The following is a 72,089-nucleotide window of genomic DNA, read 5'->3' as shown; positions in this document are numbered from 1 at the left end:
TTCCATTGGCAGCCATACATGCCCACGCCATGACACTACCACCACCATGCTTCACTAATGAGGTGGTATGTTTTGGATCATGAGCAGTTCCTTTCCTTCTCCATACTCTTTTCTTCCCATCACTCTGGTACAAGTTGATCTTTGTCTCATCTGTCCATAGGATGTTGTTCCAGAACTGTAATGGCTTTTTTAGATGTTGTTTGGCAAACTCTAATCTAATCTAATCTTCCTGTTTTTGAGGCTCACCAATGGTTTACATCTTGTGGTGAACCCTCTATTCACTCTTGTGAAGTCTTCTCTTGATTGTTGACTTTGACACATATACACCTACCTCCTGGAGAGTGTTCTTGATTTGGTCAACTGTTGTGAAGGGGTTTTTCTTCACCAGGGAAATAATTCTTCTCTCATCCACCACAGTTGTTTTCCGTGGTCTTCTGGATCTTTTGGTGTTGCTGAGCTCTCTGGTGCGTTCTTTCTTTTTAAGAATGTTCCAAACAGTTGATTTGGCCACACCTAATGTTTTTGCTATCTCTCTGATGGGTTTGTTTAGATTTTCAGCCTAATGATGGCTTGCTACACTGATAGTGACAGCTCTTTGGATCTCATATTGAGAGTCAACAGCAACTGATTCCAAATGCAAATGTCACACCTAGAATCAACTCCAGACCTTTTACCTGCTTAATTGATAATGAAATAACGATGGAATAGCCCACACCTGTCCATGAAATAGCTTTTGAGTTGATAGTCCCATTACTTTTGGCCCCTTAAAAAGTGGGAGGCACATATAGAAACCGTTGTAATTCCTACACCGTTCACCTGATTTGGATGTAATTACCCTCAAATTAAATCTGAAAGTCTGCAGTTAAAGCACATCTTGTTTGTTTCATTTCAAAGCCATTGTGGTGGTGAATAGAGGCCAAAATATGAAAGTTCTGCCAATGTCCCAATATTTATGCACCTGACTGTATATATATATTATTTTTTTTCATGGTACATAAGGGAAAAGTCATTTCTGTACCACTATACAAAAATTGATAGCAGCACACTAAATCCAAATGGTAAGAGAATGTAACTGAGCATGCACTGGGCTGTCATGAGTGGGGATGGGCCAAGATACTAGGGAAGTGTGGCCAAAATGTGGGAGAGGTAGGTTGTGAGCACCTCAGGGGTCACCACACGCACTGCAGAGGGAGCTGGGTATATGTGGAGTGGTGGCCCCAATTGCATCCTCTATTTCTGATACCCCCATGGATGATCTACTACTCTGCAAATGCCTCTTTTATCACATTATCTATGGCTCCCAGCAATTGGCCACCCTGGTCCTCGGGGGAGAGGCCGAGCCAATCTGGTCTTTGGGGGAGAGGCCGAGCTGCGCTGCAAAAGTAGACCATGTGATTCCCCCTTAGCAGACAGTAGATCACTATACTTCACAGCACCACCCACTGCAGATGTCCCCCCTTAGCAGCTGACCTGTGCCCCTCCAACAAGTTTTCACCCGCTTCCCCTCTTGGCACCCCTGAGCATGCTTCACAGTGCTTGGCCATGGGTGTAGTTGTAACCAGGGCAGTATCTGTGTGTAGTTTGCACCATCTCATTGTCTTTCTGTGGGACTCCTCTTGGTTCTCCTGTTTCCTCCCAGGGATAGAAAGATATAGTGGTAAGGTAATAGCTTTGGGCCACAGTGACCCTAATTTGTGTGGTAGAGAATTTATACTGTAAGTTCCACTGACGCAGTGTCTGCTGTACATGAGTAAGTAAAGAGCCATGTCATATGTTGGCTCTATTTAGTTATAGATTAATACTAATTTACTAGCAATAATTATAATACATCACAGTCAGCCAGTACATATTATATGTAATTAGTACCTTGCAAGGAGAAATGTACTAATGTAACAGGAAATAATACTGTTATACGGCTGTACTTAAGGCATGTTTTTGATATTCACATATTTTCTTTTACTGTGTGTGTAGTATGTCACCAGAGGAGGAGATCCCCAAACATCGGTATGTATATCATTGTATTGTGCTGTATTATGGCACGTAGATAAGATCTCAGGGGGTCATTCAGACCCGGTCGTTAGCGCCGATGCGCTCGGACCGGGTCGATGGCCCTCCACAGAGCATGCGCACGACGGCGCCGTCGTGCGCATGCGTGAGACCCGCTATGACCGACAGCGCCGGTCATAGCGGGTCTCCATCCAAAGGGGGCGAGCTGTCGATGTTGATTGACAGCTCGCCCCGTTTGGAAGGCGGGCCGGGGGTGGCAGCCCAAACGGGGGCATTCCCATGGGAACGCCTACCGTTTGGGGGCGGCCCCACTGACATCACTAGTAATGTCAGTGGAGAACTTCCGGCTCAGACAGAGCCGAAAGCTCTCTGGGGCTTACGACAAGGAAGACCCTACCCTAGGGTCTCGTCGTAAGCCCCGATGGTCGCGATGGTCTTGACCATCGCGACCATCACCTTAGGCGGTCGTAAGGCTGTGGGTGTTAACCCACAGCCTTACCACCGCAAAGGAGGACGTCTTGAAAATTCAAGACGTCCTCCCCTCATTCAGACCGACCGCACGCTCTGTGCGACCGGCTCTGAATGAGGTCCTCAGTGTACAGCCAGCACAGTCACAGTATCACTTGCCCCAGGCATTAGTCAGGGGTGCAGCTGTATATACTTACACACAGTGACAGCATAGAGAATGTACAACAGTAGTGTGACTGTGGGGCCTATTCATTAAACCTAAAAATTCTCTAGAGATAATTAGGTTTAGAACTCGCATGGAGTACTACCTAATTATAGGTGTAATTCATCATTCCACCTCTCCATAAGTATCTATTCCGAAAAGCTGTCATTTTTGCGATGACAGCTTTTCGGGAAATAGATACTTTTCCCTGCCTACACTACCTTATCGCATCTGGAAACAGTGCTGCGCATGCGCTGTTACATCTGTAACACCAGCGCATGCGCAGCACTGCCTACAGATGCGTTAAGTTTGTGTTGAGGACGGAGCAGAGCACCGGAGGGACTCGTCGGGGGACCTGCACATGCGGATACAGGTAAGTCAATTCTGCTATTCGCCACCTCACAGTGGCGAATAGTAACTGCATCAAATTCTGAAAATTCATAATTTTCGGAATTTGATGAATACCACAGTTTTCACATCCCCATACTAATGTATGGGGAGTGTGGAAATTAATGCAGGGTAACTTAGCAAGGAGATATCTGTGATATCTCCTGTGTTTAGTCTGTTCATGAATACCAAAATAACGTTATTTAAGGAAAATGTCCTTAAAAACGTTATTTTAGTGTTGATGAATAGGCCCTTCTGTCAGCAGTAATTGCTAAAGTCCCATTACCCTATTTCTACATAATATACTAATATAATTATATCATAGAAAAAAACACTGAGCAAGGTGCTAATACACTGTATACTAAATACAGCCGCACACACCTATGGGCCTGTGTGAGTCCACAAAAGAGACAAAAAATAGTCACTAGAGTGAGTATTGTATAGTGCTTTTTATTATGGTGTCATTATTTAATGTGACACGTGTTTATATAAAGGATATATTGATTCATTATATTAAATTAGCGTCTTCATCTTTATATCTGCCATGCTCTGTGACTATATAGTTTATTAGATATTTATTAGCGCAACACCATTTGTAGATAATTATATCATACACAAAGGAGAGAATAGTCATGACAATGTGATAGTTGAATTTTAATTGAAAAAGCAATTTAAAGGAAAAATCACATATATAACTGTCTCATCTCTTCCATCATCCGCTTTGGCTAGATAGCTCTGTGCACTGTCCTTGCATCTCTCTATAAGGATCAGTGGGCCTGATTCAGTATAGCACGCAAGTGTGCAGAATGGGTCCTGCTAAGACACAAGCAAATCCTTAAATGCCTCTTCCCGATTGATAGGCAGAGGCATTTAAGAGGCGGGGTGGGTGCTGCCGGCGATCCCGGAATTGGGGCCTGGATGTACGCAGTCTGCTGGACTTGCCTGCCTGAGTAAGCTGTGGCTTACTCAGCTGGCCGGCCACCCGTCATCGTCCACCATCACAACCATCAATAGTAATCCCAGCCTGCGTCCTCCGTCGCATTGCCTGGATCGCAAATGCAGCAGGGGGTGCCATGCACCTGCCGAACACCTCCTGCCGAACACCTCCTGCCGTACACCTCCTGTCATATACCTCCTGCCATACACCTCCCGCCATACACCTCCCGCCATACACCTCCCGCCATACACCTCCTGCCATATACCTCCCGCCATACACCTCCTGCTGCATTTGCATTATTGCAAGGATCACAATTGCAGAGATGCCTGCGTGCACACTACCATACATACTATACATGTGCAGTGATATGTAGTATTTGTCAGACTGTCAGAAAGGTACAGAAAGGTATGCCAGTAAATTGAAGCAAATTGGAGATCGAAAACCACTTTAACTTCTCTTTATTATTATTTTTCTAACAGGGTTGCATGGGCAGGACCAGTTCTACCAAACATGTATGTTTCTACATTCATTTTTACTTCTCTAACAGATCAGTCACATATGATCCTGTTACTCCTATTATTATGTAATATATAATAAAAAAATCATGATGCAGGGTATTTCTGACAACTATCCCTGTAGTCAGGAGAAAGTCATTGCTGTCATTGCTATGCAATATCTGACAACAGGATCAGAGAATGCATCTCTGCATGCACAGGGCCATCATGAGTGAGGACAGCCCGGGTGCTGGGGAAGTGTGACCAAAATCCAGGAGGGGAGGGGCCATGAGCACTGCAGGGGGAGCTGGGTACCTGTAGCGTGGTGGCCCCAAGCATGTCCTCTATTTCTGAGGTCCCCATTGGATAATCTGCGGTCTACCAGTGCCTCTCATTCTGTCATTTGATCGATGGCCAATCGCCGGGAGCCAATCTGGTCCCTGGGGAGAGGCCGAGCTGCACTACAAAGGCAGACAATGTGATTGCCTCTCCGCAGGCAGCAGCTCCCTGTACTTCACAGCACCACCCACTGCAGATGTCCCCCTTTAACAACTCACCCTGGCCCCTTCAACAAGCCTGGACCAGAGTAAACAGTAATCGCTCCCCCCTCTTCAACACCCCTGAGACTGCAGTAACCTCATAACTTGCAGAGATAGCAGCTCACCTCTGTGATTAGTTACCTAGTGATCACATGGATGGGCTGCTCCCTCAGTAGTACAGATTCCCCCTGCACAGTGACAATACATGCCTTGCCACAATCTGTTCTTGTGCATCACACACAGAATTCACACACCTCAGTCCAGATTAATTCATGGCTACCCCCAGTCACTGCATGACCTGAGCCTAATTCATGTCTCCCCCAGATCAATTCATGGCTACCCCCAGTCACTGCATGACCTGAGCCTAATTCATGTCTCCCCCAGATCAATTCATGGCTACCCCCAGTCACTGCATGCCCTGAGCCTAATTCATGTCTCCCCCAGAACAATTCCTGGCTACCCCCAGTCACTGAATCCCTTGAGCCTAATTCATGTCTCCCCCAGATCAATTCATGACTACCCTCAATCACTGCATGCCCTGAGCCTAATTCATGTCTCCCCCATATCAATTCATGGCTACCCCCGGTCACTGCATGACCTGAGCCTAATTTCTGTCTCCCCCAGAACAATTCATGGCTACCCCGGTCACTGCATGCCCTGAGCCTAATTCATGTCTCCCCTAGAACAATTCATGGCTACCCCCAGTCACTGAATCTCTTGAGCCTAATTCATGTCTCCCCCAGATCAATTCATGGCTACCCCCAATCACTGCATGCCCTGAGCCTAATTCATGTCTCCCCCATATTAATTCATGGCTACCCCCGGTCACTGCATGACCTGAGCCTAATTCCTGTCTCCCCCAGAACAATTCATGGCTACCCCGGTCACTGCATGCCCTGAGCCTAATTCATGTCTCCCCCAGAACAATTCATGGCTACCCCGAGTCACTGAATCCCTTGAGCCTAATTCATGTCTCTCCCAGATCAATTCATGGCTACCCCCAATCACTGCATGCCCTGAGCCTAATTCATGTCTCCCCCATATCAATTCATGGCTACCCCCGGTCACTGCATGACCTGAGCCTAATTCCTGTCTCCCCCAGAACAATTCATGGCTACCCCGGTCACTGCATGCCCTGAGCCTAATTCATGTCTCCCCTAGAACAATTCATGGCTACCCCCAGTCACTGAATCTCTTGAGCCTAATTCATGTCTCCCCCAGATCAATTCATGGCTACCCCCAATCACTGCATGCCCTGAGCCTAATTCATGTCTCCCCCATATTAATTCATGGCTACCCCCGGTCACTGCATGACCTGAGCCTAATTCCTGTCTCCCCCAGAACAATTCATGGCTACCCCGGTCACTGCATGCCCTGAGCCTAATTCATGTCTCCCCCAGAACAATTCATGGCTACCCCCAGTCACTGAATCCCTTGAGCCTAATTCATGTCTCTCCCAGATCAATTCATGGCTACCCCCAATCACTGCATGCCCTGAGCCTAATTCATGTCTCCCCCATATCAATTCATGGCTACCCCCGGTCACTGCATGCCCTGAGCCTAATTCATGTCTCCCCCAGAACAATTCATGGCTACCCCCAGTCACTGAATCCCTTGAGCCTAATTCATGTCTCCCCCAGATCAATTCATGGCTACCCCCAGTCACTGCATGACCTGAGCACTAAGTAATTACTTTGCACCTTCCTGCTCAATACTTTTATATCACTAAATGTATTTGTACCCAGCACCTTCACCCCAATTACTTTCTACTCTATAACCTTCAATTTGTTCTGACACACAGATAGGGTCCCAATGTTGACCTTACAAATTGTACAAGTCATGAATGGTCATATTATACCTCAGTGGACCTATGTGCAGTGTGCCACCCTCAGCCCAGCATCTTAAAGTGGGTCTCTCCTCTGTGGTGCCATCTTCCCAGAGATATTTGAAAAGATGGCACTTGTGCAGAAGAGAGCAAAGGTGCTGGCACAGTGCCAGAGTCTTTGCTTTCACTGTGTGGTGCCAACTTCCCAAAGATGTCACTAGGAAGATGGCACTGCTAATGTGCTCCAGTGGTGCAATCAGTCAGCTTGTGGTACTTATAAGGCACTGCTATGAAGGAGGAGGGACCCGCTTGCCAGCACAAGTTGCTCTGGGGCAGGGGTGGGGAACCTTTTTTTTTACCAAGGGCCATGTTGATATATATAACATTATTTGCGGGCCTGGTGCAGACCACGCCTCCTCTCCGGTGATGTCATAAGGGACGGGGCCACAATCACTGGTGACTACAGCAATGCCCGTAGCATCCTCAGGATGCTCCAGGGAGCTGTAAGTGCAGCGGTGTGACCATCAGAAGCATCCTAAGGATGCTATAGGTGGCACTGCTGCATAGATTCTGGCTGCAGGGTGCCATATTGGGCACCCTGCTAGCCAGATGAACCCCGGACTGGAGGTTCCCCATCCCTGGTGTAGGGAGTGCAATGCAGGGCTCCTCTTAACCCAGGCACTGTGTGCAACGCAAACTCTGTACCCAGTACAAAATTGCCTATAGTGTTAGGCCTCGGATATCTTTCTCTAAGTCATGATGCATTACTAGAAACCTGAAGAAGTGCTGCAGTATCTGCAGTCTTATATCTGCATCCAATAGAAGAGGGGATGGGACAGTGATTGATGTTATTGCCTCACAGTGCTTGGCCATGGGTGTGATTGTAACCAGGACAATATCTGTGTGTAGTTTGCACCATCTCACAGTCTTCCTGTGGGACTCTCTTGGTTCTCCTGTTTCCTCCCAAACATAGAAAGATATAGTGGTAGGGTAATAGATTTGGGCCACAGTGACCCTAATTTGTGTGGTAGAGAATTAATACTGTAAGTTCCACTAACACAGTGTGTGCTGTACATGACTATGTAAAGAGCTATGCAATATGTTGGCAGTATTAATTTATAGATTAATAATAATTTACTAGCAATAATTCATACAGTAGTGATCTTTGTAGCCAATTGAGATACATTATTCAGCTAGCATATATTATATGTAATAGATTCCTAGCAAACAAAAAAGTACTTCATAATGAAACAGAAAATAATACTGTTATACAGCTATATTGTACGTATGTTTTTGATTTTTACACATTTTCTTTTACTGTACGTGTAATAGGATCCCAGAGGAAGATCTCATTGATTATGAGTATGTATATCATTGTAATATGCTGTATTATGGAACGTATACAAGATGCACGCAAAGAAAATGTGTATATATGCGCAAATGTTCAGTTGGACACCTCAGTATGCGGCCGGCACAGTCACAGTAACATTTGCCCCAGTCATTAGACAGCGGTACAGCCGTATTATACTTACACCCCATGATAGTACAGAGGGCCCGATTCAGACCCGTTCGCTAGATGCGAACGTTCTTTCGTAGAGTATGCAAATTCGGCTAAGTTGATTTGATCAGTAGTAATTGCTGTAGTCGCATTACCCTGTTTCTATATAATATACTAACATAATTGATGTGGATCTGATGCTGCATCTTTGTACGCATGCAGCAGATCTGAGAAGCTGGTGGTGGGCGTCTCATTCCAATAGATGGCACCTGCAGCATTTGCATAACTTCTCAGATCCGCTACTACTGAAGATGCAGCACTGATCCCTGTTGTGGTTAGTTCTGAATCACCCCCTAAGTGTTATTAGCTGAAGAGGTTAAAACTCAATCAGCCAATCGGAAGCCGGTAGATAGTGCTAAATGAGCCCCAAAATTCACACATTTATTTCTCTAACGAGGAAGTTGCCTGTTTTTTTTCTTTAAAAAGTGACAAGTGTGCGATATTTGCTATTGGTTACTCTCCTAATCTGTCTTCCCTCCATTCTATGGAGTAACAAGTGAATGAGGAGAGATGGATAATGACATAGAGATATTGTATGACTGTGGAGATGCAGAACAAGCTCTACTTTCCCTCTCCCTGTTCCATTATCCGCTTTGGCTAGATGGCTCTCTGCATTGTACTGGCATCTCTCATTAAAGATCACTATTGGGTGTCAATTTACTAAAGTGAGAGTCTTTAGAAGTGAGTTTTAAAAGCGATGTTGCCCATAGCAACCAATCAGATTCTAGCTGTTATCTTCTAGAAGGTGTTAGATAAATGTTAAGTAGAATCCGTTTGGTTGCTATTGGTAACATCACTTTTAAAACTGCTAAAAACTCTCACTTTAGTAAATTTACCCCTATGGGTTATGTGCAACCTAACGCTAGGCATGGAAATATTTCACAACAATAAGTATAAATACCAGAACCAGAAAACTACCCATATCAAGGAGAAAAGTGTGACGTTCTTTGTTAAATGAATGGGCTGCTGATGATCCATCATTTCAGAAGAACCTAAGGAACTTTAACATGTGCGGTAGATACGCTTAACTGTGATTGGTGTTTTTGGTACTGTTTCGTGAATTTCCAAGAGAAAAAGTATATTTATACTTACTGTTGTGGAATATTTCCATGTCCTGAATCAGGTTATGCAAAACCATTGTCCTATTATGTGTATACTCCTAAAGGGTTCTTTGGGTGACCTTTTTAGCTTACTGTAGCACCTGTATATGGAGCGCATAACTTATCATTTTTGTTTTAGTTTAAATAAATGTTAATATTGACATTTTACAAAGCACTACAGGTCACAGCATGTCCAGGTTACCTTTACATGCTGGCAATTGTAGCACTACAAGTTTCAGAATACCCATGACTGCCAGAGCATGATGAACCACACGTGCCAGCTTGCTCTGGTACTCAGGGCCCACTTGGACCTTTAGTGAACAAAGTTTAGAAATTAATGGAAAAAATTCAGACACCTACAGTAACAGACAGATGTTTTACTCTAAACACTCCTTCATGTAAAACCTTTGTCTATCCATTTATTGGTCACCTAAGTTCTTTTGATCAGCTGGATCATCTTTGTACACATGATCATTCATGGCTTGAAAATAGGAAAGAAAATCCTATGGAACGATGTCTATCTCCATTCAGAGTCCTGAAGAAAATGGGAATCAGGCATCTTCTTACCTGTTTATACAGCAAGTTCAGTGGTCAGACCATGGGCTAGATTTACTAAGCAGCGGCTTTTGTAAGATGCTAATTCTCGGTGGATTTGCAGTAATATTAAATGCAAATCATAGCAGGTTTTACATTTAATATTGGTGTAACTTTAAATTTCAGAGTCAAACCTGCTGAGAATTAGCAAGTTTCAAAAAACATTGCTGAGTAAATAGAGCCCCATGTTTTTATTCTGTATAGTTAGTAAGTGTTGTATCATTTTGTTGCCTTAAAATACAATACTGCTATGCTGTGCTTGTGCATCAGGTACAGATACAGATCAGATAGTTGTATCCATGTGTGCAGGGCCTGTGCTACCATTAGGCAGCCGCCTAATGGCACCAGCCACTGGAGGGCGCCGCTGAGTCCACAAAAAAAAAAATGTATAGCATAATTCATGGCTGTGTGGCATATGAGTTTGCGGAAGTGTTATGAGGTACATTATGATTTTGGCTCTCTGCTGTGTGTAATATTCTATATAGTAGATTATGAATTTGGGACAATGCTATGTGGGATATTATAAACTGGCGAGACTGATGCGTGGCATATTATGAATTGGAGCGAGCAGGGGTGATTGGTGAAATGTTGCCTAGGGCGCCCGGAAACCTTGCACCGGCCCTGCATGTGTGGTATTGCAGGGCAACAAAAATAAACAACTCTGCCAGATGATATAAAAATATAAAGACAAAAAAACAAAGCAGTGAAGTAACAGATACAGAAAGGTATGCCAGTAACTTACAGCAAATAGGATATAGAAAACCCCTTTAACTTTGTTATTATTGTTATTTCTCTAACAGTGCTGACTGGTCAGACCCAGCCTTACCATCCACGTATGTATCTACATTATTTAATTTTATATTTCTTTAACATATCAGTCACCTATGATCCTACAACTCTATTATGTACCTTGACAAAAAAAAATTATATATATTATATAAAAGCATGAACCAGGGTATTTCTCCCAACCGTCATACAAAATCTAACAGCAGCAGCACACTAAGGGCCAGATCCAAATAGTGGCAAAATCGTCCGATTTTCACAAAAAACAGGCGAAAATGGGAGGTGCGAAAATAGACAAAAAATTTAGAAAAATGCGTCTGTACCCCAAAAAATGGCTGACATACATTGGAAATCAATTTAGATGTGTATTATTAACTGTAATAAAAGTATTTAGGGCATTTAAATTCCGCTGATTGGCGATAATTTGCGTGTATGAATTTTTTTATTTTTTTTTACATTATAGGTATTTTTTCCCAGGAAATTACTGTTCCACATAAAATCTGGTTACGTTAAAATGGGCGCAAGGAGAGTGTGCAAAGGGTTCTGAAAGAGACCAGGTGGAAAAAAATGCAAAATCCCTATTTTTGAATAAAAATTTATGGATTTGAGATGGTGAAAACTTTTCAACTGTTTTTTGGAGAAAATCTGCCAATTTCGACGCTAATTGAATATGGTCCTAAATCCAAAATGATCATCGAATTCATCTCAGAGTGCCGTAACCTCATAACTTGCGGAGACAGCAGCCCACCTCTGTGATGAGTTACCTAGTGATCATGTAGGTGGGATGCTCCCTCAGTAGTACAGATTCCCCCTGCACAGTGACAATACATGCCTTGCCACAATCTGTTCTTGTGTATCACACACACAATTCACACACCTCAGTCCAGATCAATTCATGGCTACCCCCAATCACTGAATGCCCTGAGCCTAATTCATGTCTCCCCCAGATCAATTCATGGCTACCCCCAGTCACTGCATAACCTGAGCCTAATTCCTGTCTCCCCCAGATCAATTCATGGCTACCCCCAGTCACTGCATGACCTGAGCCTAATTCATGTCTCCCCCATATCAACTCATGGCTACCCCAATCACTGCATGCCCTGAGCCTAATTCATGTCTCCCCCAGAACAATTCATGGCTACCCCCAGTCACTGCATGCCCTGAGCCTAATTCATGTCTCCCCCAGATCAATTCATGGCTACCCCCAGTCACTGCATGCCTTGAGCCTAATTCATGTCTCCCCAGAACAATTCATGGCCACCCCCCGGTCACTGCATGCCCTGAGCCTAATTCATGTCTCCCCAGATCAATTCATGGCTACCCCCGGTCACTGCATGCCCTGAGCCTAATTCATGTCTCCCCAGAACAATTCATGGCTACCCCCGGTCACTGCATGCCCTGAGCCTAATTCATGTCTCCCCCAGATCAATTAATGGCTTCCCCCGGTCACTGCATGCCCTGAGCCTAATTCATGTCTCCCCCAGATCAATTTATGGCTACCCCCAGTCACTGCATGCCCTGAGCCTAATTCATGTCTCCGCCAGATCAATTCATGGCTACCCCCAGTACCTGCATGCCCTGAGCCTATTTCATGTCTCCCCCAGATCAATTCATGGCTACCCCTAGTACCTGCATGCCCTGAGCCTAATTCATGTCTCCCCCAGATTAATTCATGGCTACCCCCGGTCACTGCATGCCCTGAGCCTAATTCATGTCTCCCCCAGATCAATTCATGGCTACCCCCGGTCACTGCATGCCCTGAGCCTAATTCATGTCTCCGCCAGATCAATTCATGGCTACCCCCAGTACCTGCATGCCCTGAGCCTAATTCATGTCTCCCCCAGATCAATTCATGGCTACCCCCAGTCACTGCATGCCCTGAGCCTAATTCATGTCTCCCCCAGATCAATTAATGGCTTCCCCCGGTCACTGCATGCCCTGAGCCTAATTCATGTCTCCCCCAGATCAATTTATGGCTACCCCCAGTCACTGCATGCCCTGAGCCTAATTCATGTCTCCGCCAGATCAATTCATGGCTACCCCCAATCACTGCATGCCCTGAGCCTAATTCATGTCTCCCCCAGAACAATTCATGGCTACCCCCAGTCACTGCATGCCCTGAGCCTAATTCATGTCTCCCCCAGATCAATTCATGGCTACCCCCAGTCACTGCGTGCCCTGAGCCTAATTCATGTCTCCCCCAGAACAATCCACGGCTACCCCCAGTCACTGCATGCCCTGAGCCTAATTCATGTCTCCCCCAGAACAATTCATGGCTACCCCAGGTCACTGCGTGCCCTGAGCCTTTTTCATGTCTCCCCCAGAACAATTCATGGCTATCCCCGGTCACTGCATGCCCTGAGCCTAATTCATGTCTCCCCCAGAACAATTCATGGCTACCCCCGGTCACTGCATGCCTTGAGCCTAATTCATGTCTCCCCCAGATCAATTCATGGCTACCCCCGGTCACTGCATGCCCTGAGCCTAATTCATGTCTCCCCCAGATCAATTCATGGCTACCCCCGGTCACTGCATGCCCTGAGCCTAATTCATGTCTCCAGTGCCAGATTAAGGTCCACATGGGCCTGGAGCTGAAATTTGTGAAGGGCCTATTGTATACCGCCGCAGGGGGCGTGTCCAATGCCGCGAGAGTGTGACTAGTTATGTATGTGTGTGGTCTATACAGGGGGTGGGATGCACTAACACAGGGCGGTACATACCACCAGACATCGCATTCGTACTGATCGTATATGCACTAACATATGCGATCAGTACCGCTGAGGACAGCTCTTCCAATAAGAGCTATCCTTTGCGATCAGCGCTGCGCCCTGGACTTCTGGGTTTATGACCCGGGAGTCCATCTGCGTATTTGCAGAGTGACGAGGCGGCCACGGGGCATGCTGGGAGGGATCCGTTCGGATCACTCACACCAGCGCGATGGGGTAGATGCCCATAGACTTCTACAGGGTAACGCCAAAATTAGTTTTTTATTGCATTTTCTATTTATATATAAAATCAGTGCTCAATTAATGGAAATTGAAGTTATTATTCAATACTCTATGTCCTGGTGGGAGGGAGGAACAGTAGCATGCCTATGCATATAGATAGATAGATAGATAGATATATAGATATGAGATAGATAGATAGATACATGGGCGTCTTTAGAATGGGTGCAAGGTGTGCGGTGCACACGGGCCCCTGGGTCCAGGTGGACCCACACCGCACACCTTGCACCCACTGGTAATCATACTTACCGGACCGGCGTTGCTGAGCAGCAAACGCTCACTGGGAAACTGGCGGCAGCCATTTTCCCAGTGATCTGCGCATGCGCAAAAAAGATGTCCACGGGAAAGTAGGCGCGGGCGACATTTTCCCGGAGACCTGCACATGCGCTGTAGAATCTGGCATGAAGCCAGAATCTACAGCGCTGTGCCGTACTGAGCCGCTGACAGAGAGGAGGGGGCCCAAACGGAAGCTACACACAGGCCACCTCCTCTCTTAAGACGCCCCTGGATAGATAGATAGATAGATAGATAGATAGATAGATAGATAGATAGATAGATATGAGATAGATAGATAGATAGATAGATAGATAGATAATCAGTGCTCAATTTATAGAGGTCATTATTAAATAACATTTACAGATTTAACAGGTAGTTTGTTAGCATTCAATCAAATCCATTCACATACCTCACACTCCATTGGTATTTAGGGAGCCTTCGTTCCAGTCAGACTGTTAACCAAAAGAATGCCTGATTAAACAGGACACCTGCGTCTCCTGCCTACCTCCTCCTGGCTTCCTTTAATGCCTTTATAAAGACAGCAGAGGAGGGCGCACACCGCGGTTAGTGTGTCAACACAGACACACAGACTGACTGAGCCTGCGGCTGTGCTGTTACAGTGAGCCGAGGCAGAAGACAAGAGCCGAGGTTCGTGTCCCGCGGCGCCGATGAAGGGTGATGATGATTGATCATCAATCATCACCCTTCAATTTAAATAAGCAGAGTGACCCACCTGCAGTTACTCACCGGCCGGCACCCCACTCTTGTCTGTCACCGGGGCACTGAGCGCAAGCCGCAGGGGAGAGGCTGAAACATTAGGGAGGGCTTTTGAAATCTCCCGCTGCGCCGCCATCTGTGTGACACCCAGCCTGGAAGGGTGCCGGGATTTGTTTGTGTGGTGAAAGGCTGGCGGGGGTTCTAATGGGCGGAGCTTCGGAGGCCGATTGTCATGCTTCTAAAGAGACAGAAATGTAAATTTTCCTGTCTGCAGCAGCACACCAATCCGGTGCTGTGGGCCTATTTTGATGGGTGGCCTGGAGCTGTAGCTCCATCCGCCCCATTGCTAATCCGGCCCTGCATGTCTCCCCCAGATCAATTCATGGCTACCCCTAGTACCTGCATGCCCTGAGCCTAATTCATGTCTCCCCCAGATCAATTCATGACTACCCCCGGTCACTGCATGCCCTGAGCCTAATTCATGTCTCCCCCAGATCAATTCATGGCTACCCCCAGTCACTGCATGCCCTGAGCCTAATTCATGTCTCCCCCAGATCAATTCATGGCTACCCCCAGTACCTGCATGCCCTGAGCTTAATTCATGTCTCCCCCAGAACAATTCATGGCTACCCCCAGTCACTGCATGCCCTGAGCCTAATTCATGTCTCCCCCAGATCAATTCATGGCTACCCCCAGTACCTGCATGCCCTGAGCCTAATTCATGTCTCACCCAGAACAATTCATGGCTACCCCCAGTCACTGCATGCCCTGAGCCTAATTCATGTCTCCCCCAGATCAATTCATGGCTACCCCCAGTCACTGCATGCCCTGAGCCTAATTCATGTCTCACCCAGAACAATTCATGGCTACCCCCAGTCACTGCATGCCCTGAGCCTAATTCATGTCTCCCCCAGATCAATTCATGGCTACCCCCAGTACCTGCATGCCCTGAGCTTAATTCATGTCTCCCCCAGAACAATTCATGGCTACCCCCAGTCACTGCGTGCCGTGAGCCTAATTCATGTCTCCCCCAGAACAATTCATGGCTACCCCCAGTCACTGCATGCCCTGAGCCTAATTCATGTCTCCCCCAGAACAATTCATGCAGCCCATTCATATCCATTAATGCTCACTAGGTAATTAGTTTGCACTCCAGCTCCTTCCCACTCAGTTTTTTTTATCTCAATCAAGTAATTTGTACCCAGCACCTTCACCCCAATTACTTTCTACTCCATCACTTTCAATTTGTTCTGACATGCACATAGGGTCCCAATGTTCACCTTACAAATTGTACAGGTCCGGAAGGGGCATATTAACACCTGAGGGGGCTGTTGTGCAGTGTGCCCCCCTTAGCCCAGCATTGTACCTTGTGCTGTCAAGTGGGTCCCTCCTCCCTTGCACCATCTTCCCAGTGATAATCAGAAAGATGGCACATGTGCACAAAAGAGCAAAGGCTCTGGCAAAAGTAAGTGCAAAATGCCAACGTGGAAGTGCACAATGCGCTTTTACTTACGGCTCATATGCAATAACATGTGGTATTTCCCAGTCTGTATATATAGACTCTTCTAGGTTCTTTCTTCCCCAAAAGTTCAAATTATATAGTGGTAGGTTACTTAAGCTGGGTACACACTGACAGGTATATTGGCCGATCAATTGATCGGCCAATATATCTGCTGCCCGTTGGCCAGTGTGTATCTGCGATATGTCTGTGAACGGCATCGTTCACAGACATATCGCATTGGCTGTGCTGCATAGCCGACGGGCAGATGTCTGCAGACATCTGTCCATCGGCAAGTGTGTACGGGTGGTCTGCAGACATATCTGTCCATCGGCAAGTGTGTACGGGTGGTCTGCAGACATATCTGTCCATCGGCAAGTGTGTATGGGTGGTCTGCAGACATATCTATCCATCGGCAAGTGTGTATGTGTGGTCTGCAGACAAATCTGTCCATCGGCAAGTGTGTATGGGTGGTCTGCAGACCGCCCGTACACATATAGCGGTAGCCACAAGGAGGGGGAAGGGACATGCCCTCGCCCCACCCCCCGGCTGCCGGGACCTGCGGCCAGAAGCAGATGATGGCCGCTCAGTGTGTATGAACGACCATCATCTGCAGTTATATTTGTATATAATGTGTACCCAGCATTAGCTTTGGGCCAAAGTGACACTAGCAGGGCCGGCTTAAGGGGGGGCGACAGGGGCGTTCGTCCCTGGGCCCCCACACACAGAGGGCCCCCACACCAGTGGCGGATCCAGGGGGGGGGGGCGATTGGAGCGATCGCCCCCCCCCCTAGCGCAGTCCGGATCATGCGCTGAGCCTGTGCTGTGAACGGAGCCTGTGTAATGCGCGGGCAGCGCATTACACAGGCTTCGATCATAGTACAGGCTGAACCACAGCCTGCTCATCTCAGTGCATGATCCGGGGGGTGTGTCAGTGTCACGCTGAGGAGGGAGAGTGCACAGCCAGCCAGCTCCCTGCACCCTGCTGCTGCAGGTCAGCTAGAAACCACCCCCCTGACGACCAGTCCCCCCTTCTACTTTTCCCGAAATGGGGGTGGAGCCAACATGGCAAGCCCCGCTCCCATATGACCCGAGATTCGCGGCAGTACAGCGCAAGGGGGCGGGGCCTAATGAAGTGAGCAGCAGCCTGCATAGAATGTAAGTTTACTATAGTCTATATGTGTATATGTATGTGTTTAAGTATATATATGTGTTATTGTATACAGTACTGTATATGTTAGTGTGTGTATATGTGTTATTGTATATACAGTATGTGTTAGTGTGTATGTGTTAGTGTGTATGTGTTAATGTGTATATACAGTATGTGCTAGTGTGTGTACACTGTGTAGGTATATGTGTTAGTGTGTATGTGTTTGTATATACTGTACATGTGTGTGTTAGTATGTATGTTATAGAAAACATGTTTGCTACATATGTATTATATGTGTGTGTCCGTGTTTAACGTGTGGCGGGGGAAGGGGTAGGCTCCATGTGGCTTGGTGGGGGCCCCCACAACTTAGTTGCCCCAGGGCCCCCACAAGCCTTAATCCTGCCCTGAACACTAGTTTGTATGAAAAGAATTTAGGGGTCTATGTACTAAGCAGTGTTAGGAGACAAAGTGAAATGAGATAAGGTACCAGCCAATCAGTTCCTAACTGCCATGTCACAAATGGCAGTTGGGAGCTGATTGGCTGGTACCTTATCTCCTTTCACTTTGTCTCCTAAAGCTGGCCACACACTAGACCAACTTACATCAACCACCCAACTAGTTGATTGGTTGGAATGAAAATCTGGTAAGAAATACAATCAGCAATTTTCTCCTAAACGCTGGAAAATGAACAAATAGTTTAGATCAAACATTTAACAAACTTAACTCTGAACGACCATTTTCGTCTGTTTTCTGGCATTTAGGATCAAATTGCTGATCATCAGTTACTCCCATACATTACCAGACTTTCTTTCCAACCAATCAACTAGTTGGCTGGTTGGATGTAAGTTGGTCTAATGTGTGGCCAGCTTAACACTGCTAAGTAAATAGATCCCTTAGACTGTTAGGGGTAAATGTTCTAAGCTTGCAAACCGCAACTTTTCATCATGTTTAACCCCAAAATGTAAAATGACCATCATGTTTAACACAAAACACTGTTTTGACCATAATTATCATGTTAAAATTTGGCATTAAAAAAACACAGAATCAGTGACTAGCAAAAGCCACCACTTAGCAAATGTGTTCCTTAGTTCCACTGGCACAGGAGCTGCTGTATAGGAGGATGTAATGGACTATGGCCCTGATTCAGAGCCGGACGCTCTGACAGAGCGCTCGCTCTGAATCAGGGCCGTCCCTGCTCCTTTTTGGAGCGGCCTCCTGGCCGCTCGCATAGCTGTGGGTGACCACCTACAGCTATAGCGAGCGGCCAAAGTGATGGTCGCGATGGTCAAGACCATCGCGACCATCGGGCTTGCGACGAGACCCTTGCGGTAGGGTCTCGCTGCTGCAAGCCCAGGAGTGCTTTTGGCTCTATCAGAGCCAAAAGCACTCCCACTGACATCACTAGTGATGTCAGTGGGGCCGGCCCCAGACGGTAGGCATTCCCATGGGTACGCCTCCGTCTGGGCAGCCATGCCCCAGGCACGCCCACCAAAGGGGGCATGCTGTCAATCACCATCGACAGCACGCCCCCTTTGGTGCGAGACCCATAACGATGGCTTGGCCGTCGTTATTCGGGTCTCGGGCATGCGCACGACGAAGCCGGCTCCCTCGTGCGCATGCGCATTTCAGCAACATCGACCCGCTTGCGAGCGCTCAGCGCTCGCGAGCGGGTCTGAATCAGGCTCTATGTTATAAAAAATAATGAAGAATACAATAGTACAGCTATATTGCAGGTATAATATGTCTAATACATTTTCTTTTCCTGTATGTGTAATAGAACAACTGAAGTGGATGGCCAGGGCCAGAGGTATGTATATCATTGTAATGTGTTCTATGATGGAACATAGAAAAAAAGTGTATTTATATACAAATGGTCAGACAGACGCATCTCACTATGTGCTTAATCACTGTTACACTTGACCTGGGCATTAATCAGGTGTATAACTATATATACTTACATCCAGACAGAGCATAGAGAGCATAGAAGAGTAGTGTATGTGTGTCAGTAGCAATTGCTATAGTCCCAATGAGCCCCAACAAGAAAGTGCCTGGGCTGACTAAATGGTGGCAAGTGTACAATACTTGTTATTGTTTACTCTCCTAATTCCTCCATTCCATGTTTAGGCACATGCCATTATGACCTCAACACATGTTCCCCACATGCTACTCAGATCTTCTCACATGCCCCTCATATAACACTTAGGCCCTGATGTCAGTGGGGCCGGCTTCAGACGGTAGGCGTTCCCTTGGGAATGCCTCTGTCTGGCAGGCACGCCCACCAAAGGGGGCGTGCTGTCAGTCAACATCGACAGCACGCCCCCTTTGATGAGGAAAGTCCTTCGCTCGGCGCGTCTCGCGCATGCGCACGACGGAGCTCCCTCCGTCGTGCGCATGCGCAATGCAGACCATCGACCCACTTGTGAGCGGACAGCCGCTCGCGAGTGGGTCTGAATGAGGGCCTTAGTCCTCCCAACATGACACTTAGGCCCTGATTCAGAGGCGCTCGCTGCCGCTGCCCGCACGCTGGGATTGTGGGCGTTTTTTTTTTTTTTTTCTACGGCCGCTCGCAAAGCTGTGGGAGACCACCCAAAGCTTGTGCGAGCGACCAGGAGACCATCGCAATTATCGCAACCATCGACCTTGCAATGAGACCCTACAGTAGGGTCTAGGCTTCCGCAAGGCCGAGTGGACTTCCTGCTCTAATAGAGCAAGAAGTCCACTACTGACATCAGTAGTGATGTCAGTAAGACCTCCCTACAAACGCCATCCGTTCCTAAGGGAATCCCTGCCTTTGTCCAGCCACCCCCCATACCCGCACACAAGACGGGGCGAGCTGTCACTTACCATCGACAGCCGCCCAATCTTGTTGCGAGCCCCATAGTGACTGGAATTCAGTCGCTCGGCGGGGCTCGTGCATGCCAGACGCGGTGCATGCACAGTGCTTATGGGCCGCTTGCGAGCTGCCCTGAATCAGGGCCTTAGACCTCTGCACATACTACCACATGCCAGTTAGAGTCTCCCACATGCTACCCAAATCTCTCCAAAGGACTCCCCACATGCCACTCAGACTTTCCCACATATCACCACTTACTAGCTAGTAGTAACCTGCAATTTGTCTCTGCTCAGCAACAGTACTGACCTTAATGATTACATGGTTCCTGCTGTCACATACTCTGCCTTCTTCAGCTCATCCTGCTCCCTCCCCTATTCTCAGCACACTGACAGTGTTGTGACGTCATTCATTGACGCCTGTGATACATGAAGCTGGGTCAACCCTCTGACCTATCTGACAATTGCTAATTGTATACACACTTACCAATTCTCCTGCCCGATGTGCCAGGCTTGACAGCTCAAATGGGCAGGCATTTAAATTGCCTGCCCAGTTGAGCTGTCAATCACCCCCGGGTGCCACAGCATGTGTATGCGCGATCGGCGGGTCGCCCGTACACACGAGCAGATGGTCGATATATCTTTCAGATATGTCGGCTGTATGCTGTGAGCAGATCAGATATGTCTGTGAACGATATCGTCCACAGACATCTGCTGTACACACTCGGCAATGCACTATAGATATGTCGCTCGTTAAAACAAGCAGGCTATATATCTATCAGTGTGTACACAGCTTAACTGAATTCCTATGTGTAGCAGTTAACTTCATTACAATGTGCCTATCAGGTATCCATATATTTGCATTTACATCAGGTATGTCCGGGAGTATTGTGTTTCTTGTGAGGCTGCACTTCTCAATTGTCTCTGATCAACACAAAGTTCCTATTTCAGATTCTTTACATTCTAAATCAGGTGTAAGAGTAGTTTCTGCAAAGATCCTCTGGGGTCACTTTTTTACTCCATCACCTATTTACATGTGAGACACATACACAGTAGTCATACACACAACTATTTATATGTGAGACACATACACAGCAGTCATACACACACAACTATATACATGTGAGACACTTACACAGTAGTCATACACACAACTATATACATGTGAGACACATACACAGTAGTCATACACACACAACTATATACATGTGAGACACATACACAGTAGTCATACACACACAACTATTTAAATGTGACACATGCACAGTAGTCATACACACACAACTATATACATGTGAGACACATACACAATAGTCATACACACACAACTATTTATATGTGAGACACATACACGGTAGTCATACACACACAACTATATACATGTGAGACACATACATAATAGTCATACACACACAACTATTTACATGTGAGACACATACATAATAGTCATACACACACAACTATTTACATGTGAGACACATACATAATAGTCATACACACACAACTATTTACATGTGAGACACATACACAGTAGTCATACACACACAACTATTTATATGTGATACATATACACAGTAGTCATACACACACATCTATTTAAATGTGACACATGCACAGTAGTCATACACACAACTATATACATGTGAGACATATACACAGTAGTCATACACGCACAACTATATACATGTGAGACAAATACACAGTAGCCATACACACACAACTATTTATATGTGAGACATACACAGTAGTCATACACACACACCTATATACATGTGAGACACATACACAGTAGTCATACACACACAGCTATTTACATGTGAGACACATACACAGTAGTCATACACACACAGCTATTTACATGTGAGACACATACACAGTAGTCATACACACACAACTATATACATGTGAGACACATACACAGTAGTCATACACACACAGCTATTTACATGTGAGACACATACACAGTAGTCATATACACACACAGCTATTTACATGTGATACACATACACAGTAGTCATACACACACAACTATTTACATGTGACACATACACAGTAGTCATACACACCCACCTATATACATGTGAGTCATACACCGTAGTCATACACACACAGCTATTTACATGTGACACATACACAGTAGTCATACACACACAGCTATTTACATGTGAGACACATACACAGTAGTCATACACACACAGCTATTTACATGTGAGACACATACACAGTAGTCATATACACACACAGCTATTTACATGTGATACACATACACAGTAGTCATACACACACAGCTATTTACATGTGACACATACACAGTAGTCATACACACTCAGCTATTTGCATGTGAGACACATACACAGTAGTCATGCACATACAACTATATACATGTGAGACATATACACAGTAGTCATACACACACAACTATATACATGTGAGACACATACACAGTAGTCATACACATACAACTATATACATGTGAGACACATACACAGTAGTCATACACACACAACTATATACATGTGAGACATACACAGTAGTCATACACAGAAAAGTGTCTTTTCTTCTGTGACAATGCTGTTCTATAAACAAAACTTAGACATTGGTGCAGAACCAGTACCTGCCGTATGTACCAACATATGTGTTTTTTTTCTTTGCAGGAATAAATCCAAAAATAAAGTTGTATGATGGCTACATTCAAAATTTGCAGCAACTGCTAGCTAGTAAGTAATTACATCTGAGGGACATATTCAATTAGGTGCGAAAAGCCGTATTTGGCGACAAAGTTTCACTGGTGACGTCATTTCGCCAGGTGAAAACTTATCCCCGTGTTCAATTGTGGAGACTTTTTTCGCAGGTGCGAAAAGTCAATGCATTGGAATTCGTGGAAAAGATTTGCCTATGAAAGCAGGTGAAAAAAAACACACAGCACCCTTGGGACAGCGCCCCAAAGCTACACTGTGTCAAATAGAAAAATAAAAAATACATAAGAACACCCCAATAAAGCATTTTCAAATTGGGGGCGGAAAAGACCAAAGTTCGGGGACAAACATAAAAACTAGCTAAATAGACTCCAGGGGGGGTCCCCAAGTATGTGCCAGGTGTTTTTAAGATTGCAGGTGCTTGCGGCAGGTGGATTAACATTAGCAACTTTTAAATATGCTAGCACCCATTTTCATGTACCCCAAATGTGCTGGGACTAGTTATTTTGTTGAAAAAATATTGCTTAATGCCATTCTTCACTTATGCAAAGATGCTAATAGCAAGCTTTTGAAAAACCTGAAGTACCCAGAATAGCTTTATTAGGGGTACTAAAACACCCCTATAGTGATCCCCTATGTTAGTGCATCTTTTCAGGGTTCCAGGCAGATTTCCCCATTTCTGACGAGACTTTTCGCCAGGCCTGAATTCGCCGGCTGCCGTTTTCGGCGATTCCTAATTGAATAAGGCGAAGAGCGGGGACACGCGCGATACTTTTCCACAAGTAAAACCAGCGAAGATGGGAAAAAAGTCCGGCATGCGAAAAGTTTTCGAGTTTTCGCACCTAATTGAATATGCCCCTAAGAATCCATCAATTGATTCAAATTCATCAGACTATATATGCACATGTACAATAATAATAAATGCTTTTTAATGGTTAAGATACATTGGGAGGGAAGTGTAATAGGGCTGATTTTGTAACTCAAAGTAGCAATTTTGGCAAAATCAGGTTGATTTGACTTAAAAAAAACTAAATCAGGCCCCAAGCCCCATGTTTTTATTCTGTATAGTCAGGCAGTGTTGTTTCATCTTGCTCTTATAGAATACAATGCTGCTCTGCTGTGCTTTGTGCATCAGGTACATTTCTACATATACAGATCAGATAGTTGTATCCAGATCACAGCATTGTGTTGTATCCTAGGGCAACAAAATAAACAACTCTGCCAGATGATATACAGATTTGGTTCAAAAGTAGAGACTAAAGGCAGAAAAACAAAGCAATGTAGTAATAGATACAGGGCTGTATGCCAGTAAGTTAAAGCAAATTGGATTAAGAAAACCACTAACTTTTTTTTTCATCATTTTCTTATATTTCTAACAGTGCTATGTCGTCAAACCGGGTTGTACCCTTCATGTATGTACCTATAGTATTTTTTACTTTTTTATTTCAGATGATCATATATGATCCTGTAACTTATTCATGTACCATAAATATATATTTCTTCTTCAGGGTCCATAGGCTCCACAGGGAGACCTTGGGGTGTAGGTGATGGATCCGGGTACCATGCAGTTAAAGCTTTCAGCTCCTCGGAAGCACTGGTCCATCCTCCCTATACCCCGCCACTAAGCCAGAAGCACCTCAGTGTTCGTTGGTGCCCGGCCAGAGTCGGGTCAACTATTAACACAGGGGGCTGCTACCTAAAGCTCTTTTCTTTTATGATTTTTATTAGTTTATTCTACTAAATTCAGAGCGCGCAGCAGCAGACTGTCCATAGCATGTCTGTGCTGCTGTCTGGCGCCGCGACACCTGTACTGATCTGGGGATCTCGACGGGCACATTGCCAGTCATACCTCCGGTCTCTGGGGACAGACCGGAGGTGCTGAGTGTTGACGCAGGCTCCAGCCCTCACGCTCCACTAGACCACCAGGGACATTTTGGTGTGGGAACCAGCGTCCCAGGGGTTGAACAATCAGCCAGGGGAGACAGCTTTCCTGTTTAAGCGGCTCCTCCCCTCAGCTCAGGGAGCCTTTACTCTAAAGCAGGGGTTGGGAACCTTTTTTCTGCCGAGGGCCATTTTGATATATATAACATTATTCACGGGCCTGGTGCAGGCCATGCCTCCTCCATGTGACATCAAATGGGGACGGGGCCTCAATCGCCAGTGATTACAGCAATGCCTGGAGCATACTGAAGATGCTCCGGGGAGCTGTAAGGGCAGCGGTGTGACCATCTTAAGTGTCCTAAGGACGCGCTCCAGGCTGCACTACTGCATAGATTCTGGTTGCAGGGTGCCATTTAGGCACCCTGCTATCCAGATGAGGCTAGCAGAAAAAAGCTCCGATGGCCAGACCAAATGATTCCAGGGGCCTTATATGGCCCCCGGGCCTGAGGTTCCCCATCCCTGCTCTAAAGTCTGGCTTCTCTGAGCTGCTTCCTCCTGCAGCCACGCCACCTCTGATGTCTCCGGTGGCCATTTTTTTGGTGGTACAGACGCAGATCTCTCAGGACAGCGCGTGTTCCAGTCCTCCTGCATACCTCTCTTTTGGGTTAGTGTATGTAGCGCTATAGCATCCCCAGACACTGAGGACTTCATTCAGAGTCAGTCTTTGCGGCCGCACGGTCGTATGCCACCGATGTTCGCTAAACTGCGCATGCGTAAAATTCGCAATGCGCGTGCGCAAACTAGCTATTACGATCAGAAATTGCTCTCTCCTTCAACTTGGCCAGGTCATTAGTTTGAGTGACAGGAAGAGGCGTTTGTGGGTGGTAACAGGGGAAGGTGCTTGTGAACGGGGGAGTGGAGATCCGAACGCAGGCGTGCCTGACTATGCAAACGGCTTTTTATGGGAGTGCATAATTAACTAAGTAGTGTCATGGCACATGTGACATGGGAGGTTTTTACACTGACTTGATCGTAGTGCTTAAGAGAGGGTATGGTCAACCTTAAGCTCTACGACCAGCTACGATGGTTCCCGATGGTCTCGATTAATCCTTATATGCCCGGAGATGACATGTAATGGGAACGAGAAGGGGGCGTATTTTTAGTCTTACGGCCGCATCCTCCCCTCGCTTGTCCAGCTAACGATCCCATCTTAACGACACAACTTGCGAGCGCTTCATTTGCATATCCGGCCCCTTTTACCTTACGACGCAACGACCGACTCAGAATGAGGTCCTGAATCTGGGTGGTTGATTGTAGTGCCAATTTGCAGTGTAAATTCTGCCTGTCTGTGTCTTTTTTCCTAACTGTCAGCATATATCTATACCAGGCGTCTTCAACCTTTTAAGGCAGTGTGGGCTACATAAAAAAATTCAACAAAGCAGAGGGCCATTATGCTATACTGCGGTATTTAAACTCTGCCCCCTCCTCACACAATTATGACCCATAACTGCCCCCTCCTACAATTTTAATTATGTCTCATAACTGCCCCCCTCTGCAGTGCCCTCAGTAGTGCTCCTTATACATTGCCCCCTGTAGTGATCCTCCCTATTCAGTGCCCCCAGTAGTGGTCCCCCCTATGCAGTGCCCCTTATACAGTGCCCCCAGTAGTAACCCAGTGGCAAACGCAGGATTTCTAGGGGGGGTTTCCAAATGCCTGATTTTAGAACGAGTGTGGCCAGTCCATGAAGAGGGCAGAATTAGTACTCATCCAGCTTTAATATGTTGCATACAAAGTATATTGTGTTGCATAATTCCAGCATATACAGGACCATCGATCACAGTAAGCCATTAGATACGGCAGTAGGTCCATCCTGTCTGAGCAGAATGTTTTTCTTCAGATGTGGGCACCATTCCAGAGCACTGGAGAAAGTCCGGAAGTCTGGGGTAGCAGCAGAAGAGCCTAGCACTGCCCTGGACATATATATGTACATATTGGACTCCTTATGTACTGGATAGTGTATTATTATACAGTATTAATAATTTACCCTATTGATGGTCTATAGCAATGCACCCGTAACAGTGCATATTTTCCACATCTCCTAGTTGGTGCACAGGTTATTTATTACTGGCTGACACATTTTAAAAGATCCACAGGTGGTGTTAATCATTTCATTTGTGATACTGAGAAGAACATGCAGCGCTAGTAACATTCTCTTATATTACTATTTATATTGTGGTCATGGTGTGTGCTGGGGAGGGGGGTTTCCAGGCAGACGGAAACCCCTCCTGCGTTTGCCTATGTAACCCCCCCTATACAGTGCCCCCAGTAGTGGTCCCCCTGATGCAGTGCCCCCAGTAGTAGTCCCCCCCTGATGCAGTGTGGTAGAGAATTAATACTGTAAGTTCCACTAACATGAGTATGTAAAGAGCTATGTAATATGTTGGCAGTATTAATATATAGATTAATAATAATTTACTAGCAATAATTCAGAAGTAGCGATCTTTGTAGCTAATGAAGATACATTTGTTAGCCAGCATATATTATATGTAGTCCTCATGTAATCAGTACCTAGCAAGGAGAAAAGTGCTTCGTTATGTAACAGAAAATCATTAACACTGTTATACAGATATTATGTATATATATATTATTGATTCTCACATTTTATTTTTCTACTGTAGGTATAATAGACCACCAGAGGAAGAGGTCCCGGATTCTAAGTATGTATATCATTGTAATATGCTGTATTATGGAACGTATACAAGATGCACACAAACAAAGTGTATTTATGTGCAAATGATCAGTCGGACACCTCAGTATGTGGCCGGCACAGTCACAGTAACACTTGCCTCAGTCATTAGTTAGGGGTACAGCCGTATATACTTACATCCCATGGTTGTACAGAGAGCGTAGGACAGTAGTGTGACTGTGTCAGTAGTAATTGCTGTACTCCTATTACCCTGTCTACATAATATACTAATACAATTATATATCATACACAAAAGAGAGAATAATGTCATGACAGTGTTAATAATATATATGAGTCACATTTTCAATATAAAAATAATGAATAAAATTCACATATATAACAAAAATAAAATGATAAATACTAACATACAAGGTTTCCACTTTAAAAATCAAACGTAAGTCTTCTATTCTGCAACTGTCCTAATAGAAATAGCACTTAACTAATGTGAGTAAACAGCAGTAACGTCATATAATGTAGCCCAAATGATAAAGATTCAGAGATGGGCACGGTTACGATTTGGTCACAAATGACCTATGTTTTCTGTTGTATACATGCGTAGTGCCGCAGTGCGCATATGCGGTAATGGTATTGTGGCTCCGATCACACTGTTGTGTTACTCGCAGTGTGATTGACATCTCTCAGGCATTTGTGGGCGGTGATGGGGCATGTCACCACCAGTTTATGGCATGCCGAATCCTGAAACTGCGTCTTCTGATGCAGATTCTCTGGTCTCTGCAGCTTACTAGCGGAGGATATTGTCACAACCTTAGGGTTGCTCAGATGCAGGGCTGCCATCAGAAATTGTGGGGCCTGGGACTGACAAAATAGGCAGCCAGCCCCCCCCACCCCCACAGTATAGACACTGTGAGCCGACGGTAGGTACAGCGAATGCCCCCCCCAGGCAATCCGGCCCTGTGCGGCCACAAACCCCTCCTTGCGGTATACAACTGCATCTGCACATGCAGCATATGTGCCTCAGTTTTGTTGGGTGCCCGGCCGGAGTCGGGTTACTGACGCGCAGGGGGGGCTGTTAACACAGACCCTGAAGATTTCTTTGTTTTAAAGAAGTTTCCTTCTACATTGTGACAACAAGGACAGTCCTGGGGACGTCCGCACTGTCACTCCATCAAGACGCCGGTACTGATTCAGGGATCTCGGCAGGCCTCTGGGGTTTTGGCTAGCAGGGACACCGGATCCCTGGAATGTGGCTGGACACTATGGGGACACAAGGTAAGTGGCATGTCTCTGCAGTGGTGTGTGCCCAGTTAGTCTTTCCCCCCGGGGGCGGTGGACTCCCTGGGTATGACAGCAAGTGGGGCCAGGTACTGAGTCCTGTGTCCTCACTGAGCCACCTGGGACATTGGGCTGGAGCTTGGCGGAACGCTCCAGCATCCCAGGGGTTAAACGCTGACCAGGGAAGGCAGCCTTCCCTGTCTAACAGCCGGCTCCTCCTCGCTGCACAGTGCTCCTTGCCGCCGCAGTCTGGCAGGGCTGTGACAACTTCCCTCCTCTGGATCCGCCCCCTCAGTGATCTCTGGCAGCCATCTTCTCCTGGCTGAGTGTCGCTCATCGCAGACAGGCAGTGCGGAGTCCAGGTCCCCCTACATACCTCTTCTCCTGGTCGGTGGTCAGCGTATGTAGCGCTTTTGTCCTACCAGACGCTAAGTCTGCATAGTTGACTAGTAAGTGTGATTTAGTGCAGGTATTATTTTTATTCTGCTTTGTATGTGACTGTATGCTAGCGCTGTCTGTCTGAGTTTCACTTTCTGACCTGTCAGCCATTTTGCTTTCCCTGTGCCTGTCCTCTCTGAGCTCTTATAAACAGGTGTTGTCGGGGTACATCCTCTCACAGTCTGTTCTTTCTGTGTAGGGGGTCACATACATTATATTTCTATCCTCTTCACTATGTCTGGCAGTGAGAGTGATATGCCCAATGTGGCTCCTGCCCAGCTGTCCTGTAAAAAATGTACAGCGACTTTAGGGGTGGGAGACATGGTACTGGAGGGATTATGTTTGAGGTGCTATGCTCCCCCAGGTCCCTCTACGGTCCCTGCCAATCCGCAGGAGCCTCTGTGGGCGTGCTTTGCAAAAGCACTTACAGCCATTGTGGTACGTTTAGCTGCCCCTCCTGTGTTTTTCCCCCTGGAGTTCACGCAGCAGCAGCTTATGCCCTCTCAGAGCTTGTTTCACCCATGCAGGTGCTATCTCCCCAGTAGGTTAATACAGTTCCCACTGCATTGCAAAATGTCGCAGAAGTGCGACAGCAGGAGGCCCCTCAGGGTAAACTGGCTAAAAAGTTTTTGCCGTCGTCCCAATCTACTCTATGTGATGATGACGAGGTCTCATCTGAAGATGGGGCGCTCTGGGATGACTCTGACTCCAACTCCTCTACACGGGAGAGGGAGTCCAAGTCCAAGATATATATATTCTGGGTCTGATACAAGCTGTCTGTGCGGCCTTGGTCATAGAGAAGGACGATCCTCCAGCACCTAAGTCCAGACATGCCCTTTTTAAGCCATATTTCCGTTGTCCGACCAGCTGGTGGACCATCTGGAGGTGGCATGGAAAATCCTGGGAAGCGTTGCAAGCCGCAGAAGCGTCCTATAATGGTAAAGTACTGTTAGGCCCAGATTTGGACAAAATAGTGGATACACTGTTACAGCTAAGTCGGCTTGTCTGCCATCTGCTCCTGCTCCCCCGGGGTCACGGACTTTGTCCTTTCCGACCTATCGAGCCCCAGGTAAGGCTAGAACCCAGTTCTTTCCTAGGCTGTCTACCACCAAGAAAATTACCAAGCCTAAGAAACAAGCCTGGAGTGCGAGACGTCCAGCTGCCAAGCCCGATGTCAAGCCCTCAGTCTGACGGGGCGGGATCCCAGGGTGGGAGGCCGACTTCTTCAATTCACCCAGCGGTGGTGTTTCACTACTACAGACACCTGGGTGAGAGAAGTGGTCTCGGGGGTTCGGCCTCTCCTTCCGCAGACGGCCTCCCCATCAGTTTTTCTGCACAGACGTCCTGTCAAACAAGGACAAGGCCTTGGCTGTTCAAAGGGCAGTACAATCCATGCTGCAGGCAGGGGTCATTGTACCGGTCCCATTATCCAAGAGGGGAATGGGTTATTATCCCAGCCTTTTTCTGGTTCAAAAACCGAACAGATCCCAACGACCTATCCTCAATCTCAAGTCCCTGAACAAGTTCCTCAGGATGCCTTGAAAAAGCAGCCGCAGGTGAAACTATAAAAGGTTATTAGCCGCACTAAATACGTAGATGTAATTCACAGTAGTGGCAGAGGCAATACAGCGTAGTATATACGAAAGGGTCCTGGACTGCATACCCTGAATATATATAATGGGAGGTGCTACTATTATTGCAGGCACAGAAACAGACAGATCACAGGTGCACAACTCCAAATTACTGATTATATATAAATACATTATGCAATAAAATTTTGCAATGAATAGAGGTTTTTAGCATAATCATGGCCAAAGTTATGGGCCTACCCATCATATCCAGCTAACCTCTGTAGGGTAGGTCCCTAACATACTAGGGTTCAAATCCAGAGCGCAGGACACCCCCAAACCAGCTCAGCCGAGCCACCCCAGGGCATCGCTCTAATGAGAAAAGTTAAGTGTAAAGTAAGAAAGATAAGAACAGCTGCTGCTGTATGTGTAGGATAGAAAAGTGAAAATACAAATATAATAAAAACAAACAGTAAAATTGTATAAAATGTGCAAAAAATGAAAAGTGTTATAATGCAATGCCCTGAAGCAGACCAACCAAAGCAATCCAGGGGACCCACGCCCCAAAAATCAACGCAAAGTTGCTCTACAGTATATAATTTGTAGGACTTACCGAAAATTGTGTCTATTACTAGTGTGCATTAACACTATACTCTGAGCACAGAAACCTGCCTCTGCCAGATTTACCACAGGGTGTGGCTTACTTACTTTGAATGGTGTTGTCCCAGAGGTTACAACCCCCAAGTGTTCAGGGTATCCAAAGTTTTGGCTTTCCTGCGGGTGGGTTTAGACCTTGGTCTCCACCCTGCTTCACTGAAGGTGCATGTCTCTGCCCTTTCAGTGTGGTTCCAGCGAAGGATTGCTCCTCTCTCTGATATCCACGCTTTCCTTCAAGGGGTCCTTCACATTCAGCCTCCCTTTGTCCCTCCTGTGGCGTCTTGCGATTTGACTGTTGTCCTTAGGGCCCTCCATTTGAATCCCTGGACTCAGTGGATCTCAAATGGCTCACTGCTAAGACAGTTTTTCTTCAGGCTATTGCTTTTGTCAGAAGAGTGTCTGATTTGGGGGCTCTCTCTTGCCGTTCCCCATTTCTGGTCTTTCACCAGAACAGGGTTCGGACTCGCCCTGGTTTCCTTCCAAAGGTGGTCTCTAGTTTCCACATTAGTAAGGAAATTATTGTGCCGGCCTTTAATTCCCCAGGCCTCTCGGCTGGTGAGGCCTCATTGGATGTGGTACGTGCCCTCAGGATATATGTGGCCCGTACTAGTTCCCTTCGGAAGTCAGAGTCCTTGTTTGTCCTCTACTGCTTCCACAAGAAGAGTTAGCCAGCCAATAAACAACTTTTGGCTAGGTGATCTCTGAGGCTTACACTCATGAGGGCCTTCCAGTGCTGCCCTCTGTTACTGCTCATACTACTCGGTCTGTGGATCCTTCGTGGGCAGCTCGCCATGGGTCCTCGGCTGTTCAGCTTTGTAAGTCGGCCACGTGGTCTTCTGTCCAGACCTTTCTGAGGTATTATGCTTTTGATACCTTTGCCTTTCAGGATGCATCCTTCGGGCGGCGGGTTCTCCTCTCTGCCCAGGAGCGTCCGCACCTTTGAGGGTACTGCTTAGGGACATCCCTTAGGTCTCCCTATGGAGCCTATGGACACTGAAGTAGAAAATTATAGATATGGTAAGAACTTACCTTTGTTATCTCTCTTTCTATGAAGTCCATAGGGTCCACAAGGCACCCACCCTGAAGCACCTGTGCTTCAGATGGGCTTCGCTGTGGTCACCGGTTTTCTGTCTCCTTCTGTGTGAGACTGTGACTGGTGTGTTCCAGACTTTCCTCTCTCTCTTTTACTCTCCTCCGGCCTTTGGCTTGCTACGAAACTGAGGCGCCTCTGGCCCGGGGGCGGAGTATAAGAGAGGTACCCAGTGCACCCTGGGAAGAGAAATTAACTGCGTTGTGCCCGAATGACTCCGATCATCACCTATACCCCAAGGTCTCCCTGTGGACCCTATGGACTTAGTAGAAAGAGAGATAACAAAGGTAAGTTTTTACCATATCTCTCATACATTCATTCATACATACACAAATAAATGTGTGTGTGTGTATATATATATATATATATATATATATAAATATATATATATACATCATAGATATATAGATGTGTGTGTGTATGTATATATATATATATGTGTGTGTGTGTGTGTATGTATATATATATATATATATATATATATAAAAATGCAAAACAGCGGCACTCACGGGGCTGGATAAAGAAGAGTCAGGTACACAATAGGTGTATGTGATTCAACGTTTCAGTCGGTGAGGACTTTTATCAAGATAAAAAAGTCCTCACCGACTGAAACGTCGAATCACATACACCTATTGTGTACCTGACTCTTCTTTATCCAGCCCCGTGAGTGCCGCTGTTTTGCATTTTTATTCAACAGGTCTTCTCTACCTCAGATGGCACCTGGGTAAGTATTTTTGGTTATTATGGAGTGCCGGCTTCAGTGACTTTATATATATATATATATATATATATATATATAAAATCTCTATCTATGTTTGTGAGTTATCCTCTGTCTCCCCAGCCCTGCACAAAGTGTTCTTCCAGCCCCCTTCTCCCTCAGCCAGGCAGTATATAAATCTGACCCTACCAGGCTGGTGCTGTGGCTTCTCTCTTCGGTGGCGCCATGACATCACATGCGCCGAAAATAAACTTTATTGTACAACAGCAGAAGGGGCGGACGGGCATCTCATTCATGGCATTCGATGGGCTCCTTTCACCTTGGGGATGAGGTAATAGTGGTGGGTTGGGGGGAGACCGTCCAGGGGCCCCATTCATTTGCACTTACAGTAGCAGTGGCGGGTGGGTATTAAGACGGGGACCCCTTTCACTTGCACTGGTAAGTAGTGGTGCTGTCCCCATTCATTTGCACTCCCAACAGCGGCGGACGGGTGGTAGGAGCAGGCCGGGCCCCTTTTTCTGTCGGAGTGTCCAAGCCCGGTACAGTAGTCTCGTCAGTCCTGCCTGATGGCAGCTCTGCTCAGATGTCTGATAGTCCACGCAATGTTCCCAATGTTGATCCAATGCTGCATCTTTGGACGCATGCAGCAGATCTGAGTATCTAGCAGTGGGCCAGTTTCTCAGATGCCACCTGCAGCATTTGCAGAAGTTCTCAGTTCTGCTACTACTGAAGAGGCAGAAGCTATCCCTTTTGTGTTTAGCTCTGAATCACCACCTCAGTGGTATATTTACTAAAGTAAGAGTTTTTAAGTATTTTACCTTTAGCAACCAATCAGATTCTAGCTATTATCTTCTAGAAGGTCCCCGATTCTGAGTATGTATATAATTATAATATGCTGTATTATGGAACGCATATAAGATGCATGCAAGAAAATGTGTATATTTGCGCAAATGTTCGGTCAGACACATCTCAGTATGCGGCCGGCACAGTCACAGTAACACTTGCCTCAGGAATTAGTCAGGAGTAGCCGTATTATACTTACACCCCATGTTAGCATAGAGTATAGAACAGTAGTGTGACTGTGTCAGTAGTAATTGCTGTACTCACATTCCCTTGTTTCTATATAATATACTAATGTAATTATATATCATATACAAAATAATAGTCATGACAGTGTTAATAATATATGTGAGAGTCACAGTTTCAATATTAAAAGAAATGAAAATAAAAATTGCATATATAATAGAAATGCCAACAAAATGACATAAATACTAACATCTGAAGTTTTCCCCTCTAAAAATCAAATGGGAATCATCTTCTCGCTAACTGTAATACTAGAAATAACATTTAAGTAATAAACGTTTTGGGTACAGGATGCCGGCACATGGTTAGGATACTGACACCTGTCGGTAAGTATCCTAATGGAACAATCATCCAGCGCTCCCTATAAATAACAAGAGATATGGTAAGAACTTACCTTTGTTATCTCTGTTTCTACGAAGTCCATAGGGTCCACAGGGTGACCTTGGGGTATAGCTGGATCCTCGGGCACCACGGAGTTAAAGCTTTTAGCTGATCCCAGGATGCACTTGGGTCCAACCTCCCCTATACCCCGCCCCCGAGCCACAGGCACCTCGGTTGTTAAGCAGCCCAGGCCGGAGGAGGAGACGAAACAGAGAAGGAAGACTGGAACACACAAGAACCATTCTCTCAGAAATGGGAGACGGAAAACCGGTGACCAGTCACAGAGCCCATATGAAGCCAGGTGCGTCAGGGCGGGTGCCTTGTGGACCCTATGGACTTCGTAGAAACAGAGATAACAAAGGTAAGTTCTTACCATATCTCTTGTTTTCTACTTCAGGGTCCATAGGGGTCCACAGGGTGACCTTGGGGATGTCCCAAAGCAGTCCAACTAAGGGCGGGGACGCTCCTGTGCTGATAGGAGAACCCGGCGCCCGAAGGATGCATCCTGAGAGGCAAAGGTGTCAAACGCATAGAACCTCAAAAAGGTCTGAATGGAAGACCAGGTGGCCGCCTTACATAGCTGAACAGCAGAGACGCCACGGCTAGCAGCCCAAGAAGGGCCCACAGACCGAGTGGAATGAGCCTTAACAGAGGCTGGAACAGGTAAACCCTCCTGCATATAAGCCTCAATAATAACAGAACGAAGCCAACGGGCTAGAGTCTGTTTGTTGGCAGGCCAACCCCTCTTGTGAAAACCAAAGAGGATAAACAAAGAATCCGACTTCCTCACAGAACTAGTCCGGTCCACATAAACCTGGAGTGCACGGACAACGTCTAAGGAAGTCTCCCCACCTGAAAGACCAGGCGACTGAAAGGCTGGTACAACAATTTCCTGATTAATGTGGAACCTGGAAACCACCTTAGGCAGGAAATCAAGACGAGTGCGAAGCACCACTCTGTCCTGATGAAAAATCAGAAAAGGGGGACGACAAGAAAGCGCCCCCAAATCTGAAACCCTCCTGGCAGAAGCAATTGCCAAGTGGAAAACAGTTTTAAAAGTTAGCCACTTGAGGTCCACTGACTCCAAGGGATCAAAAGGCGGACCCTGTAAGGCCCGAAGAACCACCGCCAAATCCCACGGGGCCACAGGTGGCACAAAGGGAGGCTGGATTCTTAAAACTCCCTGGAAAAAGGTGTGTACGTCCGGCATAGCAGCGATCCTGCGCTGGAACCACACCAACAGAGCAGACACGTGCACCTTCAGTGAGGAAAGACGTAATCCTAAGTCCAAACCCGACTGAAGGAAAGCCAGAATACGCGAAACCCGGAATACCTGGGGATCATATTTTCTGGCCTCGCACCACTGAAAGTAAGTGTGCCACACTCTGTGATAGATCCTCGCGGAAGCAGGCTTGCGCGCCCTCAGCATGGTGGTAATAACGGAGCTAGAAAAGCCCCGAGACCTCAGGACGGCTGTCTCAAGAGCCACGCCGTCAAAGATAGTCGACTCAGATCCGGGTGAAGACAGGGCCCCTGAGACAACAGGTCCCGCCGTTGAGGTAGGTGGTATGGAGCGGCGATGGACAGGCTCCGCAGATCGGAGTACCACGGCCTGCTGGGCCACGCTGGGGCCACCAGGATCAGTGTGCCTCCGTCCTGTTTGAACTTGCGCAGGACCCAAGGCAGCAGAGATATCGGAGGGAACAAGTAATCCAGTTGAAACAGCCATCTCACCGACAGCGCGTCTATCAGACTTGCGCCTGCGTCCCTTGTCCTTGACCCGTACACGGGCAGCTTGTGATTGTGACGGGACGCCATCAGGTCCAGCTCTGGCAGCCCCCACTTGTCCACGAGTAGTTGGAATACCTCTGGATGAAGCGACCATTCCCCGGGATGCACGTCGTAACGGCTGAGGAAGTCTGCCTCCCAATTGAGGACTCCCGGGATGAAGACTGCCGAGAGAGCTGGAAGATAGCGCTCCGCCCAAGCCAGGACGCGGGACACCACTGACATCGCAGCTCGACTGCGAGTCCCTCCCTGGTGATTGATGTACGCCACCGTGGTGGCGTTGTCTGACTGCACCTGAACGGCCCTTCCGTGAAGAGCGGTGCCGGACGACTGCAGGGCTCTGTATACTGCCGCAGTTCCAGGATGTTGATGGGAAGAATCGCTTCCTCCGCTGACCAACGACCCTGAAGTGACAAGGAGCCTGTCACCGCCCCCCAACCCCGGAGACTGGCATCTGAGCAGAACCCATTCCGGGATCCAAAAGGGGCGCCCCTGTAGGAGATGAGCTGTCTGCAGCCATGATGAGCTGTGGCAATCCGTTCCATTCCGAAAGAATCAGCCCCTGCAGGGGCCTGGAATGGAACTGGGCAAACTTCACCATGTCGAATGCCGACACCATGGACCCCAAAACTCTCATCGCTGAGTGCACCGACACTCTGCCCCTGCTCAGACAACTGTGAATCCGCAGCTGTAAGGAGGAGACCTTCTCTGGAGTCAGAAAAATCCGTTGCTGACGAGAGTCCAGCAGGGCCCCCAAATGAACCATCCGCTGTGATGGGATGAGGGAGGACTTCTTCCAGTTGATCAACCAGCCGTGCGCCTGTAGACAAGCGACCGTCAGGTGGAGATGCTGGATCAGTACCTCCGGGGAGCTCGCCAGCAAGAGGAGGTCGTCTAGATACGGTAGCAACCATATCCCCTGGCTCCGAAGGTGAGCCGCCATGACCGCCATCACCTTGGTAAATACCCTTGGTGCCGTGGAGAGACCAAAGGGTAGAGCCCTGAATTGGTAGTGGTTGTGGAGAATAGCAAACCGCAGAAACCGTTGGTGCGATGTTGCTATAGGCACATGGAGGTAGGCGTCCTGGATATCCAGGGAGACCATATAATCAGCCGGTTCCATCGCCAGAATGATGGAACGCAAAGTTTCCATCCTGAATTTGGAAACCCTGAGAAACCTGTTCAGGGACTTCAAATTGAGGAAGGGGCGATGAGAGCCATTGGGTTACTGCACCAGAAACAGCGTAGAGTAATACCCCATCCCACGTTGAGACTGTGGTACGGGTATAATGACCCCCGCCGTCAGCAAGGCCTCTATGGCTTCCTGAACCTGCAAGGCCTTGGTTTTGTCCTGAGAAGGACTTCTGCAAAAAAAACTGGCGAGGCGGCCTGTGCCGAAAAGACAGGGCGTACCCCTGGGAGACCACTTCTCGCACCCAGGCATCCGTGGTGGTATTGTGCCAGCACTAGGCGAATTGAAGAAGTCGGCCTCCCACTCTGGGGTCCCCCAGAGGGAGGCCCGTCCCATCACGCAGAAGGCTTATCTTCTTGCTTGGAAGAAGGGCGCCTAGCACTCCAGGCTTGCTTCTTTGGCTTTGAGGCGGTCTTGGGTGCGGACTGCCTCGGGAAGGACTGACCCTTTGCCTTGCCCTGAACCCGAAAGGAACAAAAGGCCGAGCTCCGGACCTTAGCAGGTGTAGCAGCTGAAGGGAGGAAGGCTGACTTGTATTTTGCCAGGGTATCTACTATTTTGTCCAGGTCCGGACCAAATAGTAACTCTCCATTAAAAGGTAAGGCCTCCAAGCCTTTCTTTGAATCCGCGTCTACTCTCCAAGACCTCAACCACAAGGATCTGCGAGCAGACACTGCTGCCGCCGAAACTCTAGAGGTCAGCAGGCTAGCATCCAAAGATGCTTCTCCAATGTAGGAGGCGGCATCTCTCATCTGTCCTAACAACGCCCTCTGGACATCCGGAGCTTCATCCGTAAACGTGTCCTCCAAGGCATTGGCCCACCCCTCAATGGCCTTGGCCACCCAGGAGATGGCCATGGACGGCCGGGCTACAGCCCCTGAGAGAGAATAAATAGACTTTAGACAAGTCTCCATCTTCCTGTCCGTAGGATCCCTCAGCGAGGATATAGACAGCAATGGCAAAGTAGCACTCCTGATGAGGCGTGTTACATGGGAATCGACCGCAGGCGGAGTTTCCCATTTCTTACAATGCGCTTCCGGAAATGGATAATTGGACGCCAAGCGTTTCTGTGGCAGGAATCGCTTACTGGGCGTCTGCCAGGCCACCGCCATGTGATCAGTCAACTGATCAGACAAGGGGAACGCTGCAGAAGGAACCTTAGCTTTTTTAAAACTAGGATACCTCGACTTGGGAGCGGGTGCCTCATCCTCAATCAGAAGAATGGCCCGCACCGCCCTAACCAGAGCCCACACATTGATGGAAGACTTAGTGTCTAACTCCTGGACTGAGGCATCTGAGGCTGAGTCATCCTGCACCTCACCATCATCCGAGGACCCCTCAGAGTCCGAAAAGTGTGCAGCCTGCGCCATAACTGTGCGTTTAGACGCCCTGGTGGACGCGTCACTGGGCAACATCGACTGAAAAGCCGAAGATGCTGCCGCCAAATCCTGGACAGTGTGGGAAAGCGCATCCACCCAGGGTGGAGGAGCTGCCCCAGGAGCCTGAAACGGCACCACAGCCTGGTGCGCCACAGGGGTGGACTGTATATACATTGTCAACCCCGCATAGGGACCAACAGGCTGAGACCCTGGGGGAGTCTGCAATAATTGTGGGACACCCGGGGAATGGGGGATGGCTGGCTGGGGCAACGCCCTAGTAGGGGCGGCAGTCGGGACCGACAGACGGTCCGCGATGGACACCAGCACCTGGGAAAACATCGCCCATGGTGGCTCCTTGGACATAGGAGGTTTAGACATACCAGGGACCGCCTGGCACCGTCTGCACAGGGCGTCCTGTGACAAATCCTCCCTATCCACTCCTACAGAACAGCGCCTGCAGGAGAACAATATCGGAGCCCCGGAGTGCTCAATCTCCTCCTCAGACATGACTTAGGAAGAAAACGTGCGCACTCACCCGTGTGCTGGACAACAGCCTACAATATGGCACTGTGTAGCACACAACTGTATGTGACGGACCTCACAAATACGTGATCTATATAAGTGAGGTCAGTAGAAACACCCTTCCCCCGCACACCTGTAGGGCTTGTAGGAGAAGGAAAGGGATAGGTATAGGCTGACAGTAAGTAGAAAAATGACACAGACAGGCAGCACTAGCAAAAGTCACATACCATGCAGGAAGATATACTCACTGCACCTTTCCTCTACAATCAACCTCCCAGATTCAGTGTCTGGGAGGGCTATAGTGCTGTGTACACTGTCCTTGTCGGGGGAGAGGTACACAGGGGGACCGGTTCGCGTGCTCCCTGAAGATCTGCGCTGCCACTTGAAGAAAATGGCTGCTGGAGACCTCAGAGGAGGAGTGGCCGAGGAATCTGCAGCTCAGCGACGCCAGGCTACTAGTTGAAAGGCGCGCTGAGCTGAGGGGAGGAGCCGCTAGACAGGGAAGGCTTCCTCCCCTGGCTAGCATATTTAACCCCCGGGTTGCCGGCATCCCGCTTGCCGTTTATTTACCCTGGTGGTCTAGTGGTCTGGCGGGGTATGCCTCCGCTGGAGGGGGGGCCCGCCGCCACTGCTAGCGCCCCCGGTCTGTCCCCTAGACCGGGGGCATGGGACTGCATTTAAAAGGAACCCGCGCATCGCCACTAATCAGCGGTGCGCGGCTTACCTTGATCTCCCCGGCGTCTCCGGCAGCAGTCCCAGGGGAAACCAGAGTCCGGCTAGTAGAGACTCTGGCTTCCCCCGCCGCGATCCCCAGTTCAGTGCTGGCGTTGCGGCGCCAGCAGGGAGAAGGAGCGGCAGCGTGGGCGTCTGTACAGACAGCCCATGGCTGCTGCTCTGGAGAAAAAAACTATAGTAAAAAAATAAATTTAACCTAGTTAAATAAAAAAGCTTTAGGGGGCTGCTCCTGCAGCCCCCCCCGCAGGGTGACCCGACTCCGCCCGGGCACCATCTTAAACTGAGGTGCCTGTGGCTCGGGGGCGGGGTATAGGGGAGGTTGGACCCAAGTGCATCCTGGGAGCAGCTAAAAGCTTTAACTCCGTGGTGCCAGAGGATCCAGCTATACCCCAAGGTCACCCTGTGGACCCCTATGGACCCTGAAGTAGAAAACTATGTTTTGAGCAGCTCTCACATTGGTGACCCTTAAGGGGGGGTATCCACTACACGATTAAGTGGAACGATTGAACGATCACAATCGTTTGATCGTTCAATCGTTTGCAAATCGCTGGCAAATCATTTGCAAAAGTTTCTAAAACGACCAGCGATGCGCGTGCCCGCTGGTCTTTTAGACATCTATGATCTTTCCAACATGCTGGTCAACCTGACGATATCGTCAGGTTCAGCATGTTTCCAGATGGTTGATGACCCTGCACTGAACGTCTGCTCATTCAGTGCAAGCTCATCACACAACTGACAGACGACTGCACAATTACAATGTCGTAATCTTGCAGTCGTTTTCAGATCTTGTAGTGGATACCACCCTTTAGGATACCAAATAGTTTTAAAATTAGTAAGATTTTGAAAGGTCTTGAAAAATAAATAAATATGACAGCTTATGTATAATAAAATAAAGTCACAGTATTGAGACATAAAGTAGTAATAATAAACCAATACTGATAAAATATTTGCTGGTTATAGCAGCAGTGGTAGAAACTTTTAAACTCGTCCCTCTCCCTACCTGTCCCTGTTTGCAGTGATTTCAGGATCTCCTCTGCGCTATACAGTGGAGCAGCAGCCGGGTCACTCAGAGACGGGAACTCTCTTTTTCACTATTCCTGTTTAGTGATGCCCCTATCACGTTAGCCACGTATGTTCTTCCCGGTGTCTGTGGTTCCAGAGTTCTCTGGTCACACATCTGTGACGTCAGTATTGGATGAAAGTAAATACACCAATGCTTTTCGTCACGTGTGTGACTTTTTCAAGGTTGAAAGAGTCACACACGACGAAACGCGTTGGTGTGTTCAGTATGTATAGCATGGTAAAGTGTTGTATTATAGGACATAGAAAAAAAAGAGTATTTACTGTATGTGTAAATAGTCAGAGAGACACACTTGTCCCAGTCATTAGTCAGTGGTGCATCTGTAATGGGTGCAGGTGCCCCTGTGACCAGGGGGGCCCACACCACACACCTTGCACCCATTTAGTATACTTACCTCTCTGGAGTCACTTGTCAGCATTGTGCCAATCATAGTAAAAATGGTGCGGCCACCATTTTTCCTGAGATTTGCGTATGCACAGTACAGATCTCACCGGGAATATAGCACAGCCACCATTGTCGCAGAGACAGGAGGGGGCTAGCAAGGAGGCTGCACATAGGTCCTCTACTCTCTTAATTTACCTCTGACAACTGTATATACTTCTATCCAATGATAGCATAGAGAAGTAGTGTGAGTGTGTATTACTAAAGTCCCAATTGTCACGACCAGGGTTTCTCGGCATGGCGGTCAGCAGGTGATACCTGTGTGGACGCTATGGTGAGGGGTGTCTGGTGGTGGTGCTGGTGTCTGGCGGGGAGCATTGGCTGTGCGTGGTCCTGTGCGGGCATGTTGTCATTCTGGGCTGGTTAGACCTGGCGGTGTTTCCGTTCTGCTCCTGCATGGGCGCTGCCATCTTGCCTCTGGCCATGTGACCTAGTCGCCCTATCCTGGTGTGTCACGTGCTCTTTCTCTGGCCTGTCACGGCAGAGCACTGGGTATGTAAGGGAGTTCAGAGCTCCCTTTCATTGCCAGTGCAACGTGTTTCTCAGCGGAAGCTGAGAGAGAGTTCCTGTGCTCATACACCAGTCGTTGGAATCCCTGTCTAGCCTGCTTCACCTTGCCTGCTCCAACTCCGCTGGATTCCCCTGCCTCCTCCAATTACCTCTCCCTTGCCTGAGTACCTGAGTCTCCTGTACCCTGCACCTTGCCTCCACTTGCATTCCACTGGATCTTGTTTTCTTCAGCCTGCACTTCACTTCAGTCTCACAAACCTGGGATACTGGACTGTCTCCTGTCTGTCACTACCTGGACTTTTTCCCATTGCCTCACTACAGTTCCAAGTGCACCTTATTACTATCCGGACTTTTATGTTGCCATTTCCATGTCTACTAAACCACTCATTAAAAGTTCCACGTTCTCTTTTAAACCTGCTTCAGTGTCTGCTAGTAATACCACCCCGGGTCCACAACAAAACCAGAACCTCACACCAATTAGCCCCAAAATACACACATTCATCTCTCTAACATGTAAATAGTTGTGTGTGTGTATGACTACTGTGTATGTGTCTCACATGTAGTCATACACACATACACAGTAGCCATACACACACAGCTATTTACATGTGAGATACATACACGGTAGTCATACACACACAACTATTTACATGTGAGACACATACATGGTAGTCATACACACACAACTATTTACATGTGAGACACATACACAATAGTCATACATACACAACTATTTACATGTGAGACACATACACAGTAGTCATATACACACAACTATGTACATGTGAGACACATACACAGTAGTCATATACACACAACTATGTACATGTGAGACACATACACAGTAGTCATACACACCAAGGGGTAAATTTACTAAAGTGAGTGTTTTTAGAAGTGAGTTTTAAAAGTGATGTTGCCCATAGCAACCAATCAGATTCTACTTAACATTTACAGTAACTAACACCTTCTAGAAGATAATAGCTAGAATCTGATTGGTTGCTATGGGCAACATCACTTTTAAACCTCACTACTAAAAACTCTCACTTTAGTAAATTTACCCCCAAGTGTCTTTTCTTCTGTGACAATGCTGGCCAATAAACAAAACATACACATTGGTGCAGAACCAGAACCTGCCGCATGTACCAACATATGTGCTTTTTTTTGCAGAAAACAAAACAAGAATAAATTCCTAAGCTGGCTGCGCTCAAAATTTCGAAGAACATCTAAATAGTAAGTAACTATGTCTTAGACTCCATCAATTGATTACAATTCACCAGACTATTATATGCACATGTACAATAATAATAAATGATTTACAGTGGTGAAGACATATTGAGGGAAATGTAATAGGGCCTGATTTTGCAGTTGTGCTACTTTATGACACTTCATTACCCTTGGGGTATAGCGGGTGCTAGTGCTGGATCCAGGAACAACTACACAACAGCTTGTTGGTATATGCCCTCTCTGAAAAGCAGGGGCAAAACGGAGGGTCGAGCATGGCACGTGCCCTGGGCTCCATCGGACTGGCCGCAGTCCAGGACAGTGATTTTAAGTCAGTGTAGTGTGGATCAGACAGAGTACACAGTAACAAACACGCTGGCGCTGGGTACTACACGTACTGTCTGGTGGCGGTGTGTTTGTTTTGGCAGCCAATGAGAGTCACAGACTCTCATTGGCTGCTGCACCCACTACCGGAGCCAAGCTGGAGCTCAGTCATGTGCTCCACCTTCCGGCTCCCACGGTGAGTGATGGGAGAGATGTTATGACGTCTCTCCCATAGTGCTGAGCGGGAGAACGGAGGAGCGGGGGATTCAGGTAGGTGTTGTTTTTTTTTGTGTGTGCGTGTCTTTGTTATATATATAATGGGCACTGTATAGGGGAGACTACTGGGAGCACTATATAGGGGGGACCACTACTGGGGCACTGCATAGGGGGGCTACTACTGGGGGCACTGCATAGGGGGACTACTGGGGGCACTGTATAGGAGGCCCACTACTGGCGGCACTGCATGGGGGGACTACTACTAGGGGCACTGCATGTGGGGGACCACTACTGGGGGCACTGCATAGAGGGGACCACTACTGGGGTACTTGTATAGGGGGCACTGTATGCAGGGGACCACTACGGGGGGCACTGCATAGTAGGGACTACTACTGGGGGACTGTATAAAAGGCACTACATAGGGGGACCACTACTGGGGGCACTATATAAGGGGCACTGCATAGGAGGGCCACTACTAGGGGCACTATATAAGGGGCTCTACTCGGGGTACTGCATAGGGGGGACCACTAATGGGGGAACTGCATATGGAGGACCACTACTAGCAGCACTGCATAGAGGGGACCACTACTGGGGGCACTGCATAGGGGGGGGCACTGTATAAAGGGAACTACTGGGTTCACTGCATGGGGGGACCACTACTGTGAGCACTGCATAGGGGAACTATTACTGGGGGCACTGTATAAGGGGCACTGCATAGGGGGGACCACTACTGTAGCACTGTATAAGGGGAACTACTAGGAGCACTGCATAGAGGGGACCACTACTGGGGGCACTGCATAGGGGGGCCTCTACTGGGGGCACTGTATAAGGGAAACTACTGGGGGCACTGCATAAGGGGAACCACTACTGGGGGCACTGTATAAAAGGCACTGCATAGGGGGGCCCACTCTTGGGGGCACTATATAAGGGGCATTACTGGGAGCACTTCATAGAAGGGACCACTACTGGGGGCACTGTATAAGGGGCACTGAATAAAGGGCACTACTACAGGGGGCAATGCTACTGTGGACATTGCATAAGAGGCATTACTACAGTGGGCATTGTAAGGTGGGCACTACTACTGGGGCATTAAGGTACATATGGAATGGAAAAGAATGTTCCCAGAGTGACGAGAAACGGTACTGTGTGCACTGCATAGGGGGACCACTACTGGGGGCACTGTATAAAGGGAAATTACTGGAGGCACTGCATTGGGGAACCACTACTGAGGGCACTGTATAAGTGGCACTCCTGGGGGCACTGAATAAGGGGCACTACTGAGGGCATTGTAAAAGGGACACTATAAGTGGCACTACTGTGGGCACTGCATAAGGGTGCACTACTGGGGGCACTGCATAAGGGTGCACTACTGGGGACTCTGTATAAGGAGCACTTTATAAGGGGCACTACAGGGGGTACTGCATAAGGGGCAATGCTACTGGGGACATTGCATTGCATAAGGGGCACTACTACAGTGGGCATTGTAAGAGGGGCATTATTACTGAGGCATTAAGGTGCACATGGAATGGAATGTTCCCAGAGTGACAGGAAACGGTGGGGAGTCATGTTGACACGCCCCTATTTTTCAGTGGCCACACCCCTTGGGACATGTGGCTTTTCTCACGCACAAACTTAACTTGCCCTGGGCTCCAAATACCCTATTTACGCCACTGCTGCAAAATACTCATTTTGACCAAGGATGGGAAGTCCATGTATCACACACCATGACTATTGGCATCATTGGTTTGCTTTCAGCATGGAGAAATACCTCTATCACAAAGAACAGCACTTATTTTTTAGGTACATACCGGCTAATTGCCATCGCATCGCTGGATTTGATGTAGGTATATATATATATTTCATGCCAGGATTCCAATGTCCATCCCTAGTTAAGTCTGTCTGTGGGCGTCATGGCGTGTGTTTACATAATGAGCCATGCCTGACTTTTAACATGTCCACAGACAGCCTTAATGACCAAGCGCTACTTTGTTCTCTTTTCTATTTACAACAAAATGGCCACCAGAGCAGAGGGGACCATGCATGTGCGCACACCAGCCTCAGACCTCTTGGCGCATGGACACGGTGGTGGTGCCAGTGACGTAAGAAGCCGAGAAACATGACGGCGGGGGCAGCAATGGCTCTTATCAGGAGATCAGGAAGCGCATCATGGCACCCAGCGGAGCCGCATTGTCCGAATTCCGTGATGGCACTAAAGTCAGTAAGCACAACATCCGGGACCCCACCTGCAGTGGCTCCATGCTTGCCCCTCCACCCCCTTACTCCAGCTGCTGCTCATATGATGCAGAGGTAGGAGGATGACATCATGTATTGCTGGGGTCAGAGCAAGGCACAGGGATTAGTGCAGGACTTAGGGCCTCATTCAGAGTCGGTCGCTGCAGCCGCACGGTCGTAGGGGAAAGGAGCCGGATATGCAAATTAAGCGATCACAAGTTGCGGTCCTAAGATGAGATCGTTAGCTGAACGACCGAGGGTAAGAAGCGGCCGTAAGACTAAATAACGCCCCCTTCTCGATCACAACACACGTCATCTCCTGGGATATAAGGATTAATCGCGAGTATTAGGAACCATCGCAGCTGGTCGTAGAGCTTAAGGTTGACCATACCCTCTCTTAAGCACTACGATCAAGTCATGCAGTTTAGCGAACATCGGTGGCGTACTTAAGGCCCGATTCAGACCCGATCGCAAGGCTGCGTTCGCACGCTGCTGGTCAATTGTCACCGTCCGCGCATGCTTATGCATCACAGTGCGCGTGCGTGAGCCTCTCATAGCGTTCGGGAAGCGATAGCTCAGAACACATAGACAGCCCGCTAGGTTGAGTGACAGAATGTGCCGTTTGTGGGTGGTAACAGGGGAAGGACCTGGAAAAACAGGGAGTGGATGTGCGAACGCAGGTATTTCTGAGCGTCAAAACCGCGTTCTTTGGGCATGCATAATTAAAGTGAAGTGTCGTTGTACACATCACCTACTGTTTTTTTTACTGCAGCACTCGCAGGGCTTGCGGAAGGGTAGGGTCTGCCACAAGCACTGCGTATGCCTCCGATGGTTCTCGATGTTACAAATGGTTTAATACACTTCCTGGAGATGACATGTGCTGAGAAGGGAAAGGGGGCGGCATTAGACTGGCTTGTGATCGCACAGCCGCCGCACGCTATGACATAGAGGGTGCCCTTAAGTCATCCCATACGATCGTGGGATTTGCATACCTGGTCCCTGACGGATGCGTGTAAACGGAACTTAGCGACCGGGTCTGAATCGGGCCCTTAGAGCTGACAGCGAGTCTCTAGTATCCACTACCCCTTCCTTTCTACATCCACTAATCCCCTCATCCTTTATTCACTGCCCCCCCTGTCTACCATTTTTCATCCATTGGTCCCCCATCCTTCCTTCTTCCACTGCACCCCCTGTCACACATCTATTGGCCTCCCCTTCCTTCCTGTGTTCACTGGTCCCAACCTTCTTCCTGCGTTCACTGGTCCCCCTCCCCCTTCCTCCTTCCTGTGTTCACTGGTCCCAACCTTCTTCCTGCGTTTACTGGTCCCCCTCTTCCTCCCCGCATTCACTAGTCTCCCCCTTCCTCTCTGTGTTCACTGGTCCCCCACTTTCCTCCCTGCATTCACTAGTCCCCCCCCTTCCTCTCTGTGTTCACTGGACCCAACCTTCTTCCTGCGTTCACTGGTCCCCCTCCCCCTTCCTCCCTACGTTTACTGGTTCCCCCCTTCCTCCCCCCATTCACTAGTCCCCCCCTTCCTCTCTGTGTTCAGTGGTCCCCCACTTTCCTCCCAGCATTCACTGGCTCCCCCCCTTCCTACCTGCACTCACTGGTTCCTCCTTCCTCCCTGCATTCACTGGTCCCCTACCTTCCTTCCTGCGTTCACTGGTTCCCCCTTCCTCCCTGTGTTCACTGGTTCACCCCTTTCTCCCTGGTTTCCCCCTTCCTCCCTGCATTCTCTGGTTCCCCCCCCCTTCCTCTCTTTTTGCGTTCACTGGATCCCCCCCTCCCTCTTTTTTTACATTCACTGGATCCCCCCTTCCATTCTTCCTGCATTCGCTGGATCCCCCTTACTTTCTTCCTGCATTCACTGGTCCCCACCTCTTCCTTCCTGTCGTCACTGGTCCACCCCCCTCTTCCTCCCTGTGTTCACTGGTTCCTCCTTTTCTTCCCTGTGTTCACTGGTTCCCCCTTTTCTTCCCTGTGTTCACTGGTTCCCCCTTTTCTTCCCTGTGTTCACTGGTTCCCCCTTTTCTTCCCTGCGTTAGCTGGTTCCCCCCTTCCTCTCTTTTTGTGTTCACTGGTTCCCCCCTTCCTCTCTTTTTGCATTCACTGGATCCCCCCCTTCCTCTCTTTTTGCATTCACTGGTTCCCCCCTTCCTCTCTTTTTACATTCACTGGATCCCCCCCTTCCTCTCTTTTTGCGTTCACTGGATCCCCCCCTTCCATTCTTCCTGCATTCGCTGGATCCCCACCTCTTTCTTCCTGCATTCACTGGTCCCCACCCTCTTTCTTCCTCCACCCACTATTCAGGTGGAGGGGAGTGGGATTAATTTTCAAAATGTATGGATATTGGAATTGTCTGTTATGCAAACTGGTTCTTGGAGCTCATTGCAGGAAAAGTTGACAGAACCAGCAACATATTATTATGCACCTTTTGGTGCCTGCGTCCTGCAGCATTTTTATTCTCAGCTACTACCACATGGATTTTCTAGTGTTAATTTGGCAGAATCAGTGAATCATTCTTATTTCTGATGTTTGGGCCCCATGTCTCTGCATATAGATGACGTGAGGATACCTAGCTGTCTCCTAAAACAGGGGGGGCATTCAAACAGCAGGCAGACTACCCAGGGCCATAACTAGGGGTGTGCGAGCAGTGCACCAGCGCAGAGCTCTGTGGGCGGCACCGCTGCTCACCCATGGTTCCTGCAATTGCCTAGCAGGGCGCCCCTCATGTCATGTGGAGGGGGCGTTGCCTGCACCGGGCACCAGTAAATGTAGTTACGGTGCTGAGATTACCTGCCATCTATGATCTTACATTGACAAAAAACAGTTCCTATATACAGTTATCATTTGAGCAATAGTTGAATCGTTATTAATGGAAGATATGTTCTACTCTACAATGTCCTAACATGCCTATAATCTCTATAGGAGACATAATTAAGAACAATCATTTCCTCCTCTGAAAGTGGTATTACATGGGTAACTCACACTTGTCATTTTCTACAGGCTACATTTATCGATCAGCCGTTACTGCATGATGACAAGTGCACACTGATTGGTAACATCTTGAACCGAGTGAAAACATCTTGAACAGTGTTGAAAACATCTTGAATGTTGTGAAAACATCTTGAACAGTGTTGATAACATCTTGAATAGTGTTGATAACATCTTGAACCGTGTGATAACATCTTGAACCGTGTGATAACATCTTGAACCGTGTGATAACATCTTGAACCGAGTGAAAACATCTTGAACTGAGTGAAAACATCGTGAACCGAGTGATAACAAACATCTTGAACAGTGTGATAACATCTTGAACAGTGTGACAACATCTTGAACAGTGTGATAATAAACATCTTGAACAGTGTGATAACATCTTGAACCGTGTGATAACATCTTGAACCGAGTAAAAACATCTTGAACCGAGTGAAAACATCTTGAACCGAGTTATAACAAACATCTTGAACAGTGTGATAACATCTTGAACAGTGTGATAACATCTTGAACAGTGTGATAACAAACATCTTGAACAGTGTGATAACATCTTGAACAGTGTGATAACATCTTGAACAGTGTGATAATAAACATCTTGAACCGTGTGATAACATCTTGAACAGTGTGATAACAAACATCTTGAACAGTGTGATAACATCTTGAACAGTGTGATAATAAACATCTTGAACAGTGTGAAAACATCTTGAACCGTGTGATAACATCTTGAACCGAGTGAAAACATCTTGAACCGAGTGAAAACATCTTGAACCGAGAAGAGAATATAGAGTTAATAATTGGCAAAAAGTGCAAATTGCCTGTCTGGGAGACTATTGTGCGTAGCATGGGAGAACATGAAGTTGGAGAATTTCTGTGTGACACTCTGGTATGTATTGATGAAAACAAATAACAATTGAAACTGAACTGGAAATGTATATCATGGCACAGCTAGGTTCTGTTACATAAGTAGCTATGGATAAGGAGCATAAAATAGAATGTTTTTTAACATGTGGGAAAGCTATATTTCTACACTTGGCTTACGTAGCACGTTTTGTTATTTATTGCGAATAATCGACAATGATCCGCTCATTGATTTCTATTCAAACTCTGTTTAAAGACGGAGGGTGTGGGGTTCTTCCCGGGTAGGGGGGGCGGGTGGTTGGGGGGGACGAGAGACTTCGTTTTCTTGTTTATTTTTATTTATTTCATTGTTTTGATGTGTATATCTTTTATTTAAGTTACAAACCTATATGGCATCACCCCTTCCTGTTTAATATCATAGAAAAGGATATTTATTAAATTATATCATGTATTCTAGAGCAGCACTAAGCACCATGGGCTCCATTTAGGGGGTCGAGCAAATCCTCGTGATCATTGATTTATTGGGGGTGGAGGTATGGGGTCTTCTGCCATTCCCAGAAACAGGCTGTGTCCGCCCCGTTTTCCGGGAGTGGCCAGCCCGGGAACTGCATGGACGTACGCAGTCTTCGGGGCTCGCATGCTGACCAGGCAGAGTAAGCTGAGGCTTACAGAATATGAACGAACAGGTACATTTGCACACAATGAGAAACTATGCATTGACAAATGTTTTGCACTTTCATTAATGACCTTTATTGATTACAAAATATCTCTTTGGTATAAAGTAGAAGATTGATCCAGTATGAAATCTGAGTTGCTACAATGTACTCCAGAACTCTTGTTTTTCTAATTTGATGCAAATTTAGACCTCCATATTACCAGACTGTGCTGCATCTTTTCTCACTACTACCATATTGATATTTCTGTACCCTGACAGCTACTGTATCTGGCACAGAACCTGACCTGGCTTACTGCCTCGCTCACAGCTAACCAAGTACACAACTTTAATGAAATGCTTTATCATGACTTCCCCACCAGACAACAATCTTTACAGGTGCTACATTCACTTACATGTGCCCACAATTCATAACATGCCTTGTTCCTTTTCAGTGGTTACCGTATTATTGTAAGTTGTAACTACAGTGTAGTATTTGCAGTCCCATAAAACCTGTCAGAAATGTGTGTTTGTGGATTGGCTAATCCCATTTCAGGCTTTGCAGCATTTTCAGGGCATATTCCAGTCGCTGAATTATGAGTGGAGAACAACTGGTTTGCAGTGCTGACAGGGGCACTGTACAGCTCTGTCTGTCTTGGACAATGAAACTCAGTAGATAACACTGCTGTCCTCTGCTTAAGATGATCTTTGTGCGGTCATGGTAAAAATTCACCTACCAATGAAGATAAATTATATAGCACATAATATTAGGGGTCATATGCAAATAATAACTGAATGCCCTGTGTACTACCGCTACATCCCAGTGATGCTATTACTTGTGAATCTGATGTTGTTCCCAGAAAGCCACATGCAATATGTTTTTTAAAAAATGGCATAAAATCAATGTATGTAGACTACTTTGTAAAACTAGCTTGATTTTCCCATATCTATATATTCTATCAAAATCATCAGAGATTATGTGTATAGTGGGCAGACTAGATGGGCCAAGTGGTTCTTATCTGCCGTCAAACTCTGTTTCTATAGTATGTGAATTGCATAAAGAACTTGTTTCCGCTAAGGAAAATAATGACCTATATTTCATACCTATACTCTAGTGGCATCCAGGCAACAGTGTAAATATTCATGACCTGCATTGACTAGACCAACTTACCTGTAATGTCCTGTTACTGAACAACATGAGCAGAGCCTGGTATGTCTTCAGGAAGTGCAGGAGGCACAAAGTCCTGACGTTGGGGCTTGGTGCTGCACGGAGATATCCACCCTGTAAGCAGAGTTTCCAGTTTAATATGTATTATGGAAGGGACTGTAGACATGACATTTAGCCATTCATTTATCGGAATCAGTCTGTGTAGCCGCTGGTTCAAATCTCGACAGAGGAGATCCCGACGCCGGCTGGTGAGTACCCTAACCCTCCCCTCTCCCCCCCTAACCCTCCCTTAGGGGTGCCTAACCCTAAAACTCCTGAGGTGGTGCCTAACCCTAAGTTCACCCCAGGGGTGCCTAAACCTAACCCCCCCTTCCTGCACCCTAAACCTAACTCTCCCGGGGGAATGCCTAACCCTAACCTACCCCCGGGGGTGCCTAACCCTAACCTTCCCTCCCAAAACCTAACCCTACCCCCGCAGCTAACGCTAAAGACGCCCCGGACTCGCCTCGTTTGGGTTGTTGTCTTTCGGCGTACCGCCTTCGGGATTCATATAGGCATCGCTATTTTGACGCCTATCTGAAGTTTCCCGTCGGGCTTGTCGTGTCGGGATATAGACCGGCGGCATTTAGTCCGCAGGTCTCTAAACGGCATCCCCATTTATCATGTTATGTAAAGGGTGACAGCATTGATATAGTGAATAGCTTAATATTTACTCTTATTAAGTATCTAGCCTCTGCTGGTTCCAAATGGACATGCAGAATAGAATTATACTTCAGAGTAGAAAATAGAGGTAAGTTGTTTAGGTGTGTCGTGCCATCAGTTTAACAAACCTATTGTATTGGATCTTTTCACATAATCACTGACATATACTTGTTAAGGTGCATACACACGGGACGATTTGCTCCATGAACAATATCATCCCGTGTGTCCCCGCAGGGGTGTGCTCAGTGTCGTTAGTGACACTGAGCAGAAACACTGAATGAAATGAAGAACGATTTTCGTTCAGTCCTGGGCTACCTTTCTCATCCCCGAACATGTTCAACCGGACATTTTCGTCAGGTTGGACGGGAGGTTCGGGCGATGAACAATAACTACCAACTACAAATGGGAGCGCACATTGGTAGTTATCGTTCATTGTTTTGGGGCAGAAACTGAACGTTTTTTTTGACGACTGAACGATAAAGACATCGTTATCATTCAATCGTCCAAAAAAATTGCTGCGTGTGTACGCACCTTTACTCATACTTCTCATACAATGTGGAATAAAATAAAAATGTTACACAAACAACATGCTTCTCCTATGGCTGCTAAGTCCTCACCTCCAAGATATTTTCCTGCATGTACTCAGAGAAGAACCTCAATATCTTCATCTTTACATCCAACTTGCAGGACGGACTCCATTGAGGGAATGTAATGTGCTCGTATAAGCTAGTAGAATAACAAACTTTTCTGAAAGAAAGAAGAGAGTGAAAGCTGAAACCAAGTCAGAAAAAATGGCAGTATATTGTTATTAGGGATGTGTAGGCTCGAATAGGTTCGAGTTTGCACGCCGAGTTCGGATTTTTCCCTCCAAAAAAACGGAACTCAGAAAGAGGCAAAACGTCATCTTTGATGACAAATGATGATGTTTGTCCATGCAAGATGACGTTTTGCCTCTTTTGAGTTCTGTTTTTTTGGAGGGAAAAATCCGAACTCGGCGTGAAAACTCGAACCTATCCGAGCCTGCACATCCCTAATTGTTATACTTACTGCAAATGGGGGGAGAGAATAGTGTGTGTTCCGTCACTCAGAAGCACTCCGGTACAGTTGTCTGACAGCTGGTAACCAAAGCCATATTTATTACAGTAATCCACCCACTTGGTCACCCACAGGATGGGGCAAGTTACCTGGTCTCTGGGATCCAATTCACCTGCTTGATGGAAAATGAAAAATCAAAACTAGCAGAAGATAAATATATTGATTATTTAATATTATGTTACAGGTCAGAGGATGAGACCACCACCTCAGCTCAAGCAGCAAATCTTTGTTGGAATATGTCCTATTATAGCCCTTTACAAAATCCCATTTGCATAGTGCAAGGGATGAATTTCTTTTCTATGAAATCTCATTGCCTGGTGCCCAAAGATGTGTTGGCGTTTGATCTTATGAGCAGGCATTGTGACAGAAAAAGCCACACATGGCTCCATTGCGCATATATTGGCCACTGAAAATGTTCAAAAGACTTTTCGCTAATGTGATAAAACAGCGCCCTGGTCCAAAGTGATAGTGTTACATTACAATACACACAAGCAAATGGCCTAATAGGCCTTCCAACCAGATGGGTGTTGTAAGTTCAGCATTGTTTTGCACTAGAAGTGATGCCGGACTTCACTTACTATGTGTAAATGGCAAAGGCCCATCAGGAGAGAAGTAGTCTGTAGCTGGCATCAGCACTGGTGCATTGTGAGCGATATCTCTTCCTCAAGGCTGTGACACAACGCTGAACTTATATCATCTATCTGGTACAAAGGCCTATTTGGCCATTTAGAACTTTATTTGTACTACTACTGCTCTATGTTTGAGCTTTTATCACATGTTTTTAGTATTGAATATGCAGAATATGTCTGTAAAATGTTTTATTAGTAATTGATCAGTTTTTATGATATTCTCTTTTGAGCAAATTATTCTGGGATAAAACTTACTCAGATTTATCTCTGAAAATATTTGCTTTATTTGTTAGATTTTAGAATTAGCTATTTATTACGTACAGTATCACACTATATTATTATTGTCTTCTCTTTTATGTTTGGAAACGCCTCTTTATTATTGAGAGAAATTATGCCACAAGAGAAGTATATGTACTCTTTCCTCACTCCCCTGTTTTAGCGCTAAGGGCTTTCATACTATTTCTATTGCTTTCACCTGGTATGATGTTGCAGAGACAGTTCTCTAATATAAGTGTGACATCTTCCACCACTCTCTCCGTGACGGTCTCTGTCTGCACTACAAGAAAAGAATAGCACATAGAGCAAAGCCTGAGCTTCTGACAGAGCATGCCAGAGCAAAGTGTTAAAACGTAGCATGCTACAAAGTTATCAAAATGGGAACTGTAACTGAATGTGGACATGGTGGAAGTAATCATTTTTCCAATTGATCTTTAATAAAAAATCTTAATTGTTCATGATCAATTCTTATTCCTAGTGTTGATTGCGCCAATGGCCTCCAGCACTTGCCACAGAGCTTCTCTCTGGACATTAGCATAGCACTATGAAGGAGTTGCCCAGAGGATGGTCATAATAAGAATGGGGACTGTCCAAGGTGGATGCCCTGCAACCTCTGTGGATTGGCCAGACGCATCTACAGAGATGGTACCTAATGGATTAAGAAGGGTACTGCTGAGAGGATGACTTATTCATACACTGATAACATAGGAGACTATAGCAAAGGACAAGCCAAGGAAGGTAAGAAAACTGATATTCCCCTTAGCTTTCGCCTGCGGAACCTACATCTGTCATACGCCGCTCTGGAGACCCCAGAATCAGACCCCACCGCTTACCTTTGCAGGCGCTGACCTGCGCTGTCTTCCGGCTCCCGCGCCGTACTCCTCTCTCAGGGCGGTCTCCTCTGTTGTCCTCTGGAGGGTCCCGCTGCTGTGCTGCTTCCACGCCGGCTCCTGCTGATCGCTGGTCCCCGCTGGGTACTTCCAAGAAGCGCTGTCCTCCGGTCCATGGACGCGGCCATCTTGGATTGCCCATGTGACTCCACTACCACCAATGAGGAATCTTCTCCTTCTCTCTCAGCCTGTCAGCTCTCAGCGTCCACTATAAAAGGATCCCCAATGCTGACACAAGTTGCCAGTGCAACTAGTTTCTTAGTTTTACTAAGTGAGCCTTCCCACTGTGCTCCAAAGGTGTTTCCTGCTATCCAGATTAGTATTCACCTTCCGGCTTCCCAGCCGCTCCACGTAGCGTCCCAACTACCAACGTCTCCACACGGCTACCCAGCTGCTCCACGTAGCGTCCCAGCTACCAACGTCTCAACACGGCTATCCAGCCGCTCTATGTAGCATCCCAGCTACCAACATCTCCACACGGCTATCCAGCCGCTCCACGTAGCCACCCAGCTACCAACGTCTACCCACGGCTATCCAGCCGCTCCACGTAGCCACCCAGCTACCAACGTCCACCCACGGCTATCCCGCTCCACGTAGCCACTCAGCTACCAACATCCACCCACGGCTATCCAGCCGCTCCATGTAGCTACCCAGCTACCAACGTCTACCCACGGCTATCCAGCCGCTCCACGTAGCCACCCAGCTACCAACGTCTACCCACGGCTATCCAGCCGCTCCAAGTAGCCACCCAGCTACCAGCGTCTACCCACGGCTATCCAGCCGCTCCACGTAGCTTCCCAGCTCCTAACGTCCACTCAAGGCTATCCAGTCTTTCCAATTGGCTTCCAAGCTACCACGCTACCTCTACATTACTCAAACTCCCTATCAGTTCACTGCTCCCTCTCATGCGGAGGAACTTTATTAAGCCAAGTCTTCTCCAGCGAGCGTCTGCGCCAAGTAGTACAGGTCCAAGGCCCAGTCCGGGAACACAGCCTTTAAATCCCACGATTGTGACAACATCATTATATCTTTTTCACTTCTCACCAAAACAACCCCTATGCACACTATGAGCTGTGAGGTAGCATTATCAAGAACGTTCTATAAAATGATAGGTAGTAGCAAGGTGGCGAAAGCAATGCAGTGACAAACAGCTGTAATCTAAGATTATCAAAAATATAGTAGGGAAAGGTTTAAAACATGACACTTAGAAATACATGAGGAGAATAATTGATGGTATCCAGGATTGGATATCTAGGTACTTGATACATACCATTTCAGCTTTACAATCAGCTTAGTAGGAAATATTATTGATTTCAGTGTTGTCAGAAAAATGCAATATATGATGTAAATTGTATTTACACCATAAATGGTATGTTGTATATTGTGTTCTAATGTCTGGATGCTTTATATATGTGGGTGCATTACATTTCTGACTGGCTTATTTTTATATCTGTTGTTCATACATTTTATGTAAATAAAGTAATTTTCTATTAAAAATGAACAAAAATATGCACATTTCTCTCTGTAACCAAACCTGATACCTTACACATTGCTCACAGTAACTTGCACAGTAGGAGATGAGATACAACTGTGAGTCTGTATAATGAAGTATATATAGCCAGCATGGTGTCATACAAGGTACTATTAGCATTATCCCACTGGTAAAACTGGCGCTCACTCTGGGAGGCCGACCTGCTCCTGTGGCTCATTCTTCCTTTCATGGGAATGTACAAAGATTCATGACCAGGTCTTGTTGTAACATCTCATCTAACAGACAAGAGGTCTCTCCAAATGTGGAAAACTATGCCTGTAGCACATGCCGTCTCCAGCTACCCTCTTCTTCATACCTCACACATCTTATCTGTACTGAGAGACATCAGACTCTGCGTTGGGACAATCATGGAGCTATTATGTCCCCCTGCTTCTGGGAACTCTGAGAAAGCATACAGATACATAGAGATTAATGAGGGCAAACACAAAGGATGGTTTTATCCAAATGTGATATTATGGCGTTGTATGTTATTATGATATATTTAGCAATGTTGTTAATTAGCAGGGAATGCATTAGTTTTATTATATTTGCTCCATCCTTACTATAATATTTTAATGACCTGCGCATATCACTGTATCAATTGTTATCTATGGAAAGCATTTGATAATGAGACCTGAACTATACAATAAAAGTCTATCTAATACATTTTAATAACTTTTCAGTAGTGCATAAATGTTAAGAGCCGAATAACTATACAATATATGTATTTTTGAAGTCAGCCTTATAACGGATCAGAATCTTTTACTATATAATTGTGCGTAGGAGAGGGGGGGGAGCGGGTACAGATTGCCCGGGCTTCCTGAGGGGCCCGGCGGGGGCCTGGGTCCGACGCCGCAACCCCCTCCCTCACAGCAGCCCAGCACACAGTCTCCTATGCCTGTGCGGGGGAGCGATCACACTGATCGCACCCCCCCTGGCTTTGCGCCAGGGCTGAGGGGACTCAGAGCGCCCCCCTCCCCGGCGCGCGGCGCTGCAAATCTTTATTTATTTTTTGGCAAGGGGCGTGGCCACGCATCCCGATATTAGGCCACGCCCCCTATTACCGGGGCCCGCCATGGCTCTTGGCAGCCCTGCATACAACTTAGTAAATACATCCCATTGCACGGTGCAGCATTTACATGTAGCTGCTTATGACAGCCCTCCAAATATGTACTGTAAGGGGTATATTTACTAAAGTACGGATTTATACAAGAGGAGATGCTGCACATAGCAACCAATGAAATTCTATTTATCATTTAGCACCTTCTAGAAGATAATAGCTAAAATCTGATTGGTTGCTATGGGCAACGCTTAAACTTGTATAAATCCCCACTTTAGTAGTGAATATACCCCTATCTCAGTACACCCGTGAGGCCGTTCTATACCTGGGTGAAGAAATCATGGGCCAGGATTTCCTCTATACATGGCCTATTGGTGGGGCAGCTCACAAGTAAAGAGATGATTAGTCTTCTGCCATTAGATGATATGTAAGACAGTACAGGAAAGAATCCTTCTCGGATGAAGTAATACATCTCTTTCTGTGACTGGGCTCTTAAAGGGGAATATTCACACAGCATTGTGTACCTGAATGTGACAGAGTAGAGCTGTAACTTCCCATAGCTTAGTATTGTGTAAGTACAACAGCACATACCCCCTCGCAGAGTCTGCACTCTATACAGAAACAACATAAGCCACCTGTGTACCAAATCCCATATTGGGTTGGTGTCAGATCTGTGTTTTGTAACCAGCAGTGTCAGTAAAAGCAGCAAATATCTATTGATCATCCCTATCACTACAGTCTATGGCATATGCTATTTGCTGGACCTCTAATGTTTCCAAAGCTTCTATAGCTTACTAAGGCTATATGTTGTGTTTTCCCCTAACAGATAAAACTGCTGAAGGTCCAGGACCACTGAAATGAATTATAAATGCTGCAGCCTATCAAACACAAGCTGTAAAAGAAAAAGCTGTTAAAAATGACTAAAGTACGGTGTGAAGTAACAATGTGTCCCCTAGCTGATCCAAAACACACAAACACATGACAATGCTGCTAAAGAGGTTTGTAAGCAGCACAAGTACACAACTTCTAACACACAAGTGTGAGGCCACCACGAGAATGAAATATGATGCTACTACTGTATGTCCATAAATATAGCTATAAGTGGGAATGCCGAATGCTTTATTTCATATATCACAAAGGTCCTGATTCAGAGCTACACGCAATGCTGAAGGTCACATACCTGAGCAACTTTTGATGCTGCGCGTGTGCGAATATCCCTGATATCTCCTATGGCACTTGTGTTACACACACTGGGCCTGATTCAGAGATGGACGCTAATGCGATTTTCATGCAGATCGAGTGATTGTTTACCATCGCGCATGCGTATAAGCCGCACTGTGAGTGACAGGCTGTCAGCATTTGGGGTTGGTGACGGGGGGTGGTCTGAGAAACACAGCCATCTGTACGTGTAAACACTATTACATGGGCGTGCATAAATTATCCACTGCGAGTGTATACGCAGCTCTACATGTCTGAAGAGCTCCCAAGGCAGCGGCTGGTCAGACCTGCCGCAAGGCCAAGATGGCTACTCGATGTGCGTTGATGTTACCGATATTTACACAGGTTTGCGTCGTTGCACGCAGGTAAGAAGGCAGCAGTGGGCGTCTATGCTCAGGAGATCTTTGCAGACATTAACATATTTTTGCAGCTGCAATCGTACAAGAACGCTGTTGCAATCACATTAGTGTCCATCTCTGAATCGGGACTAGCGAGGGTGGTTCTGGTGGAGCATGAGCTCCAGGTGCAAAAATGGACAGAGGGTGCCATCCGGGGTTCCGGATGTCATGGGTGCTACTCAGTATGACGGCCGCCTTGTTAGTTTTATCTCGGTTTGTTTGCTCTATATGCTAAATAAGTTACGGATCTGAGATCCGTTTCTACATTTCATGCTCTCTCAAGCTGCCCAGATTGCCTCCCATCCGGCCCTCCCTTCTCTGTGATTATCATCTGTCACCTCCCCTTTCCTGTCAGATTAATTACATTCACTTCTCACCTCTTTAATTCCCTCCCTTCTCTACCCTGTGATTGGCTCTTTGCCCCTGTCCACTCCTTTCTTATTGGCTTCTGTCACCAACCCTGTCCTTTTCTTATTGGCTTCTGTCACCTCCCCTCTCAGATCGGCACTCTCCTCTCTCTTCTTTGATCCCCTCCCTCCTTCTCTCCTCATTCATTCATTGTGCTTGTATTAGATTAAACAAAGGCACTGCTTTGCTATTTAAAGTAATTAGATGCTCCCAGGCATGACCACAAAGTGTTATTTGAAAGGTCTTTTAAAAAATATTAGGAGGGGGGGGTCTGCTACTGGGGGAGGCTATACTACTGGGGGGGCCATACTACAGAGGGGCCTGCTACTGGGGGGGTCTGCACTACTGGGGGGGGTCTGCTACTGGGGGAGGGCTATACTACTGGGGGGGGCATACTACAGAGGGGCCTGCTACTGGGGGGGCTATACTACTGGGGGGGTCTGCTACTGGGGGGGCCATACTACCGAGGGGCCTGCTACTGGGGGGGGCCATACTACCGGGGGGGCTTACTACTACTGGGGGGGGGCTGCTACTGGGGCAGCCTACTACAGGGAGTGCCCATACTACAGGGGGGGCTACTACTGGGGCAGCCTACTACTGGGGGGGCCTGCTACTGGGGCAGCCTACTACTGGGGGGGCCATACTACTGGGTGGCATGCTAATGGGGGGCATACTACTGGGGGGGCCTGCTAATGGGGGGCATACTACTGGGGGGCCTGCTAATGGGGGGCATACTACTGGGGGCATTCTACTGGGGGCACTGCATAGTGGACCCTACTAAGGGGACTGCATAGGGGGCACCACTGCTGGGGGACATTGTGTAAGGGACACCGCTACTGTGGGCATTGTGTAAAAGGGGCACTACTGTGTGTCGTAACATAAATAAGAGACACTACTTTATGGTGTAATGTGAATCAGGCCCTATGTGCGGTGTAATGCTAATAAGATTGTGCACTGTGACTCCTAGGGCCGTAGCCCACTTTGTAAACAAGTACTGTGACTCTGCTGGCCGTACCCCACTGGGTGGGTGCACTACTTTTCATTTCTGCCACTGCTGTGTGGCAATGTGTCATAGATGTGCTTTATACTGTGGTGTCTGTGTCGTTGTGCCGCTGCTTTGTCGCTTAGTAACCAGTCAGCTCACTGCAACCTTTGGCCAATAATGTTGAAAACAATATTAGAAGCTGTGAAATGGTCTAAATTGACTGGAAATTAATGTTATGAAGAAAAAAAAGACCAATTTATGTGATTTTAGCTTTTTTTGTCAATTTTTGTAAAAAAATCCAAATCCAAATCCAAAGCCAGTCACCGCAGTTTGGCAAATCCAAATCCAAAGCCGGACGACGAATTAGAACCAAATCCAAATCCGGAAAAAATGGTCCGGCGCACATCCCTAATTAATATAGGTGCAATGTATATTTGCGAAGTAGGAGCATAGCTGAGAATGGAGCTTCCCATAGGTGTCCCCACTCCAGTGATAGCTGCTTGGGGCAGTAATTGCAGTAATAAGCTGAGCACCCTGTGGTTAAATGATCAGAATATATAATACAATCTCCTCTATTGACTAATAACAATGATTCAAAGGAGATAAAGGTCAGAGCCTAGGTGCTACACATAAATAAAGCAGTGCCAAAGGAGCTACTCCTTAATGTCTGACAGTGCCTCACCAAAGCATTCCATTCCCCCAATGGTACCTCACTGCCAAGTGTCATACTTCACTTCAGTATTCCCCTACAGGCTGGCCATGCCCAGCTGGCACATTTCAGCACAGGGAAAGGGTGGGCGGTATTACATGCACTTTCTCTGGGCGCCATGGATCCATGCTACTCCTCTGCTCTGAATCAGGCCCAGTGTTCACACAAAGGTGCTGTTGCTAATAGCTATGGAGATGCATGGTATCAGAAATGTTTTGGGGCATTCCTTAGCACACGCTTGGAGATGGTCCATCTTATGAGAGTGTTGTGAAAGTGGTTGCGCACATAGGCTTTCAAATAGACGGCCATACCCAGACGGAGAACCTGCCATACCACATGTGCAAGTTTCCATGGTGAAAGATGCACCATAGTAAGTGCTTAATAATAAGTGCTGGCTACCTGGCGCTACAAGCAGACAAAGGACATTAGCAAACATTATGTTGTTAGTGCAGGAAGAAGAAACGCATTGGTTGACATTTGTGAAGCATAGTGGTTTTATCCAAAGGAGCACAGTAGAATTCATTAATTAAATAATTTACAGACTCTGACAGTAGGTGTCTCAGTCCTTGCACCTTCATACTCATGGATGTACACCAAGAAAGGGCTTTGTGGTGGTATTTGCATAAAGTCGCAGATAGGTGGCCACCAATAGACACAGTTGCGGCTGTGTACACCCCTGTATCGGGATGTAGTCTGGAAGCCGACTGTCTAAATACCGACCGCCGGCTTCCAGACTCTCTAATCCCGGCGTATTACTAATGACAGGCGTCGAAAACTCGACGCCTGTCATTAACCATATGTCGGAAGACTGACGCCCGGCATACTGAATGAAGGTAAGCCGGGCGCGGGGGAGGCGGGGTTAGGTTTAGGGCTCCCGGGGGACTTAGGGTTAGGCACCCCCTGGGAGGGTTAGGTTTAGGCTAGGGGAAGGGGAGGTTAGGGTTAGGCACCCCCCCGGGGGACTTAGGTATAGGCAGCAGGGCAGGGGGGGGTTAGGTTTAGGCACTTTGGGGGGAGGTTAGGGTTAGACACCCCTAAGGCAGGGTTAGGAGGTAGAATTAGATTTGCGATACTTACCTTAGGGACGATTGGGATCTTCACACTTGCCAGGCTGCCGCTGATGGGATTTGAACCGCTGGCCATGTGGCCCACGGTTATACCTACTACACCCCCTGTATCAGCCCCAAAGTGCAGAAGTGGATGTTTGCAACTCATTAAACCATTCTATTTTATTTGTTTAATCTTCATACTTTAAGGAGTGCTGATCCTGTTTCCCATCAAAGGCTAAGGCTACTTTCTGTACAATAAATAGCATTTTGGTACTGCAAAACAAACTTTAGACACAAAGGTGTTATGATTTGATTGTTATGCTTTTAATACATTCTTAGGGGTAAATTTAGAGTGAGAGTTTTTAGAAGTGGAGATGTTGCCCATAGCAACTAATCAGATTCTACATATTATCTTTTAAAAGGTGCTAGCTAGAAACGACATCCTGACTGTCGGAATTATGACTACATCTCACCCTGGGGCATTAAAGCCAGAGGCTACCACCCTTTTTCACACCTGTTAAAATAACAAGTCTAATTGAATTCCCCCTTATATCTGATGTTATGAGATGTATCAAACCTTCTAAGAGAGAAAAGTGGTGAAGTTGCCAATAGCAATTAATCAGATCTATATATCATTTTATCTATTACATTCTATGAAATCTGGTTGGTTGCTATGGGTAACTTCTCACCTGTCCTGATTAGAAAGTTTGATGCATCTCCTTTTATGTCCCAAAAGAGGTCTGGCTTCGTTCTTGCCCTTGGGTGCATATTTACAGCAATTAATCCTCTGAATCTCAGATATGTATATTGGAATTGAAGATTCTTGACCCTGCAAGGTCACATTCATATGACTTAATCAACAAACAGTATTTATTACAAAAACTGAATTGCTCGTCCCTGGATGGCTTATGATGGCACATGATAGACTATATGCTGCCGTTTTTCAGTTCTGTATACATAAATAGGATGGCTCTCTCAAAGTTTGTAGAGCTGCCAGAGAACTATAGAACGATATAAATACTTGGATTGTGGGCCTGGCGTGAGCAGTACAACAAAAGAGGGAATACTAGCGCACTGAAACACTGGGGACTGTCCAAATTAAGCGAGCTGCGGTTTTGGGTAACTGACTAAATCTCTGAACAGATAAGCACAAATGAAGAATAAACTGCGCTCAACTAAAAATGGTTATGAAACATAAATGATGTTTGCACATTAATTATACGGATCAGTATCTACCAAAAGTGACACTACACATATTCTTATTCTCCGTGATAATGGAATACTTCAGCAAACAGAGAATGCAGAAAAATCCTACCACAAAATACTGATATTGACCTGTTTATGCTACTGAAAATAACTGAGTATGCTGGTACATGAATAAATATTTTAATGAAAAAATAAATAAAAAATATAGAACAGAAGTGGACTACTGTATAATTGGAATTATCATCATGTAAATCCAATTAATATGGAATAACAAAGTATAAATAGCACACATAAAATAGAATATGTAAAAGTTCCCAATTCTCAGATTGGCGTAAATAAAGTTCAATATTGCAGGGGAGATCAGTTACAGAATCCGCTAATCATAAATGGAGGAAAATCCTGGTAAGTCAATATTATGTATATGTCAAATCCCAGAATAAATCACAAGGAGGCTGTCCTGGTAGGTGGATGAGTGGGGAAATGCGGGGAAAGAATCTGCTATGTAGATCGGTGATGGTACCAGCGGCGTCCCGCTGATACCTAACAGTAAGTCCAGGTGTTGGTATAGAGATGCCCGGGGTAGACTTCTTTGAGGAGGGAGTACTGACTAGTCGGCAAGTGAGGGGTAAATCTCGAACAGTATGGCACTCCTATGGCAACTGCTGGCAGAACGTCTGGTCCCAGGCGCTCGCCAGCATTGCCCCACGGAGTAGCTGATACGTTGCTGGGGAGGGATGTTATGGCTTGTGCTATGCGAAGTCAGTAACCATATATCCCCTCCGCACTGGAGACTTACCGTGAGCAGAACCTACTATTCTAATGGTATTATCATGCTGACTATGTCATGTATTTTAATGCTATGTTGCTTCCTTGACACTTGTAGTACAGGGAAAGGAAACAGAAATCGCAGTACTTTATCATACATCTCTTACATTATGCATCCAAGAGCCCAGATGTCTGATTTGAAAGAGTGACCATCCTTGGCCAGAACTTCAGGAGATAGGTAGTTTGGGGTGCCACATATGACGCTGGGGTGAAAAACACATCTGTCAGAGGATGCGGAAATCACAAGCATGCTTCAGCAGTTAGATAACATGGACGGTATCCTTACCCTGGGATCTTTTCACACTGCTCCACAGCCAATCCCAGGTCCCCAATTTTACAACCATGTTCTTGGCAATGAAAAAATTACCTACAACGAGATAATGAACTGTAAACCCTGAATACCAGAATTGGGTACCTCAGTTGTGGATAATGCATGCAGTAATATGTCATAATCCCTATACGTGCATGAGATTTATTTATTTTTTAAACAATATATTTTTATTTAAAACATTTTTCAATGCAGCAGCTGAAATCACTGAAACCACGTGCAATACAAGGTAGTTATCATTGACCAGAAAGTACTGAAAGGGGAACAAACAACCAGGGAAAGAAAGGGAGGAGGGAGGGAAGGGAGTACAAGACAACAGTATTAAAGTAGTAAAACAAAAACATGAGAGTAGGCCAATATAGCTTGCAGACATACAACTACGGGCCTGATTCAGATTTGGGAATAGAGTAAAGCCGGGTACACAATATGCAATCTATTGAACTATTGATCTATCTATTATTTTGTCGTGGATCCGAATGATGGATCGTGCGGATCGCAAAGTGTGTACGGACTATCTGCGCACACCCGCGATCACATGCCATGTTGTCCGGTCGGCTGTGCTTCACGGGTAACCAGACAATATCGCCTGCGACGTCATTGCAGGTAATGAAGGAAGGAACGAGGGATCGTTCAGTCGGTCATTACATCGCTCAATGTGTACACGCGGCCCGTCGGCCCAACATATCGTAAGGGCACACATCGCATAGTGTATACCCAGCTTAAGATAAGCAAGTAACTGTGCACCTGATCAAACCATGTTACAATGCAAGTGGTGCAAATACATACATATTTTTTTGCATGTGAGGTAAATACTGGCTGCTTTTGCATGTAGCCCACACATGCTGGAAAGATTTATTTTTACACTGCAATTTAAATGTCAGTTTGGACACAGCACTCCCAAATCTAAATTTATCTACACATTTTACATCTTCTCCACCTGCAGTGGTTTTACTAAGATACACAGGGCCTGATTCAGACTTGAGAATAGAGAGAGATATCTCTCTTAACTGATCAACTTGGTGAAACCATGCTGCACTGCAGGTGGGGCAGATTTAAAATGTGCAGAGAGATTTAGATTTGGGAGGAGTGTGTCCAAACTGACATCTAAATTGTAGAGTAATAATAAAGCTGTGCAGTATTTGTGGGCTACATGCAAAAGCAGCCAGTATTTACCCCACATGCAAAAATTTTTATGTATTTACACCCCTTTCATTGCAATATGGTTTGTTTAGGTTCACAGTTAAGTGCTATGTCTCTCTCTATTCCCAACTCTGAATCAGGCCCACAGTTACTTGTTCTTTCTCTAATCAGGCCTATAAAGGTAATCTGCATACAACAAGAGAGACAGAACCTAATTATGGATTGGAGGAGGAATGGGATGGGTTAAGATGTTCGGTATAATATTCAAACAATGGGCTCCATTTAACTAAAGGTGAGACGGTAGATGTTGAATATTTCAAGCCTAAAGATTCCTTTTCATCATTTCTATGAGTATTGTCAATAATCTTAGAAAAGGGAGGGAGTTTCCAGTATTGTGTCTACGCCACCCTAGTAGCAATAAGGATATGGCCCATGACATAATATGATATGAGTTGAGGGGGATAATGGTGAAGAAGTGCAATAGTAGTGCCCCTATAGTAATGCTCCTGTAGTAGTGCCCATATAGTAATGCCCCTGTAGTAGTGCCCATATGGTAATGTACCCATAGTAATGCCCCTGTAGTATTGCCCATATGGTAATGACCCCATAATAATGTCCCTGTAGTAGTGCCCATATAGTAATACCCCTGTAGTAGTGCCCAAATGGTAATGCCCCTGTAGTAGTGCCACCATAGTAATGCCCCTGTAGTGCTGCTTACACAAAACAAAAAAAAATACTTACCTTAAACCCCGCTCCTGTGTCCGCCGCCGCCCGGTTGCTCCTTGGAACTATGGGAGAGACGTCATGACGTCATGGTGCTGCAGGGAAGGATCCGGGTGCCTGCTGGTGATAAAATATCAGTGGGCATCTGGCTTGGAGCCTACCTGCGGCGCCAGGCTGGAGGACACTGGCTCCGGGTGCAGCGTGCACCTCCAGCCCCCCCCCCCTAGTTGAGGCCCTGCCTTAGTTACCTCACTCGCTCCTTCTTCTTTCTGTCTGCTCCAGCACCTGCTCAGACCTCTTACACCACCCGCAGTGGCTCATCAGTGTGCGTACCCGCATAAAGTTTTTTTTAAGAGCACTGATGTTATGACGTGATGCCGCGCCGGTTTCAGTGCTGTCATGAAAAACTTTATTGTGGGCACGCCAGACAATGCGGCATAGGTAAGGTGGGATGTGGAGCAAGTCACTTGACTCACTATTGTGCGGTGGAGGCGATGGCGCCGGGTGGGGTAAAAGTAGTGGGCGCTGGCAGCCGCAGCACACTGGTAGGAGCAAGCACTAGCATGTCACAGTCTGCCACCATGGGCCAGGGAGCGTAATAGTGGGTGGGTGGTAGGAGCAGGCTGGGCAGCAAAATATGTGTATTTGAGCCCTCGATGTCGGGGCAGCTTAAAATGTACATTTGGGCAGCGAGTTTCACATGGCTGTTCTAGAAGATATTAGCTAGAATGTGATTGGTTGGTATGGGCAACAGCTCCACTTCTAAAAACTGCATAAATATACCCCTATGTTTTGTATCCTCTCTGAGACAACCATTACTCTCACCTCCAAAACTTCTCCCATGCCGCTCCCTACTTATGGAACTTCCTACCCCGCCTGACCAGACTCACATGCAGCCTTAATCTTTCAAGAGCTCTCCTAAAACCCTCTAGTGCGTTTTATACATGAGACCCCCTGTGTGTGCTGGCAACAGGTGCCCCTTAATATGCCCAGCAGAGATGTAATACTGTTTGTTCTGTAAAAGTAAAATGTCAATTAAATTGTGCAGCCAAGAGCCCGAATGTTAATGGGGAATGGAAGAATGCGTACTTGTGTCACTTTTCATCATTCCATCATGTAACAAAATGGGGAAAATTCCAAATGAGTGTGAATATATTTCATAGTCACTGTTTGTGTTAATCTTGTGTATGTGTCCAATATCTGTGTTTAATATGTCACTAAAGCATGGTATTGGTGCTAGCATGTCTGTACATTATGTGGTTGCAAACAGATTGCAGAACAGAAGCTGCTCCTTGAACTTGGTCTGCAGACAGAGGAATTGGACATCACTAGAATAGATGCCATGTGTTCCTCTGAGGCTCCTGCCAGGAACGGCCATGCTAAGTAATTGTCTGAGTGTTACATTTGTAACTAGTATAATCTGTGACCTGTCTGGTGTGAGCACAAAGGGGTGGAGGGTCACTGGCAGGGTGACAGGACTGCAGAAAAGGGGTTTATTTCTAGCACATCCCATCTCTTTTTGTTATTTAGAGCAACATCATCATCAACATTGTGTATCATTTATAATGTTTAACACAGCAGTAACAGACATGCCAACATGGCCGTACATGAGGAAGATACAGTATGTGTCTAGTCTGGTCATTTCCAAATACATTCTGACTAAATGAATCTGAACTCTATAAAACAATAGAATGCAAGGGGCTAATTTATTCAAAACATAAATATGTATCCATAAAGGCATGTCTCCATTAACAGATCTTAAGCTCAGATGAGTAACATAAAATAACCAAAAATAGAATGAAGGCTCTAGATGCTAAGAAAAAAAGCTATATATGGTCGTGCGCTGCGGTCCGGAGCCTCTCCTCTGGTCATTGGCAGCGGTGATCATCGATCCCCTCAGGTACTGCAACATAGCCTCAGGATACGCTAGTGGTCGCGCGCTTGTTCTAATTAGAGGAGCTTACCTGACGGACGCTGGCTGAGGTTCCAGGGGACGCTGTCCGGGTGATAGGGGTATGCCTGCTCGGTATATCTCCTGGACCCCACTGCATACTCAGCCGCTGACGGGACCGTCCTTCCGGGCACCTCTGCTGCAAGCTACGCGGCCTGATACCCCCTCCACTACTGTTCCTGACACGGTGTCTCCCCGAGTGTGACTGTCAATATAGCTGGGGATCTATCTGGCTCCGGTCCTTTGCTGGATGTTGGCAGCTATTTGCTGAAGACCGCTGCACGCCTGGGGACTTGTTTGATGCCCTTGAGATTGCGCGGGCATTGACGGACCTGTCATAGATCCTGGGTCCCCTTTTGCTGCATTCGAAGGAGACGATCTGATCTTAAGTGCCTTGTACCCTGATGTGATAATCGGAGAATACTTACTTGGAAACTGTTGCTTATCTCTCCCTCCCCCCAGGGTCCCTAACCTCTACACAGAAGTCTGATTTCCGGTGTATGCCAGCAATCCATTGTCTTTCTGGCTGAAGACTACTTGTAATAATTATCCGACCCCCTCTGCTTCTTCCCTGACCCCGATTACCTGCTTGGTTGTTAATCCTATCCCTATACCGCGGTCTCTGAGTGCTGGGGAGGCATCGCTGATTCGGACACTGGGCTGCTGATGTCCGGACTTTCTATCTTTGCTGTTCTGGGAGGGTGCGGAGGCCGAGGTGCTCATTTTGCTGCACTTGGCTAATACTCCGGTTGATCCTGGACTTTGTTGTGCCATGCTGAAAGTCTGATAAGTAACACAGCTAAATATTTATACTTGTTGTTTTTCTTTTTGTGAGCTTTTAGTATATTGTACTTTGAACAGTGAAGATATACCTTTGTCTATCATATGTATTATATCTGACCTAACACTAGTACATCGCTGCCATCTGCTGGTCAAAGTGACAAACAACAGTATCTAATTCTAGCCTCTATGCTGATAGGCATTTCACAAATTATCTGTATATCATTGTTGCCACATACTGGCAGCAACAGAAGCAAATTTTGTTAGTTTCATGTTATAGGTACACGGTGTATCATGGAACCTTGGTAGGGCTTCATCATATAGAGGAATGTAGCTCAATTATTTTTGCTCAGATTATAAGACATGGGTATCAGACAGAATGATGTATATTTTTGAATCTTCATAACATGTCTGCAATTTAGGGGTGGTTCGTGCGCATATATGCCTGTACCTTGCTATATCTCTTGCTAATCTAGTGTTCTGCTGAGGAATTTAGATTTCCTCTGACCTTACTAACTGCTAAAGATCTACCTTGAGTAGAATTTACAAGGGTTCTCTCACTAGGTTATGGACAGATACGTCCGTAAATCTACTCCCGCTTCACAAGGGTCGACAGGTAAAATGGGCAAAGTGTCTAAGACTCCAGCTAAAGTTATTCCCCCTTCTCCATCACGTAGTGACACTGCTGATATGGAACCTGAGGAAGCTACAAATTTCAGTCATCACTCTCAGGGTCCCTCGTCAGTTGCTGAAATGGCTCAGGAAATTTCTAAAATACTAATGCCTCTAATAGATAAAAAACTGGATTCCCTCCAGTCATCTTTTGACGCTGCACTTGCTAAAATAGATTCCAATACCTCCAGACTCGCTGCCCTAGAGCAGCGAGTTAGTGATGTGGAGGATCGCTCCCATGATATGCAACACACGGTAGATACGCAATTAAACAGCGTTCAATCGCTATTAGTCAAAATTGATGATATGGAAAATAGACTTCGAAGAAGTAATTTGAGGTTTATTGGGGTACCTGAGCAAATAACTGGCCAGGCTCTGGTTCAACTGGTAGCCCACAAAATCCCTGCAGCCCTAAATTTGTTGGAAAATTCCATCTTGCCCCACGTAGAGAGGGTCCATAGAATAGGTCTGGAAAGACCAGCGCCTAATTCACGATCTAGACCGGTGATTGCAAAGTATCTAGATTATCGAATGAAGGAAAGGATACTTGCTGAATATAGGAAGATACCCACACTAATGATAGATGGTTATAAGGTGCTCATATTCCAGGATTTTTCAGCAACGGTAACACAGAAAAGACGGGAGTTTTCAGATGTGTGCAAATTATTGTATGAGCGCAACACTAGATTTGCTCTGCTATATCCTGCCAAGCTGAGGGTGGAGGATGGGGGTCAAACATTGTATTTTTCAGACCCTAAGATTGCTAAACATCATTTTGGTGTGGGTATTGACAGGGAGCGCCCGCCGCAACGGTCACCAAATAGATGATTGGATTACTGTTATAACACCTATTTAAGGTACGATTCTAATTTCTAAGTATCCACGATCATCCCTGAGAGTAGATTGTTCATTTACATTTGATGCTAATCTGTTAAACGAGAAACTAATATTGAATGCCATCACGTCTGATTGACATAAAGGAGCATTCCTCGTTCCAGTGAAGTTTTTCTAGTGTACTGATACACGTTTTGTTTGCTACTTTATAAATGATATTTAGTAGTTCAGGTGTGAATCACAGATTGCGAGTGATGAACACCACATTGAAATGTTGGAGAGAAAATAAAAGAAAAGGGTGTAAGAGACATTGCGCAGAATTGTATAATGCATTTATTTTTCTATGGTTTGTTTTTCATTTTTATTATTTTTATTTACATTTTTTATTTTGTTGGCTCTCTCTCATTTTCTCTCTCCCCCCCTGGAGGAATTCGGTGCCGGGGGTTTCGCATTCTTTAAATAAGGTGGTCTCCGCTTGCTGGGACGGAGTGCCACGTTTTGACTT

The 72,089-nt window shown here is 46.6% G+C and overlaps 1 protein-coding gene and 1 long non-coding RNA gene across 3 annotated transcripts; both read right to left on the bottom strand.

The window, feature by feature from the left end:
• Positions 1–51,090: 51,090 nt before the first annotated feature.
• Positions 51,091–56,246, bottom strand: LOC148479052 (serine/threonine-protein kinase PLK2-like). 2 transcript variants are annotated; one of them, XM_088455004.1, is made up of 5 exons: positions 55,077–56,246; positions 53,925–54,087; positions 53,495–53,624; positions 52,179–52,289; positions 51,091–51,740 (listed from the first exon to the last, which is right to left on the bottom strand). In XM_088455004.1, exons 1-5 carry the CDS (start codon positions 55,294–55,296, stop codon positions 51,549–51,551), a joined length of 816 nt encoding a protein of 271 aa, XP_088311130.1. In that variant the 5' UTR covers positions 55,297–56,246; the 3' UTR covers positions 51,091–51,548. The 2 variants fall into 2 exon arrangements, with proteins under 2 accessions (XP_088311130.1, XP_088311131.1); XM_088455005.1 differs by having other exon boundaries at positions 53,925–54,084.
• A 2,385-nt stretch (positions 56,247–58,631) lies between these two features.
• LOC148479051 (uncharacterized) lies at positions 58,632–65,525 on the bottom strand. Its single transcript, XR_015872003.1, has 3 exons — positions 65,443–65,525; positions 65,264–65,359; positions 58,632–58,849 (listed from the first exon to the last, which is right to left on the bottom strand). It is a non-coding gene; the product is annotated as an uncharacterized LOC148479051 (long non-coding RNA).
• Positions 65,526–72,089: the final 6,564 nt, after the last annotated feature.

This window comes from Taudactylus pleione, unplaced genomic scaffold (assembly GCF_031769625.1).
Source record: "Taudactylus pleione unplaced genomic scaffold, aTauple2 ptg000641l, whole genome shotgun sequence".
Taxonomy (NCBI): domain Eukaryota; kingdom Metazoa; phylum Chordata; class Amphibia; order Anura; family Myobatrachidae; genus Taudactylus; species Taudactylus pleione.
Note: the sequence above shows the minus strand (reverse complement) of the source record. Positions and strands in the feature narration are given on the sequence as shown.

Bases quoted from the DNA above. Each gene is read 5' to 3' on its own strand.
- LOC148479052 (XM_088455004.1), bottom strand. From the start codon at position 55,296: ATGATTACTTCCACCATGTCCACATTCAGTTACAGTTCCCATTTTGAT. The intron at 53,625-53,924 runs GTAAGTATAACA...TCTTTCTTTCAG, and splicing joins ATTCTCTCCCCCCATTTGCA to AAAAGTTTGTTATTCTACTA. The intron at 51,741-52,178 runs GTAAGTTGGTCT...CTTCATTGGTAG, and splicing joins TCAGTAACAGGACATTACAG to GTGAATTTTTACCATGACCG.